At 40.4% G+C, this 71686-nt stretch overlaps 4 protein-coding genes across 10 annotated transcripts; 1 reads left to right on the top strand and 3 right to left on the bottom strand.

Moving 5' to 3' along the window:
- Nucleotides 1-21206: 21206 nt before the first annotated feature.
- LOC143858915 (ABC transporter G family member 22-like) lies at nt 21207-39008 on the top strand. 2 transcript variants are annotated; one of them, XM_077369609.1, is made up of 12 exons: nt 21220-21327; nt 21478-21522; nt 22781-23121; nt 25408-25478; nt 26636-26871; nt 27309-27464; nt 27823-28006; nt 33353-33661; nt 35407-35694; nt 36733-37017; nt 37130-37237; nt 38494-39008. In XM_077369609.1, the coding sequence occupies exons 2-12, from the start codon at nt 21515-21517 to the stop codon at nt 38707-38709; spliced, it is 2202 nt and encodes a 733-aa protein (XP_077225724.1). In that variant the 5' UTR covers nt 21220-21327; nt 21478-21514; the 3' UTR covers nt 38710-39008. The 2 variants fall into 2 exon arrangements, with proteins under 2 accessions (XP_077225725.1, XP_077225724.1); XM_077369610.1 differs by lacking the exon at nt 21478-21522 and having other exon boundaries at nt 21207-21327.
- LOC143858917 (prolycopene isomerase 1, chloroplastic-like) lies at nt 26589-45827 on the bottom strand. Of its 6 annotated transcripts, XR_013239083.1 has the most exons (6): nt 45473-45827; nt 45161-45309; nt 42228-42302; nt 41664-41816; nt 41476-41554; nt 26589-27476 (listed from the first exon to the last, which is right to left on the bottom strand). XR_013239083.1 is itself a non-coding variant. In XM_077369612.1 (5 exons), exons 2-5 carry the CDS (start codon nt 45164-45166, stop codon nt 41223-41225), a joined length of 294 nt encoding a protein of 97 aa, XP_077225727.1. In that variant the 5' UTR covers nt 45167-45309; nt 45473-45825; the 3' UTR covers nt 37652-41222. The 6 variants fall into 6 exon arrangements, 1 of the variants encoding a protein (XP_077225727.1); XM_077369612.1 differs by lacking the exons at nt 26589-27476; nt 42228-42302 and adding an exon at nt 37652-41278 and having other exon boundaries at nt 45473-45825; XR_013239087.1 differs by lacking the exons at nt 42228-42302; nt 45161-45309 and having other exon boundaries at nt 45473-45822.
- A 6182-nt stretch (nt 45828-52009) lies between these two features.
- Nucleotides 52010-52447, bottom strand: LOC143859418 (uncharacterized). Its single transcript, XM_077370131.1, has one exon. The coding sequence runs from the start codon at nt 52445-52447 to the stop codon at nt 52010-52012; it is 438 nt and encodes a 145-aa protein (XP_077226246.1).
- A 16248-nt stretch (nt 52448-68695) lies between these two features.
- On the bottom strand, nt 68696-69898 carry LOC143859419 (uncharacterized). Its single transcript, XM_077370132.1, has 3 exons — nt 69775-69898; nt 69250-69692; nt 68696-69160 (listed from the first exon to the last, which is right to left on the bottom strand). Exons 1-3 carry the CDS (start codon nt 69872-69874, stop codon nt 68696-68698), a joined length of 1008 nt encoding a protein of 335 aa, XP_077226247.1. The 5' UTR covers nt 69875-69898.
- Between the last annotated feature and the right edge of the window lie 1788 nt (nt 69899-71686).

The raw sequence follows: 71686 nt of genomic DNA on the forward strand, positions 1-71686 counted from the left end.
GGACAAATGTGATTTCATTGATCAGAATATGTGGGGCCTCGAGGGCCATTACAAAATTCATTTTAAAGAGGCTGCTAAGAGCTGTAGGGTCTCAAGGACCATTACAAAATGAGGTCAAAATAAACAAAAAAAAAATACTAAGCATCTGGAAGAGAGGTGATGTCAGCAGGAGCATCAGTAGGAGCATCTGGCTCCTCATCAGTAATCTTTGGCCTGGCAGGGAGAGTCATATTCTGCATCACTAAGTTTGGATTGCAGGCCTGGAGCTCCTGGAGGCAGTCGTAGTATCCAAGACTATAAGCCTCGCTCGACAGGCTGAAAAGTTCAGCCTCCTTCGCCTCTGTGGCCTCCTTCACTGCCGTCTCCTGCCTCTCTTTGGCTCTTCCTCTTTGGGCCTCCATGGCTTCGGCAGCCTTGACCAGTTTCTTCTTCTCTAAGGCCAGATCCTCCATCAACAACTTCTTCTCCTCCTGTACTCGCCCGATGCTCGTTTGAAGCTCCTGGACCTCAGTGGCCAACTTTCCGTTCACCTCTTCAGATGCGATGATGGCTTCGGAGAACTTCTTACTCTTCTCCTTGAGGTCATTGTAGTAGAGCAAGATCTGCAGAAAGAAACAGGCATCATTATGGTCAAAGGAAGAAATGGGCAGAAAGTTAGCAAACTGATCACCTCTTCCTTACCTGGTAAGCTGAGGATAACACAGCCTCCTCTCCTGTAGCTGGCGGCTCGTGAAGGACCTGTTGCTTGTCCTTCCGTAGCAGACACTTGCTCATGATCTCTGATGCTACTCGGCTCTCGCCTAGGGCAGTGTCATCCTTCAGAACGGCCCAATTGGGTCGAAAGACGTTCTCACTAAGCCCCGTAGGAGGACGAGCTCCAGAACCGGTTCCAGTAGAAGCACCACCGGACTTAGAAGAGCCACCGCCCTGGGCAAAGGAGCCTATTAGTTTCACCGTAGTCTTGGCCCTCTGAGATGGGGGTGGAGGAGTGCCCTGTGATGGGGCCGGACTCGCCAGTACAGCCACCTTTCTCTTCTGGCGCTCCTGTTGTGCCTGTGCAGCACCCTCCTGTGCCCGTGGCTGGGCTCCCTGTCTTATCTTTTCAACGGTCGATTGTTTCTTCATTTCTGCAAGACAAGCGAGCAGTCAGAAGCAAGCATATAAAAGTAAACATATTCTAAAGACAAGTCTAGCTACATACGTTCTGGAGTCGCGGCACTCACGCCCAGTCCAACTAGCACCTCCTCTCCTGAGAACTCTGCACAGCGGATAAGGCCTGATTGCTCAATCTCCTTCCGCATCAAGGCAAAAGTCTCTCTGTCCTCACTCTCAAGGAGCGGCTTTCGACTTAATTTGGAAGTGTCCGGAGTGTCCCACACTAGAGGGACAGGCCAGGGCTCACTGGCCTCCTTATCATCGACGTAGAAGAACCTATTCTTCCATGAATGTATTGACGAGGGGATGCCGGTAATGATTTTTAGTTCAGGGCGCTGGCTGATGTAGATCCAGCCCCCTTCCTTATGCCTCTTCAGATGTGCACAAGCAAGGAATAGCGACAAGCTCACGCTCCTCTCTAACCGGCCGTGGACGAGATACAAGAACCCAGTCAGTAGTCTCCATGAGTTCGGAGCTACTTGAGCTGGGGCCAGTCCGTAGTATCGAAGCACCGCTGTGAAGAATGGGTGCAAAGGAAATCGGAGTCCCGCCCTCATCGACTCCTCATAGATACAGAGATCTCGACTCTCGTTACAGGCTCTGTCTCCCTCTATAGCTGCCTTCAGTTCAAATCTTGGAGGCACACAGTACTTATCCCTAATGTCCCCTAACATGGACCTGGTGAGGTAGTTCTCCTCGACCAGAGCTCGCATGTTGTATTTTGGGTTGGCATCCATCCGCGCTCTAGCGACCACCTCCACCGCCCGGCCAGGAAGGAATGTTGTAGACGCCTCAGCAACGTCACTTTCAACACTCCCTTCTGCTCGGGGGAGGCTACCAGTGGGGAGTGGAGTAGCGTTCAAGTCTAAAAACACCTCGTCCCTTTCCCCTCCGTCGTCGCTATCTACAAGATCTATCCTAGCGGACGTCCTAGCCATTACAGGCTCCTGCGGCGGCCTACATTCTGAACTACTGCTAGTGGAGGACTCCGTACCGGACTCGGAACTCGAATTACTATCAGACATGCAGTAAAGAGAAGGGCTGAGAGGAATACCGGTGAGTGGAGCTCGTCAAGTCCTTGCGTAACTCCCACTGCGAACTGCGAACTGAGAACTGAGAAGTCGAAGCTCCCATTTATCAAGAAAAAAAAGAAGAGAAAAGATGAAAAGTAAAAAGTAAAAAAAAAATGAAAGGGGGTAAACCTCCTTTTATAGCTTTTCAGAGGCGGTGGGGCATTAAATGCGACGCACGCATCTCGAGGACACCCGAATGGCGCCACGTGTCCCATATTTATGACAGGCACATTCTCCCACTCGAAAATACGATCAAGCACGCACGTGTTCCTACGCGCATGAAAGTTCACATCTCCACTCTGCACTCCATGCTCCGCACTCCATGCTCCGTACTCCATGCTCCGCACTCCGTACTGGATCTTTAAAGCCGAACTGGATATAACGCGTTTCAACAAAACGACAAAAATCAGTCCGGTCCGAACCGGACTGGCCGCAAGACGACAAAAATCAGTCCGGCAAAAGCTGAACTGGATATAACGCGTTTCAACAAAACGACAAAAATCAGTCCGGTCCGAACCGGACTGGATCTCCGGACTCAACTTCCAGCCGGACTCCGGACTGGATCTTCGAACTCAACTTCCAGCTGGACTCCGGACTGGATCTCCGAACTCAACTTCCAGCCGGACTCCGGACCGGATCTCCGGACTCCGGACCGGATCTCCGAACTCAACTTCCAGCCGGACTCCGGACTGGATTTCTGAACTTAATTTTCTGACTCACTCCCAGACAATGCATACCCATTAAGAGAATCGATTGATCACACTTTCCCAAATCTCTCAATGACTTGGAAAACTGGGGGGCAATTGATGGGGTGTGAAAACACCAGCCTCTCACAGGCCGCCACCTGTCCCAGAGTAGGTGAGCTGCAGCCTCTCATAGGCCGCCACCTGTCCCAGAGTAGGTGAGCTGCAGCCTCTCACAGGCCGCCACCTGTCCCAGAGTAGGTGAGCTGCAGCCTCTCATAGGCCGCCACCTGTCCCAGAGTAGGTGAGCTGCAGCCTCTCACAGGCCGCCACCTGTCCCAGAGTAGGTGAGCTGCAGCCTCTCACAGGCCGCCACCTGTCTCAGAGTAGGTGAGCTGCAGCCTCTCACAGGCCGCCACCTGTCCTGGACACCTGTCCAGGACACCTCACCAGATTTTCCCTATAAATAGAGGATCAAAGCTCAGACCAATGGGTAATGCGAAAAATCCCTTCTCTCCCTAAAAACTCTTAGACATCTCCCCTTCACTCCTGCTCATACTGACTTGAGTGTCGAAGGGCCTGTCCGGAGTAAAACCCGGTCTGGTCTTCTGACCTCGCTTGCCTTGTGCAGGACTCAGCCCTCATAGCAGGACTCTTTCTCGACCACCTCACTCCTCGTTCACTCCGGTCCCTCAGGACTCAACTCCCCTAGTCATCCAGCTCAACTCTTACATCACTGCTGTACCTGTTACCGATTTTAGGTCTAACAGTGTGGCTAGAGATAACCCTATTACTGCCAAAAGTCATTACTTCCACGATGCTACCCTATGTATTAAAACTATATGAATTGAAAAATGATAGCTTGGTCCTTGTAAATATCATTAACGGTAAGAACAGAGTTCCATGACACCTTCATTATATTTGCATGACACTCATATTTGCAATGAAGGTAATCTTGTTGCAGACAGCTTGGTAAATTATGCTCGGGATACCAGCATAAATTCAGTCTTTTGGGATTAGGCCAGCTTACCAAAGGCTTCCAGATGAGCAGCTGGAAGCGACCAACTGTGTACTCCATGTATACGTAATAAATAGTGTTGTCTCTTTAATTTGGAGTAAATGAGTTTTTTTTGTTAGTCTTTCTTGTATTCTGATGGGTTAGAGGTAAGGTTTATGTCCTCCTCTTGTATCTTTTATTGTTATTAATAAAATTTAGGAAAAAATACACTTAGACCCCCTGTGGTTTCTGACACATTCAACTTAACCCCTAATGTTTAAAAAGTTACGAGTAGATCCCCTGTTGTTTCAATTTGTATAAGGTAGGCCCCCTCAGTTGCCGGTTCATCCACAGATTGATGGGTTAGGATGATCCGATGGAGCTGTTTTTTTGGGCGCACCCTATCTATGTCAGGGCCCATCAAATGAACGCTTTGGATCATCCAAACAATGTGGGCCCACTGTGTTTTTGGTAGTGTTTGGATTCAGGTATGGGCCTCCCATTGTACCCATACAAATCTCCTTTTTTGGTAACTCTCTCCTTCTCTCTTAATTGAATAGATCACATCTCCCTCCCACCAAATAAAATCTCATCTTAAGAAAAAAAACAATAGAAGTAGCTCTCTCTTGGGAGGAAGAAAGATTCAATTAAGAGAGAGAACTAAAGAAAATTGTCTTCACGTAAATGTTTGTGTGTGATAGAGTTACAAGAAAAAGAGATTTGTATGAGATATGGTGGGAGTGAGATGGATTCAATTGAGAGAGAGAGAGAGAGAGAGAGAGAGAGAGAATTGTATTTACATAAATGTTTGTGTATGATAGAGTTACCAAAAAGAGAGATTTGTAGATATTGTGGGAGTGAGATGGACTCAAATGAGAGAGAGAGAGAGAGAGAGAGAGAGAGAGAGAGAGAGATTTTAATTGATTAGTGCTATCTTTATTGATGGAGGGAAAGATTTTAGGGATTTGTCATTTACAACCCTAATATCTCTTGGAAAAAGGGTAGAGAAATAAATAAATAAAAGCAATCTAAGGCACAAGCCCATGCTATTGATAAGTATTTTCTTTTCCTGTGTGTGAGTGTGTGTGTGTGTGTGTGTGTGGGGGGGGGGAGGAGGAGTCTTGTAGATACGTTTTGGTTCAAGGGTTTTTAGTAGTTTTCCCAACTTAATTTCTATTCTCGATGAAAAACTGAAGATTAAGACTGGTGTGAAGAACTTATTAGTGATTTTCAGATCAAAGAAAGTTGGATTTTTTTCGGTAAACAAAAATAGTTTACTTCCACTTCCAAACCTCCACACATCGGAGGGTTCTTATCATCCTATGGAGAAATTTTTTGGGGCATGGCCTATCTACCTTTTTTTTTATTATTATGGGTAAGCTGGGGTTAGACTACTATTGGGCCCAATTTCTCAATATTTTAGATTGCCCAATAATGTTGGCCACACTAGTTTTTTTTTATTGCTATACATGTGTATCCACAAGTTCACCACATAAAATCCCCTATAACAGCGTATACGTTTTGTTGTTGCTACGTTGAGTTTTGAGATTGTTGACCATTTTAATAGTACATTCTGCTGACTCATCTACATGATATATGAGATCCACTTAGGTGATCTTAGGGTGCGATCATACTAGCGCAAATGCATGGATCTCATCAGGTCTCCAAAGTTAAGTGTGCTTGGGTGAGAGTAGTACTAGGATGTCCACAAAAAATTAGAACTCTGAAGGTTTGCTTTGGGAAGGTATTTTTATTGATAAAGAGAAATGTCTACTTCTATCGAAATGTCCTTAGGCATGTCATACATATATACTATAGAAATCACAATTGAAAAGAGTGGATAATTAGCTACATGGGTAGGAGTTGTAGCAATACTTTGGAGAAAAAATGGTATTTTTTAGGTCATTATAAAAGTTAATAGTCTACCAGCGCCGGCATTGATTTTTTTTTAAAATGGTATTTTTTAGGTCATTATAAAAGTTAATAAAATAAAAGTGTCAGTAATTAAATAGTCTAATAATTTGAATTAAAAATCTTTCATATCCACAAGTTGGGGAAAAAAATATATGGAGTCATGAGATAGTCAAAGTAAGAAATATACCCTCACATTTCTTACTCGACCCTCACTTTTCCTACTTGAACCGAGCTTTTTCCGACTCGTTCCGAACTGTTTTCGACACGACCCGAACTTTTCTTACTTGATCCAAACTTCTCCCGTCTCGACCCAAGCTTTTCATAGTCAACCCCAACTTTTCCTTCTTATTCATCTTCTTTCTTTTTTTTTCCATTTTTTCAGGCATCTTATATTTTTTCTAGCGTCAATTCTTCTTTTTCCCTTCCTTTTCTCCCTCTTATTTTTCATTTTTTTTGTGCCTTCCATTTTTAAACGTCGATTCTTCTTTTTCTTTCTTCTTCGTCCTCTTTTCCTTCCTCTTCCTCTTATTTTCCTTCTTCTTCCTCCTCTTCCCCTTCATCCTCTTCCGAGTCCGCAGTAGTCAAGATGAAAAGCAGAGAAAATTCGGCGAAGAGCCCATTTGGTCTTTTTCATTGTATCGCCAGATGAATGTGAAATCAAATAAAACGCTATCTACCTGTCATTTCAGACATATAACACAATTTCTTCACAAATTACCCATTTTAAATAAAAATTCTAATTCAAAAAACTTCTGATAAAAATTCCATTGCAACTGAGGTTCAATCAAAATACCACCTCTTGGGATTCTTGGGATGGGAAACAAATTCCTGCAATGTACCCCCTCTAATTCCTCCCTGGTGTCAATTCCACCCCTTGAGAGGTGCATGTTCTCTTTTGAGGTGAATTTTTTTATCGAGGGAAACATATTACGGCAATAACAATTACCCTTTTGAGGTGCATGTTCTCTCCTGCAAAAGTGATATGCGAAATAGCTTTTTCACTTCCTTGGTTTTGTCTTTTCATAATGGGCTATAATTTCCCACATATATCATGGCACAGTTTGTTTCTATTTCACATTTCCCTAATATGCTATTATGGCAATTACCATTCCAAAGAAAGTATCAACTTCAAACAGAAAAGTATGTTTCAATGTGGAGTCTCATTATTAAAAAAGGATGTGTAGGATATCATTTTCATATACATATAGGCTTATAGAAAATTGCCAGTACACATGATTAGTACTCAGTCCCTTTCATGGAATGCAAGCAGTACTCTATCAAATTATCTTTGGCTATTTTGCTGGTACAGCTTGACTGAGAAAGTGAAGGAACTGTCCTTAGCCAATCTTATCAGAAAAAAATGTGTATCTTCTTTTCAAATTCAACAACTGCGAAGGAATTGTCTTTGTTTATCTTGCTGGTACAGCTTTATTGGGCCTGAGAAGGAATTGGCTTTGGTTTTCTTGCTGGTACTGCCTTTTGGGAATGTGAAGGATTTGTCCTCGGTTTTCTTGCTGGCCATCTGTGGATTTTAGCACCCAAAAGTCCTAAAATTTTGGACAATTTGTGCTTTTGTGTGGCGAGGATTGGAGTTTAGTGCACTGTCAGTTGGTATTCCCTCCACCTTAGGGCATAGCAACTGACTCAATTGTCTTTATCTTTAGTCATGGCCTGATTTTTTGAAATTTCTACTTACAGTGTTTGGGTGTGGAGAGCATATTCGCATAAGAGTCTGTGGAGAAGGCGTTGTTTAATCTTGAGCACCGCTAGCAAAACGGGAATCCGATTCCCGTTTTGTGAAAAAAAAAAACAAAAAACAAAAAACAACGGCATAGACCATTTGAGCCACGACCGCTAAAAGGCAAATCAAGGGAGCTCAAGTAATAAATAAATCTTGAAAAGGGTCAATTCATCGGTCATATCAGTCTCGTTTTTATTTTCCACACGGGGTCCTGTTTTCAAAGTGTTAATTTTCCTTCAATCTTTTATACTTTAGCATGTTATATGCTGTATCGCTACCAAGGTTTAAAATTTCGGTTTCGGTATCAGTTTCGGCCCTGAAATTTCGACCGAAATCTGGTACAAGAATCGAAATTATTATTTTATTCAATACTAAATTTCGGTTAAATGTTAAATTAATTTAAAAAAAAAACAGATTTTATGGGTCAAATTTCGGAAAAACCGAAATTTCGACTGAAATTCCGAAATTTCTGCCGAAATAAATGACCATTTCGGTTTTTAGTGGTTTCGGTGTCAGTCACCACCGAAATCCAAAATTTCGGATTTCGGTTGAAATTTAAAACCATGATCGCTACAAATTTGGAGACAAGTATTCTGGTCCCATGCTACCCATGGGTGTAAAATTGTGGGGGCTTGGGTAGAGATGGTGGCCCCACCCATCATGGGAGCCCCACCCTATTCAGGGGTTTAGTGGGCCTGCGTCATCAAAACCTGAGGTGCAAAATGGTAGACTACCCCGTAAAAATGTGAGGTGTAAAACGGTGGCCCCATCCCAACAATAATTGGAGATGTAAAATTGTGGGGGCCATTAATCATGGGTTTGAGTGGAGTTGGTGGGACCCATCCTATCAAAACATTATGTAAAATGGTGGGCCCCAACCTGTGCATGGATTTGGGTGGAGATGTAGGCACCCTCATGAGTGTTAGAGTGTAAAATGGTGGGCCCCACCATATGAATGGTTTTGGGTAGAGATGGTGGGTCCGACCATGTCAAAATATGAGGCGTAAAACGGTCGGCGCCAATCCACCAGTGCAAAATGATAGGCCTGAGTTTATCAAAACATGTGTTGCAAAATGATGGGCCCGATCCATTCCATGCATGAGGAGTAAAAAACTCCACCACAAAAGGCTTTTATTAAAAATTTATATGGAATAACTTTTCCAATAAAAAATAGGGAAGTGATAAATCCGTCCCTTTTGATTACTTGGGACACACAGCAGTAGTGTATCAATGACTGCAGAGGGGTTGATTTGCTTCACGTCAGAAGGATTCAATGGGGGGGCTGATTGCCACGTACACTGGCCTGATTGTCCCAAGTAATCAGAAGGGGCGGATTTATCACTTAAAAAATATTAATTTCTTGCAAACAAAATGAATGACAACGGAAAGAAACATGGTTAGCATATATTGTAGATGGGTTCTAAACTTTTTCATCCTTCAAAGTTCAAAAGCTTTATCCATTCTCCAATGGGCTTTTCAAGCTAGGAGGGTTAGTAAGTAAAATGCTTTCTTTAACTAACTATCCAAGCTTTTGGTACATTCAAATCTCTTTCCCTCTCCAGAACTTGTTTTCTAGTGAAGAATCTTGTTTCTCAGTCACTTTTCTCTCCAGATTTTTTCTAAGCTCCTATCACATGACCCTTCAGCGTTTTAGTGCAATCAGCCAACTGCTGCCCCTACTTTTTCCAAACATGATCATGCAAAATCCCTTACTTTCGACTTTTCATTTTCAATCTCCTTTTTCAAAGAAAGAGACGTCACTTCTATGACTTTGTAAACCACTTTTCCATGCAACTCTATCTATCTATTTATAAGGACCGGCCAGTAAAAATGGATGAATAATTGGTGAAACAAGATAAATAATTTTTACATTTCTTCCCCTGGCCACCCAGTGAAGTGTAAAAACTAAAAAGAGTAGTCATGAAAACACTAGAGGTGGCTCAGGGAAGAAAACGGGACGAGTATATCACTTCCCAAAATAATTAGAAGCTCTTTTTACTCTGCAATGGGGTGGCTGGCTTGGGGAAGAAAATGGGGCGAATATATACTAGTCAGATTAAGGCTATTGATATTGGCATTGCTGTGTTTTGATAATTGCACTCACTTACCTTGTCTTTTATTGTTTAACCAGCTGTCAAAAGGTTATTACAATTCCCAAAAAACTCTCAAAAGCCAATTAAAAAAGAAAAGGCATGGTGAGTTAGTGCAGTTATCAAAACAGGGTAGTGCCAATATCAATAGCCAAGATTATAACTCTGGCAATTGGGCCTGACCCTGTAGCTCCATTGGTCGAGGGTTTGTATTTTAACCTTCAGATCATAGGATTCAATACGAGCTTTCCTTAAAAAAATTATTAAAAAAGACACTTTAAATTGACTCGAAAAATCAGAAGAGTGAAGTTGAGTTGTGACAAAAGTTGGGTCAATATCCAGAGGTCAATATAACCTTTTTGTCATTAAATAGAGCCGGAAACAACATGTGGCGCTAACCTAATTCATGCCAAAATTATATGTGCATTTATGACCAAACTTTTACCAGCTAAAAAATAGGTGTGTCAAAGGATCCACTTCGGACCGGAACCACCTATGTCTCAGTCACGATCCATTCAAATCCTTTGTCGGTCGGTCGGATCGGATTCATAGTGTTCTTCAGATCCTACTTCCCATGTCTCCGTCACGATCCATTTCAAATCGGTATGCCCATCAGAATGTCCTAATAGGTCCTACTTGTGCTGTACACAATTAAAATGAAGGGTGAGTTGGAGCGGTGATCACGCACCAAATTAGAGACTTGTAAGTCACGCAGCAGATTACAGACTTATAAGTCAATCGTTAGAGAAGGAAAAGAAGAGGCTGACTCAGACTTCGGACCGATGAATGACAATGTTCAAAATAGATATTGCTCGAAAAATAGATATGGCTTATTTTTAATAAAATACCCTCGAAATAATACTTAATGTTATATAAATTGAAGGTTATTTTCATAAAATAATATAATAATATCAGATTGAGGATTGTCCAATATTGGGTTTTTATTAGTTGTTTGGACCTGTTCAGTAACTTTTTCGGATCCTATGATCAGAATTTGAAATATGTCCTTGTATCCTAATAGTGTGTCTAGGTCCTGTCCATTTAACTTCGGATTCGGATGGTACATCAGACTGTCTGGATCCATTGACACCCTTATTAAAAAATAAAGCCATAGCTTAAAAATATGGGTTTTGCTAACGAGTGTACTAAGGGCACTCGTTAAGGTGCATTGGAAAAGACATTTTACACATGTTTTAATAAAGAAATCTCAAAACAAGTGTAAGAGTCTAAAAGCATGTGTAAAATGATTGTCAAAAATGCTTTTCAAATGCACCTTAATTAACCACTCGTTAGCAAAACCCTAAAAATATAAGGTATTTAATGGCTATAAAATTATAAGGTATTCAATAGAAGTAGACAAATTTAATGGTATACGAAATTTAATATTTAATAGTTAAAAGAAACTTCACATTTATAAGGTTATAAATATCGTCGGGCCCACCCAAGATTTCCCATTACACATAGCATAGATAATGTGTCACCTAATATTGTTGCATAAATATTTAATTACATTTGGGAATTTTTTTTTGTACATAATGGCAGACATTTTCCAAGGGACATGACTCCATTATCAGATTTCCTAGACATGTTCGGATAGAGTTATGGAAAATTTTGAAAAAATAAATTTTTTTTTCTATCGGAAATAAATTTGCAACACAAATATTTGAAAAAAAAAATCGGGAAATGTTTGGGTGTGGTTATAGAAAATATGTTTTTTTATTTATTGTGCAAATATCTATTTTAGGTATACTTATGTTTCTAAATTTGATTTAAAAAGAAAAAGAAAAAAAGAGAGAGTTACAATGATGGTTCGGTAAATTTGGGACAAAGGCTTAGTTGAGTTGAGTTGAGAATGATGATTCGGTAAATATGTTTTCTCGATTAGGATATGGGTTGAATTTTTGTTTTTAATTTCTCGCAAGGCTTACAAATAATATATGAAAAGTTGATTAATTATTAAACTTTGGGATTATCAAATTGTTTGGGATTTTCTAAAGTTTAAAGTGGGGGACGAAGCGAAATTTTCACAAGGATTTTTTAATTATATGGAGAATATTGAAACTATGATATAATTTATAGAGATAGCTAGTTGTTATAATTTCTTGGGAAATGATATCCCTCAGTCCCTCTCTTTTGATATTGAAACTCCAATTTGAAAAAATTTCATTTGATCAACTTTTCCCCAAAAAATTGGGAATAGCTCATAAAAAAAGTGTTTGAAAAAGAATGGAGTGTCATTATCAAAACAAGGGAGTAGCGATATAATATAACTTCCCTAACTACATGTTTTCCTTGTGAATTTTTTATTTACATAATTTAGAAGGAAATGATTTAGTTATGGCTTATTCAGAAGGATATCATTATAAATTGAAGGTCTATCTAGATAAAACTTGAGCTGCGCGGTTCAAGTTACTATTTTCATTTATAATCAAACCCCGGAAAACAGGAAATTCTAGAAAACTTTTTCTTTTCCAAACAATTCCTGCAATCCAAACAGGACCTAAGTGAACTGACACTTCATCCCCTCTTACAGCATTTGCATCCTTTTTTTCCCCACAATTTTGTCCCTATACTTGTGATTTTATTTTAGGAAAACTAATGACAAACAAAAGAAGGTGGAAATACAGTTTTTTCTTTTTTTTTTTTTTTTTTGAGAATTCAAACAAAGGAGAGAAATGCTGAAAAGGGGTGGAAATATCATTTCTCTTTTCTAAAGTATCAACACAATCGAAGAAGTTTTAAAATAAAGGAGTGCCGACATCAAAACAAGGGAGCCCGAAGATCATTTGGCTTTACTAGTTGGGATTTAAGGAAAGGGATGGAAATTTAAAAGTGAGATCGGCATGACTTTAAATAGTGCCAATTTTGGGTAAATATCATTTAATAGGTAAAATTCCTCCTCTCCCCCGCTAACGTTGTTCGTTAAGTTTTAAAGGCAAAGAAAAACGTTAAATGGGGTGAATTTATCCTCAAGCAGTGAACCATTCTCACAGAAACCGTTAAAGGGGGGGGGATATCATTTCCCTTTGTACTCTTATCTTCCCGACCCCAGAAAGGAAAGGAAAATCACTCACCTTTTTCTCGAGAAAGCACAAATAGCGGTGTTCTCTTCATTTCCCGGGAAACTAGAGATACTGATGTGGAAAACCAAAATATTACTTGGAAATTCTGCTTTCCTTTCCTTTCCCTCAACTATTTTCCCACCGATTTGATAAGAAAATGATTTTCTCACTGTCACGGGAAAATACGGGCTAACTTTTCCTTTCTTTTCCATTTAATCTGGGCAAGTGAACAGCGAGAAAACAGGTTTCCCGTGATAGTTTCTTTTCCTTTCTTTTCCATTTTGCCACGTCAGATTCCTTTCCTTTTTTTTCTTTTCTTGCAGCGAGAAAACAAGTGAACATAGCCAATTTCCTTTTTATGTTTTCCTAGGAAAAAAATAAAAAGAATGCTACTTTTACGCTCTTTAAAAAAGATGTTTATTGGGCCCTACTTTTATCTTCTTTAGGAGATTAATTCCACTCGATTAAAGGGAAATTATGGGCGTGTTCTTGAACTTTTCTCCCAAGCACTTTTGTGCCCTTTCCACTCCCGATAAGGCTCCATTTCTTTCGACGTAAAATATGTATTATGTTGTAAAATTGAACATAAAGTTGGGGAATGACCTTGTTTGCCACTAGCCTATTATGCCCATTTCTCTAAATCATCTATTAAATGCGGTTTAAAACTTGGATTTTTGGAAAGATGCTGGGTTGCTCCACACAATTCTATTCCACCCATTTTGCCCGTTTCAATGGAAAGAGAATAAGAAAAGTTGAAGAACGCGCCCTATATTTGCCCATATTTTTAAAAAAATAAAAAAATGGGGCCATATAATTGGATGATCCTAACCATTGATTTTGTTGGCCCTAACCTAAACATGCCATGCCTAGAAAATCATCACCATAGAATGTTCCATACCATAGTCAGCAAAACATGATACGACATAAAAAACATGATGGGAAATTCAGGTTTAAAATGCTATTGGTTTATTGGTTACAAAAAAACGTAGTAAAAAAATGGTCAAATAAACAAAAACACAAAAAAAAAAAAAATTGCGTTTAATATGTTAAAATTTTTGTTATTTACAAACTAGGAGGGTAAAATTGGAAAGTTGGTAAAAAAAAAAAACACATTTATTCGTTTAAAAAGAGTTTTAAATGTTTTCCTAAGAAAACAGAGTTTTTTAATTAAAAGTTTTAAACAAAGTATTAAATTGCGAACCTATAAAACACTTTTTTTTTTTTTAAATGCAATTTAAAACCAAGTTTATCCAACTCCTAGCCCTCCAAAATATTGATGGATGACACATTAAAGAAAACTCTTCAAATCAGAAGGTTAGGATCATCATATGGAAACGATTTTTTGGAGTGGAGCCTATTTAACTAAGGGCATGTTTACACCCATTTTGGGGTTTAATTAGTCATAAACGGCCAAACTATCAAGTGGAAGTCCATTTGGACCGAGACAATGAGCTATATGCGACGCTTGCATCTGATGGATGTGTGGAGCAACGTGCATATCCTGGAGCCTAGAAGGATGGACAGTTATTGAAGATTTTTCATCAGAACACATTTATCTCTAAAGTGCCAATCGGTCAGGTGGGGTCGACTTATCAAGGCACCATTTGATTGGACTGATTCAAGAATGTGGCACAACAGTTGTCCATCGTGGGAAGTTGGATGATAACCACTTGACAATGGGGGACATGAGAATAAGGGAACTCAGCATGGGCAATTACCAAAAAGTTCTCCAAGAGAACGTGGGGTAATGAGGAGCGGTTACCCGAATAAAGCTATATAAGGAGGCATCTGTCTCTAAGGAAGAGGTCCCAAAACCAAATGGAAACATGTTTAATACTTTATCTTTACTTTCTAGTACTTTTACTTTTTACTTTTCTGTAACTGTAGCTTTTATCCGGATTAAGGAAGCTATGAATTCATCTTCCCAGGTGAATCTTTCTCTTTAATTCAACTATCACTCGCACCGGCATTCCATCATGTTGTTTCTGTCATTTAGTTTTAGTAGGACGGTTTGTCAACCCTGGAAGGTGTTTGCTTTATGCACACATCGACCGGCCACGAGTCGCTATCGTTCTGCGCGTGTCAACATTCCTGCACTTAGTATCACGCCCGTACTAAAAAAAAGTCCTTTCCATCTGTTCAAGGGTAGAGAAGCCCAAGGAAGAAGTGTAGTTCTCCTCTTCTTGTCCATCGCCTGAAATCTAATCCCAGGAGAGAGAAACGTTTCGGTCATCAAACCTCTCGAATTGAGTTTCCGGTTTCTTGCCTTGAGAGAAGCTGTCTCGTACACACACATCATGTGCTCCACACTCCCACACTACCAACCGCACCGGAGCGCACTTTAGACCGAACAGGGCCTAATAAATGAATGGTTTGGATCATCAAACAATGTGGGACCCATATTTGAAAAAAAATACGTGCAAGTACTTGTGGACACTGTATAATATCTCACATAACGATCAAGAGGTTAGAAATCACTTTCATATGCCACGTCTGGAAAACGTAACAGGGATCGTCATGGTGAGCATTTCTTGCAACAGAATCGGCCGAGTCGAGTAAATCAATTCCACTGCGAGTCAGTCTTGAACTCAGCCGAGTCAGAGTTTATGACGATATCCTAGTCCAGACGATATCTTTAGTCACGACAAAAAAAAGTAAAATGAGAGAGAAGGGTTGTCGTACACGTGTCCAACAACAATGGCTGGATCATTCCTAACCAATCAATTTGGATAAACTTTAGTCAGGAAGAGAGACGTTCTATACCGTACACGTGTTAGGTATTGAGTATGGGCCCACTTAGATGAGACAACCTTTTGGACGGTGGTCTACTGAGTTCCGTCCTTGTCACGTGCTCTCTCTCTCTCTCTCTCTCTCTCTCTCTCTCTCTCTCTCTCTCTCTCTCTCTCTCTCTCTCTCTCCAAGTTGTTGTTCACTGAGTAATTACTAGATTAAAACCTAATTAAGAGGTGAAATTCATTTGCCTGTTTTCGACTTCCCCAAACTACCTCGTCTCTGATAATTTCATAGAAAAGAAAGGCTAGTGAAATTCGCACTACCATGTTTTGATAATTGCACTAACTCACTTGTCTTTTATCATTTAAACAGTTGTCAAAAGGAATTACTGTTCCCAAAAAGCTATTACAAGCTAATTAAATAGGAAAAGACAAGCAAAGTTTGTGCAATTATCAAAACATGGCAGTGGCAATTTTGTGAGGGCAGAAACACACTAGGCAATTTTGCAGAAAGCCATTTCTTGTCTCACTTTTGCAGGTGAGAACCAATGTGGTTGTTCTCTCCTGCAAACTCATATTGCCATTTTAATTTGCTCGTTAGCCGCAAATTAAAATCAGCTGATGAGAGCTTTTTTTTACAAGGGAGATGATATTTTCACCCCACTACAGTAGGCATGAGCCCCCCTTATAACGTGATTTGACGTGAACAGTGGGCAACTTAATGCTTTTTGATGTTAAATCACGTTAAAAGGGAAGCGCATGCGTATTGGGGGAATATCATCTCCCTTTTTAGAATTATAATAGTATTTGATAATATGTGCTAACTCACCTTGTCCTAATCTTACCCATATGTTATAATTCCCAAAAAGCTGTCAACTTTGACTGCTAGTTAAAGCATATATATGGGACAAGTTGATTTGGTACCTATTATCAAAACATGGTTGTGCCTATATATATATGAACGAACTAAGATCGAACCATATTAGTGAATCGAGTTCTATCCAAAAGTGTAAACTACTAAACACAGTATACTAACGAGTGGAAATGCCATACTCAATAGGTAAAACCAACGGTTAAAAAAACTCGAACTTTGAACTCAGCTACAGTAAAAAGGAGTGAGAACAATGAGTTTTCCATTCACTCAAAGCTAATAAAAGGATTTCAATATGAAAATGATATCGGTATCAAACGTATGACCCTGGCTGGACAAGAAAAGGATGTCACGTGTACCAAACAATTAGCTTTGTGTGGTGAGTTTTCTCTTTTAAGTTAAATCAATGCTAGTAATTGTCGTCCTTTCATGTTGTCATTGGCAATAATTGATTTACTTGTTTTCTTCCTCCTCTTGTTTTCTTCCTCCTCTTAAAATCACTTTGAACCACGAGATACTAATTGATTTACTTGTTTTCTTCCTCCTCTTAAAATCACTTCGAACCACTAGATACTAATTGATTTACTTGTTTTCTTCCTCCTCTTCAAATCACTTCGAACCACGAGATACTAATTGATTTACTTGTTTTCTTCCTCCTCTTCTCCCAGTATCACACTGGCTGCAACGTGGGAACCACGAGATACTGTATACCAGGGTAACCGAGGTTACCACACCCTGAAATCTGATACCATTTGTAGGGGAATTGAACCGGGTAGAACTCAACCCTAAAAGCTAGCCGCTAGGGAAGGGTTTCCATTCCCTTATAACACATCGTCATCCATTTCACTTATCCGATGTGGGACTATTAGTTTTTGTGTAGAAACCCGACAATTTGTAGGGTAAAACTCGAACTCGGACATGAACTCGGTTACGGAGGGGAGGCATTTCAAATCATATCAAGCATTTTAACCATTTTACTCGGATTTGTTCCCGAATAAGATATGTGGCCAGGTGTCTTTTGGAGGACCGAATGGAGACCTCTCAAAGGGCACCCACTCACACCGACGCCTTATCAGAATCCACCAAAAATGTCCTTTTGGACTTTTTAGTGATTACCAATTTTGTCCGATTACACCCACTAGCTTTTCATCTCAAATGACTGAAATAGCCTTCCCTTTTACAACATAATATTCCTAAACAATAAGAAAAGAACAAGAAGATAGAAAATTTAAATGACTGCAATTAAAGGAGTATAAAAAGAACTTATTTTTTTTATTTCATTCAATTAAAAATTTTCACTACTACGAGCTTTTCGACGAAATGGGGTTATCAAGTATCTAAAAGGGGGTTATCAACCCTCTAAATGGGGTTACCAAACTCTCAAAAGGGGGTTATCAACCCTCTTTAACAATTTTTCAAAAATGTGTCCCGCCCCCTGGCAATTCTCATATTTTGATGTCCCCCATTGGCAATTTTTCCATGTAATAATGAGAGACCGAATGGAAAAGTTTTCTTGGATTTTTTTTTTCAAAAATTAAGAAGGGATTCAACTAGGGTCGACTTTATAGAATTTTGTTTGAGCTTTTATCATAAAATCGGGTTGATTCCAACTCATTTTTCTAGCAAATACTCAACCTGAACCGACCTAAATTGCAACCGTACAATTTAGAGGGAGATAATATGATTATGGTTAATTTGTTAAATTTAGGATTTCACTAATCTCCGTTATTAACAATAACTAGTGCTTAAATAAGCACTTGAAGATAAACATGGGAGATAAAGATAAAAAGATCATCCTAATCTAAACCAACTTCCCTAATCCACCACATCCTAATCTAAACCAACACGCCTAATCTACCACCAAATGATAAACGACAAGATCTTATCATGATCCGATTGACAAATCTTAACACGCCCCTTCAAGCGTATATAGATTGAAAATCAATATACGTTTGCTAACAAAAAAAATTCCCAAATTGATTACAATATAATGTCTCCAACACACATAACAGCGTATTGCCAAATCTTACAGTGTAATGCACACCCGAGTTGATGATGAAGGTCTTGACTTATGCTTCTTGCCAAATGTACGCCAAAGCCGGTTGCCGAAAGGAAGCCACAATAGACTAGATGAGACTCAAAGCCTCCAAGAGCGAGTCTACGTAAAATGGGTCACTATGGACCAATGCCAAAATTGGCGAGAATGGGCCTCCATGTGAAGACAACTCTCTTAGGCACGAACTCCAAGGGTCTGAGGCATACACCTCAATGGACTGAAGAACCTCAATTGAATAGAGTAGCTCCTATTTCAGGCACGCACCCCAAGGGTATGAGGCATATACCTCAACGGACTGAAGCACCTCAACTGAAATAGTTTGGAGAAACGAAACTGAAGAAAAAATAGATAAGAGCGACAACAAGCGGCTTAGGGACAACGATTATTGGCAAACATCAAAGATCATACGAAACTCATTTTTTTAAAGGTGTATGGATCAAAAGAGGTGTGACATCAAAGTGAGAATATGCAATTTTCACTTCATATGAGAAAAGAAGCAAAAGAATTGAAGGGGTGCCTTTATCAACATGGGTATGCTCTTTTGGCCAACAATGAAAATGAGGAAAATGAGGCGTGACAAATCTAATCCTTCTTTAAGGATGTTGTTATCAACAGCTAGAGATTGAAAACATTTTCTCCAACAAAAAGTAGTCCATTGGAATGTGTCCGGTGAAAGAGAGGAAAGAACTGGTTATACGGCATTGGCATGGGCATGGGCATGGGCACTATAGAGAATAAAAGTGGCAGAAAGGGGTTGTCATTATCATGTTGAGAACAAAAGAACATGAAACGGGTTCCTTGAGTAAACTAGCAGGGTTCTATTATCCAACCATTTTACTTCTCATCTCATAGGTCTCATCGCCATTTGACAACCTACAGCCATACAATTTCTCCGAAGTGAGTAATAAATGAAAAAGATCTCCATACCCATACCATCTTCAGGAACATAAGAAAATTTCCAGTCCTCATTGCCGCCTTGAAGCATTGAGATGTGGCAGTTTCATGGGGTTGAAGCTAGATGAGAGGCAACAATAAGTGTCTGTGCTCCGGTGGTGTTTGGTGTTGTGACAACCATGGCCAGCAGCAAGGATTTCGTCCCGACTGCAAGAAACAACAGAGGCGTCATGTTTTTCTGGAAGCAAAGGTTTATTAAATGGAACAGGCCGGCGGACGACCGGCTAGATGGGCCGTCTGCTGGATAACCACTTTGCACGAGATGTGGTCAGGCCAGTGTATCTAGGTGCTTTGATACCATGTTAAATATCGGAGATTAGTGAAATCCTAAATTTAACAAATTTAGATGGATATCATCATAAATTGAAGGTCCCTCTAAATAAACATTTGAATGGGGTTTAAAAGATAGGAAATTCTAGTAATATTTTTCCTTTCCAAACTTTTCTAGAAAACTCCTTCAATCCAAAGTCCAAACAGGGCCTCAGAGTAAAAAACAATATTGGACCCCCATTGGTGGACATGATGGGACCCACTATGTTCGATTGGCCACCCATGCAATATATCTTCAAGGGTGAGATCGACGGTGTGCCCACCATTCTCACCAATCATGCAATACATTCTCTTGCTACATTGCCAAAAAAAAATACAGTTTCATATATAAAGCACTAACCAAGTTGAAATTTAGCCGCCGTGTGTGTGTGTGTGTGTGTGTGTGTGTTGGGGTTGGGGGCAGGGGGGTAATCTTCTGTAGTCCCTTCAATTTTATTTTATTTTTTTATTTTTTAAATGTTTTTTTCCATTTTAAAAATTAGAGGGGCTGATTTGTAATTTGAGCAGCAAGAGAAGTATGTTTTAGCAATAGTAGTCAGCACTTCATGATTCTCTATGATCAGAGATCTTATATGGTGGCCGACCTTGTGGATTTAAAGGTCGGAGAAAGAAAACCATCTCTCCCTTGATTTTTAATCTAAGAGAGAGCCTCTTCTTGACTTTTCCTTGGTTCAGAAATCAAGGTAGCAAGTTTTATCTCTATCCGACCTTTACATCAACACGGTCGGTCACCATATAATTTCTCCTATAATCATGCAATACGTGTTCTTATTACACTGCCAAAATTGGAAGAGAGGGGGGGACAACCTTTTGTAGTACTTTCAAATTTTTAGTTTTTTACTTTTTAAATGTTTTTTCCATTTTAAAATTAGAGGGGCTGATTTGTAATTTGAGCAGCAAGAAGAGAAGGATGTTTTAGTAATAGTAGTCAGCAGTTCATGATTCTCTATAATCATGCAATATTTCTTGTTACAATTCCAAAATAAAAAACCAACTTATAAGGGATTTGCTAGGCCTCACTAAAAGAAACTACATTTTTCCCGGCATTCAGGACCGCCGGCAAAACTAGATCTAAACGCCGGCTAACGATTTTCCAGCCTATTGCCCGCATTTATTACGTCGACGGCTAAACATGCGACAGGAAAACGGTGGGTAAAGTATGCTAGAAGAAGTCACATATTTTGTAGTGAGGGAATATCGTGGAAAGGCATTTTGCGGATGACTTTTGCATGAGAGCTGAGAACAGCCACCTCATATGAATTGAATGAATAAGACAAAATCTGTTGAAAAGTGAGCCTATCTGGCTATTCTCTCGTGCAAAAGTCAGTCGTGAAATGCCTTTCCCCCGAAATTCCCTTGCAAATCCCATTTTATAAAGCACTCCTTTTCAATTGTTTTTAATCTGTAAATGTTCTTTTGCACATTTCAGAAATTAGAGGGCTTTATTTGTAATTTAAGGAACAAGAAAAGGCTGTTTTAGTAATTGCACTCTGCACTGCTATTTCAAAAAAAAAAAAAAAAAGTAATTGCACTCTGCACCATAACACTATAAAACCTAAGCAATATGATAGCTTTTATGGCAACTGGTTTCCTCCAAAGTGAGAGAGAGAGAGAGAGAGAGAGAGAGAGAGAGAGACTCAATCTCCTCTCCACGAATACCAAAAAAAAGGTAATGAAGAATCAAATCCCTACTTATTTTTATAATATTTTCCAGTATTTTATTTCCTGATTTTATTGGATGTGGATGTCCTCAGTTTATCCTTAATTTGTTTTGTTTTCCAGACTGTTCTAATATGTTTGTTTCATTTATTTTATCAAGGAGGAAGAAAACCCAACACACAATAATTGGGTTCCATATGGATCTGTAAGTAGTCAAACAAATTTTTAAAAAATGTAGCAAAAAAACCTTAAAACTTGCAAATATTTCTAGTAGTTTTCTCTTTTTAGTGGCTCTATCCTTCCCTTTCTCTCAAAGCTTGTAAAATACATTTTGTTGGTGGAAAATACTGAAGCCATTTTGTTTTCCTACAATTTCTTTCATGGGTTACACACTAATTCATGTACTTTTCTTTCCTCTCTCTCTCTCTCTCTCTCTCTCTCTCTCTCTCTCTCTCTCTCTCTTTTGTTTTCCTACAATTTCCTTCATGGGTTACACACTAATTCTTGTACTTTTCTCTCCTCTCTCTCTCTCTCTCATGTATAAACTGTATTTAAATTCATAGACGTTATGCTTACAGGAAATAAAAAAGAAGTAGCTGAAAATCTCTTAAGCTGAAAATTTCTTTTATGATCATTTTTCTTTTCTTTTTTTTAATATAAGTTATGGGTGGAAGGCTACAAGTCATTTTTGTACTAAAAAATTCTTATAAAAAAATGCTATAATTTTCCTCTCTTTTTCTTGAAGAAAAAACCAAATTTCACCATTCAAAAGGTAAAAAGAAAAGCCAAATTTTATGAAAAAAGGTATTTTTTCTTTTCTTTTGTAGATATGTGTTTTATTATTTGGATATTACATATTATAGAAGGAGGAAAAGCAAAAGCACAAGTATTACATGGTTTTCTGTAAAATCACTTCAGCTTCAAATTTTCTTTCATGATCATTTTCTCCTTTTAATGGAAGTATCCTTGTACAATAATTAAGGAAACAAATGCTCATTTATCTGGGTTTCTATTTTAATTTATGGGTGGAGGGCCTCAAGTCATTTTCCACTTTTTTGTAATAAAATTTCTGCATTTTATAATTTTTTAATAAGGATGAAGAGAAGCCAAATTTGAAGAAAAGGGTGTTACTCATTTTTGTTCCATTTTTTTGGGAATAATAAATCGACTCCCCAAACTGATAAATCGACTCACCATGTGTCTTTCTCTCTCCTCTAGGTTAGAGAGAGATAGACACATGGGGAGTTGATTTATCCATTTGGGGAGTCGATTTATCACTGCCCTTTTTTTTTTGTAATATCTGTAATTTATTTATTTATTTAAATATTTGATAGGGATGAAGAAAAAGCCAAATTTGAAGAGAAGGGTGTTATTATTTGAATATTTACGTGTAAATGGATTATTTTTTTAATTATTTATCTAATTATTTTACCATTTAAAAAAAAAAATTATCATTGGTGAAGAGAAATGGAGACAACAACATCGGGAATAGCGAGAACGAAATCGGAACAGTTAGATATGGGGACAAGGAAATCGCCGAGCCGATCGCCAATGAGTGAAGCCGAAAAGGGTCTTTCAAGGAAGTCGAGCTTAGGGAAGCGCTTATCGGCTTCGCCCGGACAAAAGCAAATAAGAAAGTCTCGGAGCGCAACGTTGAAGATAGACTCGGAGCCGGGCACCGATGGATTGGCGGCTCTGAGCCGAGCCTCTAGCGCCAGCTTGGGTTTCTCATTCTCTTTCACAGGTTTCACCATGCCCCCAGAAGATATCGCCGATCTCCATGGATTCAGCGACGAGGAGAACGGTATATTTTGCATTTCTTTTTGTGGGGTGATATCCACACGACATTTTGATAATGACACCACTAACTTTCTTTTACACTTTTTTCTGCTTGCATCTTGAGTATTGGCCTTGAAAAGCTAATAAAAATTGAAACAAAATGAGTAGTGCCATTATCAAAGGGCAGTGATAAATCGACTCCCCATGTGTCTTTCTCTCTCCTCTGGGTTAGAGAGAGAAAGTGGAGAGAGAAAGACACATGGGAGTCGATTTAAGATATTAGGGAGTCGATTTATCAGTCCGCTTATCAAAATATGTTACTGTAGATATCAGTTCCCTTTCTTTATTATCTTTTTTTTTACCACGAGTAATGCTAAATTGAAGGGCAAATCACCCCCACTGTAGGATAATACACCCCCCTGTTAACGTGATTTGAGTCAAAAAGCGTTAAGTAATAGTGGGATGTATGATCCTACAGGGAGCTTAAAAATCATCTCCCCACTGAAAAATATAAAAGCAATGTAATAATTAATTTATGCAGCTGTTTTTGTATTATGGGATTTGCTAGGGACCATTGCAGAAGGCATTTTGCGGACCGGCTATTGCAAGAGAGCAGCCACATCAACCGGTCCAAGAAATGCCTTCTTCGATGACGGTCCCTAGCAAATCCCACATATTATTTCACTATGGTTTTCTGATTGTAAGGCATCTAATCTAATGGATACAAATAAAAAGTTTACATTTATAAGGTTTTAAATAACTTCTGGGCTTGTTCATGCCGTGTAGATATATATATATATATATATATATATATAGGGAGATGATATTTTCACTCCTCTGCAGTACGCATTCACCCCCTTATAAAGTGAACAGTAGGCAACTATAACGTTTTTTGACGTCAAATCATGTTAAAAGGGGGAATGCTTACTGCAGAGGGGTGAAAATATCATCTCCCAACATATATCTAGAGATTTTATATGCCGAACGAACGGACATGCTTGTATTCAGCGTACAACGAATGTACGACGGACCTTGATATTTTATCCATCAATAGCATCTTAAAAAAGAGGGCAAGCCGGCGCAGCAGTAAGGTTGCTCCATTGTGACCTAGTGGTCACGAGTTCGAGTCACGGAAACAGCTTCTCTACAAAGCATAGTAATGTTGTATACATCTAGCCCTCCCAAACCCGGCAATTGGGCCGCCCATTTTAGTAGGATCTTAAAAAGTGTGCTAATGTCGGATCCAATATCAAGGGCCGGATGATAAATACAAGCATGCCCACACTCATTCATCATATAATTTCTCCTACATCTATTTCTAGAGGAACATAAAACTGAAGATTGCAAAAATCCAGAAGCTAAGGCTTCCAATTAGATACACGTCTCTTAACTGCATTAATAACGGCATTGAAAGGTGCACAAATTAAAAGAGAGACACGCATGGTTAGGTGAGGTGGATCCAATGGAGCGCCTTTGCTTCTAGGCGAGGGCACTCTTGTTTAGCAATCCCTTTACGTAAGGGTGCCTTTGTAAAAACCCAAACGTAAGCTCATTTATAAATGTTGTTGGGTGACGTGAACGGTGGATCCAATGGGGCACTCTTGCTTCTGGGTTTTTGTAAGGGTACCCTTTAGTTTAGCATTATCCTATTTATATTTCTATATATCTTTTGCAAGGTGCTCAAGATGCTCCTCTCTCTTGAAAAAGATGGGCCGTGAAGTTATTTAAAACCTTATAAATGCAAAGTTTTCTTTAACTACCAAGCAAGGTTTAAAATTTCGGTTTCGGTACCGATTTCGGAACCTGAAATTTCAAAATTTCGGTTGAAATCTGGTACAAAACCCAAAACCAATATTAAATTTCGGTGAAATATTAAATTAATATTAAAAAAACAGATTTTTTGGGTCAAATTTCGGATTTCGGTCGAAATTTAAAACCATGCTACCAAGTACCTTATAAATATAAAATTCTTTATAGCTATTAAATACCTTATAGATGTAAATTTTTTTTGTCACTATTGAATACCTTACATTTTTAAGTAGTACCTCTATTTTTACCATATTAAAATAGGGATTTGCTAGGGACAATCCCAGAAAGGAATTTCGGAGCGGGCTGAATTAATAACACAAAATCTGCTGTAAAGTGAACCTATGTGGCTGCTCTCTCATGGAACAACCAGCCGAGAAATGCCATTCTGCGATGGTCCCTAGCAAATCCCATAGAAATATATTCAAATAAATTTTGCATGAATTGTTCATAAAAGAGCATATTATTTTCTTGAGAGATTTAATTACAAAACCTGCATCTGCAGTGGAGGACCTGGAAGCAAATACGCCTAAAAGGATTATAATTACGGAGCCCACACTACCAATTTATCTCAAGGTAATTGCCCTAATTTATTCTTTGATTTTTACATAATTTCGCTAATTTACGGCTTTTTTATTTTTCGTCTTCTCTATGTATACAGACGCTCTAATGCAGGCAATTGGATACCAATCTTAGGTTTTGCAAGAAGTCCATAAATAAATACTAGGCCAAAATTTTGTTCATGAAATTGCCCTTGATCAATTACAAAAGCCTGACCCTTCAGTGTAATGGGGGGGAAAATCAGCCTTAGTGGTCATTTGGATATAGGGAAAAATTCTTGAAGAAAATACTCCTAAGAAAAAATAATTCCCAAGTCTAGCTGGGGGTCCAATATTCATAGAACGTAGGGAAAAAATTAATTTTGGAAAAATTTTATGGAAAAAAAAAAAAAAAAAAAGCCTTGGGAGCCTTAGGATGTAAGGGGGAAATGATGGAAGAAACATTCCGTGGAAAAAGTAATTCTTGGGTCTTGCATGGGGAAATTTCCTAGATATTGTTTGGATTGAAAGAATTTTTCGGAAAAGTTTGGAATGGAAAAATATTTCACAAATTTCCTACTTTATTTACAGAACCAAAAAAAATTAACTTGAAACAACCCTAATCGATTTTTACTAGAGGGACCTTCAATTTATGAAGATAACCTTCTAAAATGACCAAAAGCATATCACTTCCCAATAAATCGTGGAAAGAAATAAATTTTCCAAGAAAAACTTTTCCATCGGAAATATTTTTCTTGCAACCAAATAGCCGTTGCCTCACCTTGGTGCACTTTCCACCGTGGGGAGGCAACTAAACAGAGCCCAAGAATTCAACCTCATAATGTTCACTCTATTCCCTGTTGGAAGGATAACCAGAGAGAGCTCCTGGCACTATTGTACAGGGTCACACAATAAGTTGGGCCATGCTTGGCAACTGTGATTCTTTTCTTTTTTTTTCCATGGAAGATTAGCTTACCAAGTGTTAGAGAATAGGGGGTAGGGAGAGTGGAGAGGAAGAGAATTGAGAGTGCAAGGGTGAGGAGAGGGCATGAAGTGGCTGAAAAATAAGGAAAACAAAAACTATTTTTTGAAGAGTTTTTGTTTTGCTTATTTTTCAGCCACTTTCACACCAAAAACTATTTTCTGAACAAGTAACTGAATGTATTTCTACTTTGCCTACTTTAAATTATGCAGTTTACAGAGGTGAAATACAAGGTGATTCTGAAAAGTGTAACAACAACTGTTGAGAAAGATATCTTACATGGGGTAACGGGCTCTGTCGATCCCGGAGAAGTTCTTGCATTGATGGGACCTTCGGGCAGCGGAAAAACCACCCTCCTCAATCTTCTTGGTGGAAGGTTAAACAGTCTCATGTGCAGTGGCGATATCAGTTACAACGATCAGTCGTATTCGAAATCTCTAAAATGCAGGTAAAAATTCCATGTCCAAACACTTACTGATAGAATAAGAATTCTGATAAGAGTATGAGTTTTGAGTACTCAGTCCAAACTCTGACTGAAGAATAAATAAACAAAGTACGGCTGAGTTTGCTAATTCAATGGTAGACTCGGTCGGGTCAACTCGTTTTGTCTGGAAGCAATGATCCTATATAAAATTGACCAGTGTTTTCAGTGACTCAGTGGAGTTGAACTCAGACATCAAAAGACTGATTTTGAATCCAATTCACAGTCAGCCTTGTGTTCTAATATTCTTGTGTGTAATGGGTTCCTAATTTCAACTGGACCTTGCAAGTTCATGGCCCAGTAATGTGAATATTAGATCCTACCATGACAACAGAACCTAATGTTGGAAAAACAGATTAGAAGAAAGAAGAGAACATAATAGATTCTTGTATGGATGTATGCAGGATAGGATTTGTGACTCAGGATGATGTGCTGTTTCAGCACCTCACTGTGAAAGAAACATTGACATATGCAGCCCTCCTCCGACTTCCAAGGACATTGACAAAACAGCAAAAGGAAGAAAGAGCAATGAATGTCATCTGTGAGCTTGGCCTTGAGAGGTACATGCCTTCCTGTTAAAATCATTGATACAATATGCAAGTAAGAATCATTAATAGACAGGGAGATAGAATTTCTCATATAAAATGAGATAATTTGTAGCTCACGGTAGGAAAAAGACTCAGAATATGTTAGGAAGTGGTGCATTAGATTCATTTTTGAAGCAGCAAGCCATTACATATGGCCTGACCAAAGAGAAGAAAGTATATCTTTTTCCCTCTTATACCTTAGAAAAAAAATGAAATGATCGCACCTTAGTGATGATACGGCTCTTATGCTGGGTTTCCTGTGTCAATGATTCAGATTTTCATTTTCTGATTTATTCTAGAATGATGATTGCTTGGAGATGTTGTTGTATAGGTGCCAAGATACTATGATCGGAGGATCTTTTGTACGAGGAGTTTCGGGAGGTGAAAGAAAAAGAGTGTGCATTGGCAATGAGATTATAATCAATCCTTCCCTGCTGTTCCTTGATGAGCCCACCTCTGGCTTGGATTCGACAACGGCCCTAAAGATAGTCCAGATGCTACATGATATAGCTGAGGTAAGCAACGTTTACAAACTGAGTACTTGAAACACTCAATTAGATAACTGACACAATGAAGAATAGGCTAAGTGGGTAATTGTTATCTGATACCCCAAAAGATGACCTTGAAAAATACTCAAAACATGAAAGAATCGGATTATATCATAGCTTTTAAGCTCACGAGTTAATGGGAAGTGAAATATTCGCCCCTTTTCTTCCCCAGAAGTGGTAGGAAGTAGAGCAGCAGCAACAAGAATAGATAAGCTATATTATAAGCCAAATAATCTCAAATCATGATTCCAAAGTGCGAAAGTAAAGGATCACTGCGACTATAATTATGATAGCTGCCTACAATCTCATGAAATAGTCTGTTTGAATACTTCCTCGAGAATAAAAATACACTGGGTCAAGAAATGGTTCAAAAGCAAGAGCTTAAAACTTTTAAACTTGTCTTGGCTGATAACGGTATGCGTATGTTATATCCAATAAATACACTATTCGTAAAAAAATATATACAGTATTACCTGATAACATATTTGTCTTAGGCGATGCTGTACAATATGTATAGGATTTTGAGGTGGTTGATGTGTATAATGTGTATTAGAACTCTGATACTGTAACCCATGAGATCTAAGAATGATTAAGAATTGCTTAGTCAAACCTTCATGCTATGACCTACAATGAAATTCAGCCACTGGATCTTCTGTCCACCAAGATAAGTAAATACAGTATCCAACCAGTACAGTAGCCACATAATACAGAGACTGCTACTTGCAGCGGAGAGAAATTATCACAATTCACAACAATTGTTTCAAAACTCGTGCTAGGAAAAGAAACTTGAGCACGATAAATCCGGGTTGACCCGAGAAATTCAACGATTTTTGCAGTTGGTTTTCTTGTTGAGTTGGGTAAGTCAAAGTAGTTTTTGATTGACTTTGGTAGGGTTGACACCGAGTCGACTTGGGCAAGTTGATATCTGACTCATAGTTTTAAAACAATGAAGACAGACTGCTATATGTACCATGGAATTTGAACAAGTGGTTGCATGTGAACTTGGTCAAGTAAACTCAGTCGGACTGGGCTCTGAGTCTTGGAACTGTTTGCAAAGTCTACTCTTAACTTTGCAAGCAAATGTGTTGAATTCAATGATGATCCATCAGAGTTGAGTTCGGAAATTGGAATCCAAATTTCTGAATCCACTTTGCCGGTGTTAGAAACTTGTACTCAGACAAGAAATTGGCCAAGTTAAAACCACGCCGACTCAGGTAAATCAATGTTTGACAGGGTAAGTTCTTCAATAACTTGGGCAAGTTACAGGAGCTTTTTATTGACTTCACAGGGCACACAGTCGATTCTGGCAAGCAGATGATTGATGCAGGGACTTTATAAACAATGGAATATATAATTTTCAAACTTTAGCTACCACAAATATTGTTTGTGATATCCAAAAGTTGTTTGTTGTAGAGAAATTATGCTTAAAGGGTGGAGGCTCTTAAGTTAACATGCAGTTTAAGGTGTTGAAGTTAAAGACAGAAGTGAAGGATCAATCAACATTCTTGTGTTATCCACAGCAAAGAAAGATGCTATCCTTGATGAGATTGAAAGACATGACAATGATGAAGACGGTTTAAGACTGAAAAATCAGGAAACAATGAAGGATGGCTCTAAAAAAGAAACACAAAGATGTCGTAATGTGGGAGGGAATAAGTTGGAGAACAAAGTGGAGGGTCCTTGGCTTAAAGGGAAAATGACTTAGAGATTGTAATTTATTTCTGAAATGACAGCTGACAGGCGGCTTATTTTTTTTAATTTACGTCAGAATTGCGACGTACGAAAAAAGACAAATACCGTTCAAGGAAGTTCCGTCTCTCTTCTTCTTCTTTGAACTTTTTTCTATTTTTCAACTCCAACACCATCGACGACCATCGCTGCAACTCGGAAGAGGAGGAAGAGGAAAAAGAAGAGGAGGTAGAAGAAAAAAAAGAAGAGGAATAGGAAGAAAAGAGGAAAGGAGGAGGAAGAAGGAAAAAGAAGAATCGACGTCGAAAAAAATAGAAGATGTCGGAAATTGAAAATAATTACGAAGAAGAAGAAGATGGAAAAAGAAGAATCAGCGCGGGAAAAAATGGAAGACACCGGAAAAAAATGAAAAAAAAAAGGAAAGGAAAGTTGGGGTTGACTAGGAAAAGTTGGTGAGATTTGGGGTCGACTCGGTGGGAATTTGGGGTCGACTCGGTGAACTATAAGGTCCACTCGGTAAAATATGGGGTCGGAAACTCGAAATGGGGAGATTTGAGGTTGACTCGGTGATATTTGGGGCCAACTCAGTAAGGTTTGGGGTCGACTTGGTTAAATGTGGTGTCCACACGGTCAAATCTGGGAATGTGAGGTTGTATCGCTTAAATGTGGGGTCGACTCGGTCAAATGTGGGAACCAAATATCACAAAGTTGACCTCAAATCTCACCGTTTTGACCCCAAATCTCATCATTTCGATCTCAAATCTCACCTAGTCAACCCCAAATGTTACCTCTTTGACCCCATGTCTCACCAACTTTTCCTAGTCAACCCCAACTTTTCCTTCTTCCTTTTTACACTCTTTCTAGCGTCTTCCATTTTTTTCGACGTCTTTTATTCTTTCTCCTTTTCCTTCTTTTTCATTTTTCTGGCATCTTCTATTTTTTTCGGCATCGATTCTTCTTTTTCCTACTTCCTCCTCTTTTCTTCCTCTTCATCTTCCTTTTCCTCTTTGTTCTTCATCTTCCTCTTCTTTTCTTCTTCTTCCTCTTCCGAGTTGCAGCGATGATCGTCAGTGGTGGTGGAGATGAAAAGACATAAAAAAAATTAAAGAAGAAGAAGAGAGACGGAACTGCCTTGAAGGGAATTTTTGTCTTTTTTTCTCGTACGGCGCAATTCTGACATGAGTTCAAAATAAGTCACCAGGCGGCTGTCATTTCAGGGAGACAGGAGCAAAGAATGTGTTTTTAAAATAAGCCGTCAGCCTTGGTAGTGGAGGGGGACGCCCTCAACATAATTAGATGGATGATTGGAAGTCACCCACACCCGTGGAGGTTTGCTCATTTGGTGGATCCATAGATCTGGATAGAGTCTTGCTCATAAAGAAAGAGTATGTGCGCTAGCGAGCTACGGCTTACACAGTTGATCAGATCATATGAGTGTTTGCCGCTTCTTATCTTCTTTTGCTCCTTAGTTCAGGGCTTCCGTCATCATTACGACCCCATGATTGAATGAATGGAGAAAATCTAGCATTCTGGAAGACAAACTATCTATCTTTCGAGTGTAGGATTAAGCTGACCAAGGCATCACTTTGAATCTGCCAACCTACTTTATGCCTCCTTATTCAAGCAAGTGGCATCGGAGATTCAACGAGGAGGTTCTTTGGAGATGAATTATCATTGGAAAGCTATGATACAGGGATATTGTTCTATTTGTATATGTATCTTGGTATCATAGCTGAGAAGTTTAGGATTGGGGTCAGATGATAGAGCATCCCTTAGAGGTGAGGACGTGGGACATGGAGGTCCATATGCTAAGTGAAATAGAGATTTTTTATTTTTTTTGAGTTTTAGATTTGAGGTTCCATTCCACATGTTTTTCCAAGTCTTTATACATTAGTCTATGAAAATTGTGTTCATAAAAGATTGTTTAGAGAGAATAGATGAGAGGGTAGTGTGGGAGTGGATATTAGAAAGGAACTTAAAGGATGCTAGAGAGTCTCTTAGAGTTACTTTCATTGTTAGAAAAGGTTTGAGCTTCCAATTCATTAGTGGTAGGATAATTTGGTCAAGGAACTCCAACGTCATTTTTTTTTGGATAACTCTTGTTTTCTCTTAGTGATAAGGTAAATCTTCATGGACTATTGCTCCATTTGTGGTATTATGAGGCATCGTGGAAAAAATAACATAAAAATAGAAGATTTTCAATATAAGTCTCATTCCATTGGGAAGATTATTAGATAAGTAAAAATCCTAGTTGTCACGTCCCGACCCTACTGTGTAAATATTGCATGGTTTTGGGTTTTCCCACCCTCCCCGGTTTTGTTTTCCAGCAGCACTAACCGTGCCTGACCCAACTCCGCGGGGCTTGCCCCTTGGAGATGCTGGAAATATGTCTACACAGGGAGAAGGAGAGTTCACATATACAACCCAGGAACTTTCTCTCCCTTTCTGATGTGGGATCTTACAATACACCCCCGTTAGGGCCCAGCGTCCTCGCTGACACACCATACTACGGGAGTTTACGGCTCTAATACCACTCTGTCACGCCCTGACTCCACTGTGTAAATATTGTCTCGGTTCTGGGTTTCCCACCCTCCCTAGTTTTTTTCCAACAGCACTAACTGTGCCCGACCCACTCCGCGGGGCCGCCCCTTGGGGATGCAGAAAACACGTCTACGAAAGGAGAAGAAGAGTTCACATATACAGCCCAAAAATTTTCTCTCCCTTTCCAATGTGGGATCTTACACTAGTCATTAATTAGGGTCTTCGAGAAAAGAGTTCCGGGTTTTTGGTTCAAGATCTTCACACGAATTCGGACAATCTCATTACAATCATCCTCCATAGGGAAAAAAATGTGGCAAATGGGTTCCAACTCTATAAATGATCAAATTTAGATGAAAGTTTTATAGAAATGTGCCTTCGAGTTTTAGGAATGACAAGGAGGGAGTCCGATGGATTTTTCCGATCCCAATGACGCATAGGGCTCCAAATGAGGCAGAAGATGGAGAACCTCACTGACCTATGTATCTTCCGTAGAAACTTAGGTGGTTGTTTAGAGTCGAAGGTGATTCGTCTAACATGATCCCTTGGGTCATAGTTCGGGTCCATGTGACTTGCCCATGTTGGTGGTGAGATTCATGATTCATGTCGTGATGTAAATAGGATTTCACTTTAAGTTGACACTTTCTACCCCTTCTGTAAGCCTTTTTTAATTTAATAAAGCTCTTGAATGTTGGCAAACAAATGTATTTGGGGGTTCAAATAAAGTTAAAAGAGACCTTCAAAGAGAAAAAAATGTTCATGGTTGTGAACTTGTGATGAAATTTTTTGAAGGAAATTTAAGTCGACAACTCACCTACTAAGAGGCTGCTTGTTACTTGTACAGTGATACAATGCTCAAGATAGGAATATAAAGTATAAAACTGTGAATCCATGTCAGTAAAAACACATTAAATTATGCAGGCAGTATAAAATAATAGATAAAAATAAGAAAAAAGATAAACGAAGATTTTGTACCAAGAAGCATGTTGATGTGTGACTTATACACATGTGAAAAGAGGAAATTTTTTTTTCTAAAATGTAGTGTCCTTTTTTTTCGGTTATAACAATGTTCTGGTTTTATGATAGGCTGGAAAAACAGTGGTAACTACGATTCATCAGCCATCTAGTAGACAATTCCACAAATTTGATAAGCTAATCCTTCTCGGTAAGGGGAGCTTGCTCTACTTTGGAAAGGCATCAGAAGTGATGGTCTATTTCTCATCAATCGGATGCTCTCCACTCATTGCCATGAACCCAGCAGAATTCCTGCTAGACCTTGCAAACGGAAACACAAATGATATCTCCACTCCGGCCGAATTGGAGGACAAAGTGCAGACGGAAAATACCGAAGCCGAAACTAGAAAAGGAAAAGCATCTCCGGCAGATGTGCACGAGGTAAGGTCTGTTGCTTTTTGAATTGTTAAAAAATGGAAATATTTCAAGAAAGAGAGTTTTTCCTTTGCTGTCAGAATTTTTGAGGTATGGCTACTGTGAAGTATTGCTAACTTTTTATGTCAGAAAAGATATTGCAAACTCTTTGCTTTGTAATATCAAACCAGCAATCAAATTTTCAAACATGTGGTAAAGTTTACTCACAAAAGCTTCATAATTCTCTGAACTGATTGAAACATAATAAATCCCTAAGAACATGGAAAAAGATAGGGAACCAATAAATTAGATTTTTCCATACCACCGATGTTCTGAGATGGAATCAGACTAGAGTACTGTATCTAATCAAATTGACTGTAGAAATCATAAGATTCTTAGAAAATATTAAAAAAATTACAAAAATAAAAAAAATAAAGAGAAATAAGATATGGCCAAATCAACCACAATCTAACATTTTACAGCAAATTTTAATCAACTTATAACATTCCATCACATTTCTATGTAGTAATGAACATTAAAGGTCCAAACCAATTGGATATTGGAAGGAATCACATAGTCTCAATTACTTATGTCTTCTCTGTACTAGATAAGATCATAAGACTAACCTCCAAACTATTGACAAATAAAATCCTGCAACATTCCATTCTTGTAATTAAATATGGCATTACTGTCCAATAGAATTCAAGTCCAAGGTTTCAGTTTCGGTTTCTGAGTGTAATTTTGTCGTTATGGAAATGGAAACATGTCAGTTTTGGATAGAAATTTTAGTGGAAATCTTGTAAAATTATGGAAAAATATGGAAACATATGCAAATGATGGATATTTAAGATGAAACTTCAGGAAGTACTGAATAAGCACAACTACTAAAAAACCATCACATAAGCAGAAAAACATGCATAATGGTTTAGCAACATCGAACACCTAGTGACATGCGGTGTCATGCATGTCTGATAATTCAGTACATACTATATTTCATATGTAATTCATATAAATATTTATACATAATATACAGCACATTCACTCCGTTTGATTCCTTCAGTCCTTCCGTTGATACTGTAAGAAAAATATGATGTAAATAGAAACATAGACAGCCGATACAAAACTAGAACACAGCTTTTACTGTCCGGAGGATAATCCTGCTTGTTGTCCATTGGGATCACAAATTCACAACTACCCCAGGAAAAAAACAGAAACAAGGGATGGGGGAAAAGTGTTCGTCGGTTTGTTTGTGAAAACCCAAACCCACAAGACACTATTATTTGCACAAAGGGAAAAACCCAAATCCCATAAAAGTGGGGGCGACTCATTTAAGTCACAAAAATGGAAAATGATATAATCACCCTTTTTCTTCCCCGGGCCAACCCCTTGTAGTGTAAAAGAGTAGTCATAAAGAGACTAGAGGGGGCTGGACCGGGAAAGAAAAGGGGGCGAATATATCACTTCCCCAGGAAAAAAAAACACTCAAGTGACTAAAGTGAGCAGGGAAAAAGGGAAAAATATAGGTGAGCCCATCACTTAACTAAAATAAAGAAAAAACTGTGGGCCCCATCCTAACACCTCTACTGGAAAAAAAATCCTAACACCTCTCTATTCTTCTACAAAGTTGAATTGTGAATCATTTTCTAAGAGAATCATATCAAATTGAAGGACCTTAACAACACTGCATACAACATTTAGAAAACTAAAGCTTTGCCAAGCTTTCATGTACCCTACTTGAACATTCTGATTGAAGTGCCTATCGTATGAAACAGTATCTCGTAGAAGCATACGAGACTCGAGTTGCGGACAGAGAGAAGAAAAAGCTACAAACCCCAATCCCAGTCAGTGAAGAGTTGAAGTCAAAGATGTCATCATCAAAGCGACAATGGGGAGCAAGTTGGTGGGAACAGTTTTCAATTATATTTTGGAGAGGGCTAAAAGAAAGAAGGCATGATTATCTCAGCTGGATGAGAATCACTCAAGTTCTTGCCACTGCATTTATCCTGGGTTTACTCTGGTGGCACTCTGATAGTACCACCTTCAAAGGAGTGCAGGATCAGGTATGATAACTAGCTTTATCTGAGTGATTATCAACTGCAATCAAATAGTTTAAGCTTGTGCAAATGTTACATTTGCAGCTCAGCACCATTTTCCAAACTTCATTATTACTTATGTAGCATAGCCACTTTAGGTTTTATTAGATCTGCATAAATGGAGATCAAAGCAGACTCTAATCTGGCAAAAGGACAAAGCTCACCAAAAAAAAAAAAATTAGAGTCCAGTGTATGCAAATGGGTGCTTGCATGAAAAATATGACTTTCAGTAAATGAGGGTGGAGACTTCATATCCAAATAATAATAGTAAAGTACGAAGATAAACAGATGTATTCAAAATTCTCTGAAATATGTCATTCATAAAAAATTAAAGAAAGGAATAAGAAAAGCAATAAGAAGATCAACCATCTGAAACTTCAGCTGAACAGATGGCGAAGGATTCATCTACAACCATCCAAACTAAATTAATCTTATGCTATGAAGTTGATAGTGAAGCTGTGAAACAACCAATTACTCCAAAAGCTTAAGCCTTTGGAGATGGCGTTATTTAATCATTTATGCTTTAACACTCCCCCTCACGTGTGTCCCCTCTTTTTAGGGTTGGCCTACATGTGGCACATGTGGCCCCTCTCTTTTGGGCTGGCCATTACATGTGGATTTTTAATATCAATGAGTTTTGACCCCAGGCCAATTGCTCTGATACCATGTGAAACAACTATTAATCCAAAAGCTTAAGCCTTTGGAGATGGCTCTAATTAATCATTTATGCTTTAACACTCCCCTCACGCGTGGCCCCTCTTTTTAGGGTTGGCCTACACATGGCAATGTGGCCCCTATCTTTTGGGTTGGCCATTACATGTGGGTTTTTAATATCAATAAGTTTTGAACCCGGGCCAATTGCTCCGATACCATGTGAAACAACCAATTACTCCAAAAGCTTAAGTCTTTGGAGATGTCGTTATTTAAACATTTATACTTTAATAGAAGCATTTTATTTCCATTTGATGTAAGAGTAGTTTCTGGTCTAACTGCCCCTTATTGCAGACTGGGCTGCTATTCTTCATTTCCGTTTTCTGGGGATTCTTTCCAGTTTTCACGGCAATTTTCACATTTCCTCAAGAAAGAGCAATGCTAAATAAGGAGCGAGCAGTGGACATGTACAAGCTAAGTGCATACTTTATGGCTAGGACTACAAGTGACCTACCGCTCGACCTCTTTCTACCCATAATATTTCTCCTCATTGTCTATTTCATGGCGGGCTTGAGACAGAGTGCAGAGCCTTTCTTCCTAACCATGTTGATTGTATTCCTCAGCATAGTTTCCGCACAGGTAACTCTCTGAAATATGGTTCACAATATTTATTTGAAAAACAAAAAGAACTATGGTGCATTTTAGCCATTTTTTTTAAGTTTTGAAAGCTAAACAAAGAGTAAACAATCAGGGACTTGGATTAGCAATTGGTGCTACTCTGACTGACATAAAGAAGGCAACAACGCTGGCATCTGTAACAGTCATGACCTTCATGTTGGCTGGTGGGTTCTTTGTCAAGGTATGCATGGAAGGAAGCTACACTTCATTTTCTTTTGAAATGGTTGAGATAGTCTTAATCAATTTGAAGGATATTCCTATATGTTGGAAAGACCTTGATTGTTTCATAGAACAACATATAAAGCCCAAAAAATTTTAGAAATGACCAAATATCTCATACAAAAGTGGATTGTTATTTGCCCAAATATGTAAAAACATCTGTAGAAACTAAGAACACAGGCAACGTAAACCACATAGAGCAATACAGATAAGGGTGTCAATTTTGGCTCGGGCTCGGAAGCTCACTCGAGCTCGGCTCGAATCCTTAACGAGCCGAACCGAGCCGGCTGGCCAGGCTCGTTAAGCATAACGAGCCGAGCCCGAGCTGGGACAAGCTCAGCTCGGCTCGGCTCGGCTCGTTAAGGCTCGTTAAGGATTTAATATATTTAAATATATATATATATACACTAAAAGGGTTGTCCTGGGAGTGAAAAGGGGAGGCAAAATATGTCACTTCTTTTTTGGAACCCCATTTGTTACTTCGACAGTTGGACCACCCCCCGTGGTGTAAAAAGAGTAGTCAAATTACACTAGATAGGGCTGTCCAGGGAAGATGAGGGGTGTGAATATATCATTGCCCTTAATATAACCCGAGCTCAGCAAGGCTCGCGAGCCTAGCCGAGCCGAGCCGATCTCTTGAGCTTTACGAGCCGGGCCGAGCTGGCTCGGCTCGTTTACACCCCTAAATACAGAGACTAACAACATTTGCCAGGAATTGAGGCTTTATACCACAACCTTGCCCGCCCACCCCAACCCCCCCACCCCGACACCCACACACAGACGACCGACACACCCACACACACACAGTTTTGATATTCGGCCCCCTCTATTTAAAACCCCTATCATTAGCTGCTGACAGCTTGTTGATAATTGTAATCGTTAATGAACTAAAGAGCGGCTTGGATATCAAAAAGAAGCTGTGAATATCAATTTCCTTTCCTAGTTATTCATAATTCTGAATTATATTCTGTGACAATCTATAATGTTGGTATTTCAGATGTTCTGAAAACCTTGACATTCTTGTGCCTTTGAAAGCTTACAAATCTTTTATATCCAGACATCTTGGCAAAAAAATACAAAAACATCAAATGCTTTCTCATTTATAGATTTTAAGCTTGTTGTCATTGTTCACAAGACCATAAATCACTTGACACTATCTTTCAGTACTGCCGCAAAAACTAGACACAACTAATAACACCATTTGCTGTAATGTTGCAGAAAGTCCCGGTGTTTATATCATGGATGCGCTATCTTTCTTTCAACTACCATACTTACAGGCTTCTTCTCAAGGTGCAGTATGACCATGGCCCTACCTTTATAAATGGCATTCCTATGGACAGTGGTGTGAAGAACGTAGGTGCCATGCTTGCCATGGCATTTGGTTACCGTCTCCTGGCATACATTTCCTTGCGGAGGATGAGGCTTCAATCCTGAGCTTAAACAAGCTTTGATTAAGCGGAAAAATTATTAACACCCACCTGAGCAAATATCTCCCCCATTTTCACTGCTCAAGAGCTGTCTTATTCCAACGTTCGCTTAAAGTTTCAGAGAAAGAAAGATGAAGAAATGAAATCTAATACAAATATTTCAGGTTTTCCAGTTCTAAAAGCCTGTAAATTCACCCCACTTAGCAGAATGTTTGAAAGAAGAGGTTTTCCGAGTTTGTAGATTTGTGTGAATGTAGAGAATCAATGAAGATAATTTAGATGGCTTTTCCACTTTGTCCACAGGCATCTAACAGTGTCAACCCAATGAAAATTGGACATGGATATTCCTTGGTAGTTCAACTTCTAAAGGTTTGTCCTTTGGAAGGATGATCTTTTCTTTTCTTGTTTTGGGATGAAGGCTCAGATTTGATCGGAGGAATAGGGTCCTATGATTGTATATCCCGTGTGCTTGAGAGACCTTGGTCTTTCGCGTATTGGGTAATCTTCTACCTTTCTTTTTCTTTTTGTACTGTAAGGCTAGGGGCAGCATATCATGGGGTTTTTGTGGATAGTGGTTGGGCTTTAGTCTTTGGTTTCCTTCTTTATGTAATGGGGTAGGATTACTGGTCCCCAGTCTCTGTAAATATGTTATTATGAATAGACATGTCAACTTTCAAAAAAAAAACTTCTAAACCATGAAAGTAAACATCTTTAAAACCCTCGTAAAATATATAAAAATATAGACAAAAGAAAACAATCAGGTCTTCTTTACTGTCAGGGGCAAGAAAAAGTGTCATATTTAAGGTAGAAATAAGCCCTTGTAGATTAGCAAGATTTTGAAGAAGAAAATTATTTTAAGTAGAAACTATGGCGAACTATGCCCTTCTTCTGCAATGAGGTTGATACCTATCAACACTGATTTGCTGAAATTCGTTCTTTGCCTCGTTACAATTTCACAACGCTGAAGAATAGCTTTCAACTTCAAAATCTTACCTACTTCAGCAGTGCTGGAAAATAAAGTGTCATCCATATACTGTAAATGAGAAAATTCCACCCCTGAGTGACTCAACATGAAGCCCTCAATGAGGCGGCAGTTCCTGCGCTTATCCAGTATCATGCTTAGAGAATCAGCTAAAATCGTAAAAAGGCATAGGATAAAGGATCACCCCGTCCAAGTCCGCAGGAGGATTTGAAAAGGCCTGGTGTAGAACTATTAACCAGAATTAAAAACAAAGCAAAAGAGAAACAGTTTTTAATCCAGGAGCATCATCTGTTTCCGAATTCCATTCAGCCCATTATGTAATTGAGGCAGGCCCAATTTACTCTGCCATACGCTTTTACCATATCATTCCTTTGATAGAACTCAGAACATAATATTCTACCATTTCGTTTGCAACCACCACATTGTCTGCAATCTGTCTAGCTTCGATAAAAGCATTTGGGTTGATGGACACAACTTTGCTCATAAACTTTTTCACACAATCGGCCAAGACTATAGCCAGATCCCTGTACACGTACCCATCTACCATTATTGGTCAAAAATCATACAACCTATCAGCCCCATCCTTCTTGGGAATGAGGGCGACGAAAGTGGCCCTCATACGTTTATCTAGCGCCAAATTGCTATGAAACTCCTTGAAGAAAGCCAATAAAAATCTTCTTTCAGATAATCCCAACACTCTTGGAAAAAAACAATGCAAAAACCATCTGGACCTGGAGCACGATCCCCTTTCAAGGAGAAGAGACCAGCCTTTATTTCTTCTCCAATGAAAGCTTCCTCCATCTTTGCACTATACCTTAAGTCAAGTTGATCAAACTCAATCCCTTCAGTCGTAAAGAACCATGATCCTTCAAAAGAATACAATGATATGTCGTATCTTACTATCTTACTATTATCAAGCATGTAGTATCTTACTACCTCCTTGATAATAGCATCCTTGCTATCGTATATGGACTTTTTGTCGATAAAAGAGTGAATTATTTTACCTCTTTTTTTTTAATGGTAAAAGATTTCATTCCAAGAAGAATCCCGAGAAGGTCTATACAAGGAATAAAGAGAAAAGCAAATGAAGAATACAGAATCGCTACATGGAACAGGAAAAGAACACAGTCAAGGGGGGAGGAAATCAAACAACTCCACCTCCGCCCTCGATACACCATCTCTGGCTAACCTATCAGCCACAACATAACCCATCGTAACATGTATCTCATCGAAGAATGAATCTCCAAGAAACTGGGTGAATTATGTTACCTCCTTTTCTGTTGCTAGCAATCCCATAAAAAATATGTGGTATTTCTATCACCTTCTTTAAGCCACCTGGATCTAGATCTTTGCTTCTGATAATATTGTGAAACAACCAGCTACTCCAATAGCTTAAGCTGTTGGAGATGGTGTTATTTAATCTTTTTATACTTTAACAAATATCTTCCGACAAAATCACTCTATTATAGCCTTCCATGCTTTCTCCCTTAGACTCTCATCTTCCTCCGATGTGGGGCTATTATTCTCCTCTTTTTCAATCACTTTTGCATTAACCCAACTACATACATACTACTAGGGAGATTGTGCTGGTTATCTGAAGTTGAGATACGAGTTCTCTCTTAATATCAAGCCTTGAAACATGGATTCCATAAGATTTTGAAATCACAAATTAAAACTGGTCTGTTCAAGGCCTTGAAATATGGATTCCATAAGATTTTGAAATCTAATAGTAATAGTAAGTCACACGGAGATCTTGAAATCAGATATTAAACTGGTCTGTCAAGGACTTACCAAAGGTATCCCATCTAGTGGCATTTGATATTATGGCTTTGGAGAAAAACTCCTTTCCATCAGAAAGCCCCACTCCCGCCTGCAAAAGTTAACAGTTATGGGATAGCACAGTCGATGTAACTCATCATGTAGCTTATAGGAACTTACGACAACAAAGTCAGCATTGTTTATGAAGATTGAACACTCACCGCTTTTCCGTGCTCAAGGATTATATTAGTCACATCTGCCTTGTAAAGTATTTTACTGCCCTTAGCAACGAGGCATTTTGCCAAAGTCTTTGCTATTCCACCCACACCACCAACCGGATAGTTGATACCTCCGAAGTGTCTGTCGCATAAAACCTGGAAATCATAAAATAACACAACTGTAAATATCAGAAAGCATGGAGCTATTGGAACAATCAACAGATATACCGTTAGGAAGAAGCTTACTATGGAAACACTACATAATACAGATACAATTAATGGATTAATTTCGTAACTTGATTTCAATGGAGCTAGCTGGTGCAAAGCTTAAGAAATAAATATTCTCCTGAGGAGAAGGGAAGATTTCAATATGAAGATAATATCTGCCTATAAAAATATTCACACCTCCGCATCTATGAAAGACTAACAATTTAGGATCTTGTATAACTTTCGAGCTGTTTCCCCTGCATTCTGTTATGGTCCTGAGTGCAACACCCCCCCCCCCCCCCCTACGTATGGGACTGGGTGGGACCCAGCCTGGTATGGGACAGGTTTAAAGGGCCTAACCTAACGTGTTCCATCAACTCTGGAGCTTTTGGCGTATTGGTAAAGTGCCTTACACATTCTGAGGCAAACAATATGCTGCAAGAGAAATCGTTACGATGAAAAATGAGTTCAGGAAATATATAACTCACATCCAATATGAAAAAAATAATTCTGCTTGGTATCCAAACATAAGATCGTGATTTTTAAGTCTTCAGTCTTAACGAAATATTACATATGTAAAATGCAAACAAATAAATCAAAATGTGATTACCAAGAGTCAAGCACTCCAAAGACTTCTTAAAAAACTGTCAAAAAGGTAAATTGGCTCCTCCAGTGATTTCAGTTCCAGCGAATTTAAGTCATTCAAGACCTAAACATGTATGAGCTTATGTTATTCACAGGGTTCCATAGTAAGTGTTAAAGCCCGTCAAATTTTCTGTTAATTATTAGCTACGACAGACCTTCCAACACTCAGCTGTAAAATTTGCGGATTCCTTCCTCTTCATGAGGGAATCTATCACTCAGTTCTGTGTTGAAACCACTATACACTCTGTGCACATGTATAGGGAGATCATTTGGGAGGTGGAAATGAACAGTTGTGATGAGCACATTTATGCGTGAATTATAGGTGGGAAAAACATGTATATTTTACGTTTAGAACGGTACAACTAAGGTATCTTCCTTGTTTTTGGTGTTTCAGGATTCTAATTGGAATTTTGAAGGAATTGAAACTAAAAGATGAAATATTGAAGAAAAATAACCAATTTCCAATGTTGGCCGAATTTAAAAAAGAGATCAAGAGGGCGGAAATTTTGACTACATATGATAATCCAGACCATTCGTTGGGCAACCCAACCGTTGGATTTGTTAACATATCCGGACAACTGGGGCCTAACTATGTGTGTTGCATCTGTTTGGAGTTGGAATTTTCGTCCAACAATGAATGGGTCCAACATGGTGAAGCAAGATGGAAAATCTCACAAATACAGTTGGTTGGCAAAATGAGACGTTTTTAGATTTCTCTTGGGGATTCTCATCAGCATCTATATCTCTCTCAATACCCAAACCAACCATCGAAGGCAAAAGCAAGGAAAATTCGGCCATTGCTAGGAGGGATTTTGAGCCTAAGTGTTTTTACTCTTTGTTCTTTATTTTTATTCCAATTCAATGTATTTTTGTTCAAATTTCAATTAAAGAAGTTATTATTGTTTCTTCTCCCTTCTCTCTCTTTCTCTCAATGGCTCTCTCTCTCTTTTTCTTTTTCTTTGTTTCTTTCCCCTTCTCCATGAGTAGTTAAACCCACTATACTTAGGGTTTAGATGAAGCCATGGGGAAGGAGAAAGAGAAGTAATTAAAACCAGTGGCTTATATAACAATTTATGTAAGGGTTTGTATTTGTTGGATCCCAATCACTTATGCCACTGGCTTTACCCTTTCGTATAAGTAATTGTCGATAAACAACTATAATTTCTTATATAATATACAAAATTGAGTAGTATATTTGATTAAACACTCATGGGCAATGACATCTATTGATCTTATTCCCCATTGACTGGATTTACCAAATACACTATCCAATGCAAAAATTGGTTTGATTAATAATCGAATCTAAAACCCATGATGGATTCTAACCCTAAGTACTCTTTTATATTGAATTAAGGTTTTTACACTATTCCAAATTACTCTTGCAATTTTTCAATTTTCTTAAGCCCTTAGAATTTAGTTTTCTAATTAGATTAGATAAGTAGTTAAAAGAGATCATTAGAACTTTGGTGCACTTTGCCTAAATTAAGATTTCCAAATCGCAATCTTATTTGTGTTCGATTCTTAGATTGTTTAGAATACAAACTTATAGATATTGTTGACTCCGAGGTACGTCCACGGAAATCCTGAGTAAATGCCAGGCAACATATATTATACTTTATATTCTAAATAATACAAGAATAGGATTCACAAACAAGATTTTTCTTCCCTGAGTTCGACCCGTGACTACACGCGATCCGTGCACTTACGGTTACTTTTAAATCCACAATCAAGTTGTCGGGTCGAGTATCACCCGCATCTCACACCCCAATGCTTGAGTAATTAAATTCGGGTTACCCTGTCCACCTCAGTACAGAAGAGGGATCGTTAGCAAACATTTGAAAGTGCACCTTCACAGAGAATAGCATTACTAGGGGGTCTCATATGTCTATTACTAGTGAGAGTTGTGAGCCTAAGTATGTCTGTTGGTGTAGAAACTGACATGAAAATTAAGTTCAATAATGCAAAGAAACAATGAAGATACTTGACTGAACATAGAATGAAGTTAAATACTAAAATCCCCAAAATGTGATTGTGAGCTCATTTATTACAAAACCAATCTAGTATTTCATTGTTCTTAGTATATTTTGACTATTTTATATAAGCAATGACAAGGTGACGACAGTAAACAAAAAGGAGAGAAATAATGCATCCCAAAAAAGTTGGCCCTCTTCATTTAGACAAACAGGATTTCTATCTACTGTGTTTAATCTTCAATATCAGTCTATTGTCAATTTATGTATTTCACCAAAATAATCCCATGCAAAACTGTCTGGATTTCACTGTGATTGGTGTTTTACAAAACCAATAGAACAGTCTAGTATACAACCAAATGAAAAGGCTGGAATGAGCATATATCCCTTGTATGAAACTGAAAAACATATAGATTTTCTGTTCCTTGTTTTTTAACTGGTGACCCAGATAACAACCCACTCAATAAAAACTCAAAAAGAGGAAAGGGGAAAAACTCATATGATATTATATAATTTTAAGGGAAAATTTCATTTACACCCTCTCTAGTTTCTGACAATTTCAACTCTTAATCCTGACTTTCAAAACGTGACAAGTACACCCCCTCCATTAATGGTGTGAGTTTAACCTCACATAAAGACTGAAACTAATCATGGTTAATATTTTGAGGACAGAAATACCCTCATTTGCAGAGGGATTAGGGTTACGCCATTTTCCACCGCCGTCGTCGCACCTCGAGCCGCAGTCGCCACGTTTGGCCATTGCCGCTGTCTCCATCTCCGGCCGCCGCCATCACCTCCACCACAGACAATGAAACCTCACCTCATGGCTACATCAAACCCGCATTTCAAGAAAAAAAACATTGATAAAACCAAAGAAAGAAAACCCTAAAATATTAGGGTTTATGTGCAAATCATGACAATGGTGTGAACGAAGACAAATAAAACTCCTGAATAGAGGGTTTATGTCGATAAATAACCTTTGATTCAAACCCTAATTTTAAGTTTTCAAGTCTAAAAATCCTAATTTTCAGTTGGGGAAGACGAGGGCATTCTAGTCATTTCCGTCTCGCCGTCTAATCCGTCGTGTTAAAAAAACTTGGGGATATTTCTTTTTCGAGGGGAAACGAAACCCTAATCTCCCATAAGCCTTGAAGGAGAAGAGAAATTAAAGGCCTTTTTTAAGTTCCTTTTTGGGCTATGATAAATTCGCATCCACTGTAGGATGATTCGCATCCCCTGTAGGATGAATGAACTTTAGCGCTTTTTAACGTTCGGGGGTGCCAATTATCCTCAGGGGGTGCGAATTTTATCACCTCCCTTCTTTTTTTGAAGACTTACAGATTGGTGGTGGTGTTGGACTAGGATGCGATCTTATTCTGCTATTAAGTTGAAGCGCGCCTTTTAGAAAACAGACAACGGTTCCTACTAACATGCGCCGTTAGTAGTCTTGCTGTTACAAAAAAGCAAGCTACATCGACATCTAGGGAAAAATACACTTAAGACCCCTACACTTAAAGACACCCTATGGTTTGGCTTCTGACACATTCAACTTAACCCCTAATGTTTAAAAAGTTACAAGTACCCTGTGGTTTCAATTTGTATAAGGTAGGGCCCCTCAGTTGACGGTTTGTCCACAGATTGAAGGGCTAGGATGATCCGATGGAGCTGATTTTTTAGGCATATCCTATCTATGTCAAGGCCCATCAAATGAACGCTTTGGATCATCCAAACAATGTGGTCCCATATTTGATCTAACAGCAGCCAACTTTTTAAGATGCTGCAGTTGAAGTACCACCTTCACGTGACTTGACGGTCGGGCATCATATAATTTCTCCCTAAATTGGCCTTTTTTCATGCTTTCCAGAGACTTTCATGCTCTCCTCACTCATACTTTCAAGTCTCTCCCACTCCGCCTATCTAGGGGTGGCAACGGTTCGGTTTAGGTTCGGTTTGACCCCCAAACCGAACCAAACCGAAATTTGAATCGGTATGGTTCCACTTAACCGAAACCGAACCGAAATTTGAATTTTCGGTTTGGTTTCGGTTCAATTCGGCCAATTTCGCCACCCCTTACTCATAATCATTGGAAATCGGGGGCAACGGTTCGGTTTTGGTTTGGTTTGAAATTTGAATCAGTTTGGTTCTACCAAACCGAAATCAAACGGAAAAAACCAAACCGAAACCGAAGTATCGGTTCGGTTTCGGTTCCATGGAATATTTTTCCACAGGTATCTGACATGCCCTAAAATAACTTCCTCTTTTTTTTTTTTTTTTTGGAGATCTTTGTCAACCGTCGGCTTATTATGAGATTTTTCGAGTTAAAAGAAAAAACATTTTTTCGTTTCCTCATATGACTTGATTTATGGCATGAGGTACTTGTCTTCAAACGGCAACGACTTTAAGACGCAAATCTTAAAAATGAGATCATTTATGCCAAAATAGCTCTGGATAATTCAATTTCTCTGAAGAATATTCTTTCAACTCAGAGTTCCAATCAACGTTGAGGGTCAGGGTAGACCATGTGAAACAACCAAATAAGCCAAAAGCTTAAGCTTGATATTATTTAATCATCTATACTTAGCACTCTCCTTCACATGTGACCCATTTCTAGTTGATTGTAATTAATCATTTATACTTAGCATGTGACCCCTTCTCACATGTGACCCCTTTATGTTAGGCTGGCTATACGAGTAGACCAATTACTCCATAAGCTTAAGTTGTTAGAGTTCATAATTCAGGTAAATTGCCTCTAGTCGAATGTCTCAAGGTGGATGATGGTAAGCATGGAAGAGCATGAATGGACTCAGAGCTCCATCTCCATCATAATTCTCCACAAGCTTAGGATGGAGTAATTTGTTGTCTCAAAATTCCCAAAGGTGCATAACTTTTTGACAATAAATCCCACTAATTCAAGAACTCGAAAGGCTAAAAATAAGAACGAAAAAAAAAAAAAAAAAAAAACTGGGGAAGATTTACCCTGCAGAGTGGGTTTGGGGATATTTTCAAGAGGATGGAAATTGGCGTCTTGTTGCCGGGTTTTTTTTTTTTTTCAACAAATAATGTAGGGGAGTGATAAATCGACTCCCCAAATTGATAAATCGACTCCCCATGTGTCTTTCTCTCGCCTCTTGGTTAGAGAGAGAAAGAGGAGAGAGATAGACACATGGGGAGTCGATTTATCAGTGCCCATAATGTAAGGTGCTTATTTTTTTATTTTGGGATTTGGAAAAGTGTGAAAGGACGGGAATCTTATGATATGTTGGGAATCTCTTATGAAAATCATACATGAGGGCCATGCCTGAAATGTATCTTGATGTGCTATGATTACCTAAAAAATGTTGATCTTACTATCATGTATACCTGAAAAATGTTGATCTTACTGACTTAGCACATGGTTGCCATGTTTGTCAACTGTGATATTTTTTTCCATGTCTGTCACTGTGGGGAAGGGAGGAAGAGGGAGCGTCTGGAGAAGGATTGAGTAAAGAGGGTACGAAAAGGCCGAAAATTAAGGGGAAAAACAAATTAAACTCCATTCAAAATACTTCACACCCTCTCCTCATTTGTCCTCAGAAACTCTCTCCTTCTCCCAATCTCCCTACGCCTCTCTCACCACTTGATAAACTAATATTACATGGAAAAAAAAATTCATGGCTGCTAAACATGGCCTTCGTTTTAATTTGTTCAGCTCTATTTGAACAATGACACTACTTGTTTTGAAGCAATGTTATGCAAATTGTTCAAATCCATACTCTTTTAGAGCACTTATGGGGTCCACGAGTGACGGTAAAGATCTATTTGGCAAAACCATAAGAGAGGATTGATCGACGCTTTATAAATCAAGGGCCTAGGATCGTCGTCCCAACAATGTGCTCTAGGATATCCAAAGCATGGCCTACCAAGTGGACGGTTCAGATTAATCAATGGTAAGACCCACTATGTCTCTCCTCCCTCCCCCCCCCCCCCCCCCCCCCCCCCCCCAACAAATAAAAAAAATTCTGATTGAGACCCCCCAAATTTTAATGACACTGGTTAAATCATTTTAGGAACAAGTAATCAAATGAAATGGAGAGAGTAGGTTTTTGATATCATCTTTAATTTCTTATAAAATATATTTTATTACAGATAAACTTTCTTTTTGCTTAGAAAACTATGTTGCATCAATAGTAAGCATCGAAATTCAACCCGGGTACGGAGTGTCGGATTCGAAAAGAAAGATTAGATTTGTTAAAATATTTAAATCAATTCTATAAACAAATAACCATTTAAGGGGCTGTTTGGATACATGGATTTTATAATACAAGATTGTAAAATGCTAGATTTTACAACCTAAAACCTGCATTTTATAATCTAAAACATGGATTTTACAATCCAGACAACTTTACAATCCAACTTTTAGCTTATAAAATCTAGGTTTAACTTGTAAAATCTGGATTATAAAAATCCTTGTATCCAAATGTCCCATGGTATGGTATGGGTAAGATTCAAAAAATGTGGTAATAGTAAAGTTGTAATAGTAGTACTCTGAGAGAGAGAGAGAGAGAGAGAGAGAGAGAGAGAGAGAGAGAGAGAGAGAGAGAGAGAGAGAGAGAGAGAGAGAGAGAGAGAACTTGAAGTACTGAAATCCGGCATATGTTTAACGAGATTTTATATGGTGTAAGGACTTACAACAATACAGTAGGGGTACCGCCCTTGATATTTGATCCAACAACAGCTCACTTTTTGAGCTTTTTGAGGAGCTGTTGTTGGATCAAATGTCAAGGGTGGTACTTCAACCGTACAAAAGCCTTATTGTTGTAGGCCCTTACACCGTATAATTTCTCGTGTTTAACATGGATGAGTAGCCTATTCAGAAGAATCCATGTAACATGACTTTAAACTAATCGCTTATCTAAATATAGGGTAAAAATCACCTAAAAATAATCTCCAAAAAGACAAGATTCAGTTGATTCCATAGAATCAATTGTAACCATCTGATTTCATTAATTCATGAGATGCATGGAATCAATCAAATTCATAAACTATGATTACAAAAACATAAATTTTTTATTAAGATTTCAAAGAAGAAAATATTGTTAGGCAAAAAGAGAATAGATCTCAACACCCACATACCTAAATTCAATTAATATCAAGTGACCATGAAGTCAACTAGGCCACAAAAGTATCCCACAATCCATATCTTTCAATGCTCCGGCAAGGATCTTATATTGTCAACCTTTAATGTAGGTTTATATTCTTCAATTGAAACCCTAAATTTATGTTAATTAATTGAAGAGGAAGTCTAAACTGAAGGGAGCCCTTGCAAAAAAGAGGTGAAAAGACTCCCCCATTGGCTGCACATCACTATCATGTTTGACTTTTCAGCTATTATTAATGCATGACGATGATGTGCAGCCAATTGGAGAGCCCTTTCACCTCTTTTTTGTAAGGGCTCCCTTCAGTCTAGAATTCCTCTTAATTGAAAACCCTAAACTGTAAATTCATGTCATCAACCTTTAATATAAGTTCATGTTCATCAATTGAAAGCTCTAAACCCTAAATTTATGTTCATCGATTGAAAACCCAAACCCATAAACTTATGTCATCAATCTTATAATCTAGGCTTATGTTAATCAATTAAAACCCATAAATCCTAAATTTGTGTTCATTAATTGAAAACCCTAAAAGTCTTATGGACGAGAAAAAGAAAGGTTTCTTTATTAGAGGTTTCTTTATTAGGTTACACGCACGAACAGATCCAGTGGAGATGGGATGAGACATGTAGCTCAGAGGATTAGAGCACGTGGCTATGAACAACGGTACCCGAGGCTCGAATTCATATAACAAAGATCATGATGGCAAGTATGAAAGCAAAATACCCAATTCATGTAATATCCATTTCTCATTTCTTCTGTTTGGTTACGTTTTTTTGAGTAAAATAGTAGGGAATGCAATTCTCCTAATTATCCGAGGGGTGTTTGGTAGGGATTTAGCATAAATTGGAATTTTGACCGCCGGTTATGTCGGGCGCTTGTCAGGTGACCTGGAACCCTCGAAATTCGCAGGACGAATTTCTCCGAAGGAAAAATGGGAGAATTTATCAGGGAAATTCTTTTTCACCGTAATTGTCATAACTTTCTACTTTTGCTTGTAGTTTTTTTCGTAATTGTCACATCTTATTACATTTTGTTGGTATTTTTTTCGTAATTTTCATTTAAAACTATATAGCTTTGCTATTTTACTTTTTTTTTTGTTGTAATGATTACTTTTTTTGCTTATTTTTGGTTTTGCTAGCAACCTTTGCCCATGTGCGCATCTTTGCACAAGGATGGCCACATACCTAGAAGTAGCATAGGAGAAGTTTGCTAGCAAATTCCTATTAAAAAAAAAAGAAAAAAAAAAGAAGGAAATGTTCAACACTACTGTTTTCTTATGAGGGCACTCTCACTTTATTAAAAGTACGGTATGGCCCACACCATAGGATGATCCAAACCGTCAATTAGATGGGCCATAGCCTAAATAGGTTATGCTCCAAAAATCATTTCCATAGAATGATCCTAACCCTCCAATCTGAATGTTAGAGGGTTGATCCTAACCCTCTATAGATCGAAGGGTTAGAATCAACCAATGGAAATAATTTTGGGGCATAACCTATTTAGGCTATGGCCCATCTAATGGACGGTTTTGGATAATCCTATTGTGCGGGCCATACCGTACTTTTTATAAAATGAGAAGTGCCCTCATCAAAAAACAGTAGTGCTGATAACATTCCCCAAAAAAATCTTAAAAAATACGGTAAAAAAACTCCTGCACATCTCCTAACCCCAACCAAACAACGTCCAATCTCCCCGTTGACTGATTTCCTTTTGATTTCCCTTTGACTTCTTCTTCTCTAAATCCCCCCAACATCTATCCAAACAGAGCAATTCAGATTTACATCAAAAGAAGGAGCATATGAGTTGAAGATTAAATAATGGACCCCTTAAATTGTTAACTACACCCAAAATTCATGTTCATCAATTCAAAGCTCTAAGTACATCAAAGCAAACAACTCAACTCATACATGTCTATATTTCCACGTAGATGAAGTACACCAAAGCACAGAAATGATGGGTTGTAGATTAGACAAGTGACCCCACCAAAAACCCTTCTAGAGAAGGAAGAGAGAGACTCCAATTCTCCTTTGCTATACTCTAAAGTCAAAGAAGCAACATCACATAATAAAAGGAGGAGAGAAAAATATACCCAAAGGAAGGCGTGTATATATCAATCAATGCAAGACGAATAACTGATTATTGACCGATTCTCCGTCTCTAGATAGACATATACTGATATGCATACAGTAACGACAACGAGAACAATAATACACTAAATAAAGGGTGATAATATTTTCACCCCCTACAGTACTTGCACACCCCCCTTACAACGTGATTTGACATAAAGTTGCCCACTTTTCAGGGGGGTGCACGCAATGAAGGGGGTGAAAATATCGTCTCCTTAAATAAACGAGTAAAAAAAACGTTTCTTTCTTTCTTTCTTTTTTCCTCTTTACTCTCTCTCAGATGGGTTTCTCCAAAACCCAGTACCATAAAGCTGGGCCCACATTTCCAATTCCATATCAGAAAGTACCGGAGACATACCGGGTAATAACATATCGGCCGATACAGTTTGTTGTATCTGAAGCTCAGAATCATCGGATCGTTTCGGCGTAAGTAGCGCGATCTTACTTTTCGACCGTTGATTTTTCCGGCTCTTTTTCTTAAGAGCTCTCCGGCAAAGTCCTGCCGGAAGTTTAACGACGGCGAGGACGAGTAGATTTAAGAGCCCACACGGGAAACAACAACATATGGCCGCGCACTCGGCCGCGGTTCCTCCGGCGACCTCGGCGAATCGAGGAGAATTTTTTGATAGAAGGGGTTGTCGGCGGGGAGGTAAATCCGGAGAATTTAATGACGCCGGGGAACGGAGAATGATTTGAAGTGTCATTTTCCGGCGTAGGGGGGTGGATGGAGGGAATTTGGAGGGTCAAAATTTTGGCATATGGTGTTTTTTGTGTGACACCATGGAGAGGGGGGAGGGGAGATATTTAGCTGTGAGATATGACGGATTCCGTTTGGGGAAGGTTTTTCATTTTGGTTTCCCGGTGGCCGAGGAGGATAACGGCCGTTGTAAGGGGGAACGGGGGATTTTGGTAGGTGTTTGGGGGTGTTATATGTTACCGTAACCGTTGGATTCGGCTATTTTTTTTCTCCGTTCTGATCGATTTTTTATTTGACTCTTTCTTTTCCTACCAATCGCACAAAACCCTAATAAAAGAAAAATCAAGAGTCAGAGAGAGAGAGAGAGAGAGAGAGAGGGAGGGGGGTGAGAGAGACTCGCTATTTAGAGAGAGAGCGAGGGAGAGAGGGAGGGATTTTCTGTCGACATAGAGTGCCACGTCGGTGGCTCGTGTGAAATAACATGGGTGCCTGATTAGCGTGAGATCCTGGCCGTCCGATCAACCATTTTAATTTCCTCATCGGACATGTGGCTTCTCGTTCATACATTTAAGTGTGGGGTCGGACAGCGCATTTGTCAATAGTGTCAATGGATCCGCCGATTCGGAGTGCTCTTCGATCCTACTTCCCTTGTCTTAGTCACGATCCATTTCAAATCGGACCGTCCATCTAAGCGTCCTAGACTCCTACTTGAGTTTGAAAATAGAAATCACTTAAAAAATAGACGTGGATTATTTTTACTAAAATACTCTTAAAATAATACTTAAGGCTCGTTTGGATACGCGGATTTTAGAATCCAGATTTTTAGTTTGAAAACAGTATAAAAGAGGGCTTTAGATCAAGCTGATGTATGCTGTCATGAGTCATGAAAGCGTTTTTTAGATTTTAACTGAAAAATTCAGGTTTTAAAAATCTCTCCCTCATCCTGAGATTTCTAAAACCTTGAAATATGGGAGGATTTGTTACTCTCTTGCTGATGGAAAGAAGGGCGAGAAGTAAAAAACGACGGCTTGGTCCACTTCTTCTCTTGTCTCTTAGCTACAATTTTGAACAAATCCCGGATTCTAAAATACGTGTATCCAAACGGCACCTTTAATATTATGAAAAAATGAAGGGTATTTTCAAAAATAATATATATAATAATATCATATTTCGGAAAGTCTCACAGGTTTTTATCAGTTGTCTTGATCCCATCGTTCATTTTTCGGATCCTATGATCTATAATTTTTCCGTGGGTAAATGTGTGAAATCAACACCGTTGATCTTGTAGCACTTCGACCCACCTACTTCAGGTCCCAACCCAAACGGAGATCGGATGCGTAAGATTAGCAGAATAAAATAAACGGTTCAGATTTCATTGCAAAACCCTAAATGATTGTACTCAACCATATTTGGCCGTTTACGTTCAGATCAACGGATAAAAGCGAGTAAGGGAGACAAAAGTGGAGCCCACCACGTGTACGGTGTAGATTAAGCCTGACATATCAGTTTTTTTTGGCTCGTCGGCAACTTAGCAGAAGAAACAAAAAAGAAATTACACGAAGACGGAAACTAAAAACCAAGACAGAAACACGTGTGTGAGAGAGAAAGAGAGAGAAAGTGGAAAAGCTGAGCTGGAGACAGGTACTGACGATATACATTGATACGCTACCTACTAGTATTACGACACGTGTGAGCTTTTTGAGAAAGAGGGAGGCACGTTTAAATTAGGGAAGTGATATATTCGCCCCCATTATCATCCCCTCTCTATATTTAGAGAATTAGAGGCAAGAAAAACATGTCAATGGATTCATTACCACCCTTTTAAACCTAAAATATTGCATTTAGTTTATTCAACAATGCAAATGGATGAAAACATACAAAATTTTCATTTTACGTTTACATTTGAAGAGAATTTATATGATGGGTGGCCGTGAAAACACGTGAAGTCTTCAAAAATCATTTCCATAGGATGATCTTAACCCTTCGATCTGAACTGATCTGAACATGGAGATTTCCAAAAATCATTTATGGAATCTTCTACAGATCGGAGGGTTAGGAGCATCCTATGGAAATGATTTTTTGGGCACAACCTATTTACGTTGTGCCCAAACAGATGAACGGTTTGGATCATTCAAAAAAGTGGGCCGTACCTACTTTTTTTTAGACTTCACGTGTTTTCACGGCCACCCATCATATAAATTCTCTACATTTGAATACCTTTGTGATTTTTGACATCTAACACCATTTCCTATTTTAATCAAGAGGGCTCCTAACAAAACAAAGATGCATTTTATTAAAAACTATCTTCTATCATGACACGTGCACTAGAAAATAAAGAAGAGAGGCCGAATCCCCCCGGCCAATGTAAAAAACAGTGTGGAAATTGCCAAATTGGTAGTCACTTCGGTATCTTCTTTATTTTCAGAATGGAATTACGTTCTGGAAGGGTTTTCCATTAATCAACTGCAACGGGAAAGATTAAAATAGTAAACCTGGGTTATAATAGTAATCATGTATTTGACCCAACAGCTGCACACTTTTTAAGAGGCTGATGTTTGATCAAATATCAAAGATGGTACTTCCATCGCACCACCTTCACTGGACTTGACGGTCGGCCACCATATAATTTCTCTTATTCTCAAAAGCAGGTGTCTTTTGCGTTCATGGGGACTTGAATCCTAGGCCTTTGGGTGTGTGCGGAGTGGGCTCTCAACTTCAATGCAAAACATTTAGTCCCATATCAGTTAGGTTGAGAGAAATTCTAATCTAGATAAAAAGTGGTGTTGGAGGAAAGGCTTAGCCTTTCAAGAGGCATTGGAATTTGTTGGGTGACTTGGTTTTGTATAAACACAAGTTAATGTAAACACCAACACAGACGCGCGCGGGCCGTGCCGTGGACTTTTTGGTGCAGAAACATTTGGGCTTTCTAATTAATTCTTAAACAGATTTTATTCTCCTTAAGAAATGGTGTGAACCGTTTCATATTTGTGACTGTTGGAAGAGAAATGATCTCTCTCAGTGGGCTTTTACTTCTCCTCCAAAAGCCATATTTCTCTCTATAAAAGAGAGAAAATACAGCATTGTTTAGATGGATTTTGGGCTGAGAAAAACACTCTATTTTGTTGCTGTTTTGCACAAGAAAAACACACAGGCTATTTTCACTCCCTGTATCCTCTCCATCCTCTTTCAAAGGTTCTTGGGTGAGAGATAAACATCCTCTTTCACAGGTTCTTGGGTCGGGCGCTTGCATCAAGTCTGTAGATTTTCAGATCATGTTCCAACAATGGTGAATCTTTAATCTTCCTCTGTAACCCACCAGAACCCGCATCTCTTCCAAAATCATAATCTTTTCCAGTATTCATTATTTCATTTTTGAGAGATGATTTTTGTTCCAAGTCGTCTCCCCTCTCCCCTCTAGGATTAGAGGAGATTTGGGTGTTCTACTCAGTTTGGTTGAAACTACTTGCCTTTTTTCGGGAGGAAGAGATTGTATTCTCTTTCATTATCCCCGCCCTAAAGAATAGGAAACAAGAGAACTGTCGGTAAAGCTTTTACCGGATAGTTGAACCACGGCGGTAAAGATTAGGTCTTTCGTGGCGGTCAATACCGTTGGTAGACACTTATTTGATTTTGGGTGATGATATTTTCACCCCCCGGCATTACGTGCACACCCCCTTATAATCTGATTTGACGTGAAAAGTTCTCCCCTGCAGTAATTGCACACACCCCTTATAAAGTGATTTTACATGAAGTTGCCCACTTTTCACGTCAAATCATATTATAAGTGGGTGTGCATGTAATGCAGGGGGGGTGAAAATATCATCTCCTTAAAAAATCAAGGGAAATGATATTTTCAACCAACTACCCCACCCACCCCACACACACACAATGATGGATGCCAACCAAGTAACGTATGTATCTCATAGATTTTTGGATAATCTTTTATGAAAGATTTTATATGGTGTGTGGGCCTAAAGCCGAGTATTTTTCAAAAAGTTTGGTGACGCCCACTTCTTAAGATGATCTAAACCGTTCATTTGTTAGGTCACGACAAAAGTAGGTTGTACCTCGAAAATCATTGCCTAATCTTCTGATCGGTAGAGGGACTACACACTATTGCAATTACTGATACTTCATGCTTAGTCATCATCATTCCAAGTAATCTTCAATTTCGTTCTTAATAAACTTTTGGAACCCTCACCATCTCTTTTTTGGATGATGTAAATATTAAGACGCCTTTGTTCTTCGGCATTTGCATTTGAAAATGACAAATTATATTTTAAATAATATTGAGCGCACACAAGAGAGAGAGAGAGAGAGAGAGAGAGAGAGAGAGAGAGAGAGAGAGAGAGAGAAGAACTATGGATTATATTCCCCTTTTGTAATCTTCCCCTTGAATAGAATCTCCCTTGATTGTATGTCCCTTTTGTACCTTTCCGATTCATATCATTGTAATTTCAAGGGAGTGTGTTCCCTTTCATCCGGCTGTTCATGTTATGTAGCCCTCTCTTTGTAATCCTTTTGTTTTTTTATTATATCTGGTCGGGGTCTTGCCTAACCCCAATTACCTACCAAAAAAAAAAAAAAACTATGGAAGCATTGGAACTAACATAAATGTAGGAGGCTATCGTTGGATTAGATAGGATTATCAAATTGTGATAGTTAATATAGATTGTTTTGACTAGACTATTGTTTTTCATCACACACTCTTTCTCTCTCTCTCTCTCCATTGGGTAAGCTAATATTCAACGGAAAAAAAAAACTATCCATGATCGCCAAACATGGCCTAAAAGTCTAAAATAGTTCCTTAGTAAATATTGTTCATAAGGACAATGTGACTTCCATAGTACTATATAATAAATTGAGATATTTGGCAACTCCCAATCATTTAGTAAAGTGCACTACAAGACACATATTTCCATGTGTTCTTATTACAAGTCTGCAGGTCTATATAGTGATGGAGACTCGTTTACATATTCAACATTTCTTTAACTTACATGGGTCTTAGGGATATTTGGATGCGTGTACAGCTTATGTGGATAAAACAGATTTCCAAAAATTCCATTTTAGGCTATTTGGATGGGTTAATTTTTGTGGAAACATATGTCAAACAACAAGAGAATCAACAGAATCACTTAAATCCAGGGTGTGTTCAACCTTGTCAGTCTCTTTTTCTAAGAGAATCGCTTGGAGTGACTTCAACAATTCATAACAGTTCAGCACCAATTGCTCTTCTCTCATGCAAAAGTGATCCATGAAATGGGTGTTGTTTCTGCAGAATTGCCTAGCAAATATATAGGCAACTGAGACCTGCACTACTAGATTTTGATAATGGACACTTCATATTCTGATTGTTAAATAGGGGACATGTTCTCATTTTTTGGGTCTCCTCTAAATAAAGGTTGCTCCTCTAGCCCTTTCTTACTACCTCCCCGTCCTCCTTTTCTTCTTCTTTCCTTTTCTTGTTTTTCTCTGCATTTCTTCATCATAGTTGGGGTTGGGTATATTAATTGAGGAAAATGATTGTGAGCTTGAAGCTCATATAGCTTATATGAGCTTGAGGGCCCAAACACATGTAGGCCCACATTGTTAGGATGATCCAAAGCATTCATTTGAAAAGCCCTTACATAGATAGGGTGTGCACAAAAAATCAGCTCCATAGGATCATCCTAATCCATTCAAAAGTGGAGGGCAAAATGGACAGACACCGTTTGCCACAAATCGGCCCATTTTTGCCTTCCGTTTTTGGAGGGGTTAGTATGATCCAATGGAGCTGATTTCTGGTACGCACCCTATCTAAGACGGGGCCTTGCAAATGAATGGTTTGGATCACCATAAAAAATGTGGGACTCATGTGTTTGGGCCGTCAACCTCATATAAGCTATATGAGCTTCAAGCTCACAATCATTTTCCTCTTATTAATTTTTAGTTTTTTATCTTTTGATAAAAAAAAGTAAAAATTAATCTGAATTACCGGCGGTCATGACCACCACTAAAGGCTGAATTATCCGCCGGGTAATCTTGGGATTTACCTGTGGGGATTTACACACCGGTTTGTTTCTTCTTAACTCTTAAGAGTTGTGGAACCAAAGCCCTGAGATGCATCTCCTTCATATTTCATAAAGAGAGTTGAAATATCTACCACAGAAATGATGGTAAGCATCAAAATATTGCATCTGATAAACACCACAAGTTCATTTACAGCATTGAGACCTTTAACAAGCTGGAGATTCTTCTTGTTCCACTATCGTTTGGAAGTTGAAACCTTTGGATAAGTCAGTCTAAGATCACACATGGGTTTATGTTCATGTTTGGATTGTAAGAAAAAACATTTCTGATGGAAAATATTTTCTTGGAAAAATTATTTCTTCCCCACAATTTAGTGGCAAATGATATTATTATAATTGATTTTAAGGGAAGTTAGTAAAAATTGAATGGGGTTGGTTCATGAAATTTTTCCTTCTATGTTTAAAGGGGGAGGTGGGATTCATAGAAATACTTTTTCTTTCTAAACTTTTCCATAAAGTTCTTGCAATCCAAACAAGGCTCAAGTGTTTTGCCCCTTTCGGTCAATCTGGTAATGACAATTTCAAAGTTAATACCTAAAGGGGAAAAGACATGATTCCATTGATAGTTCTATAAACAAATGAAAATGTGATTTTAGTGTTGTTATTGAAACCGGGTAGTGCTCATATCAATATCCTCTCTTTAAATGTGCAGGTAAAATAGAGATTTTACTATTCGTATTGGATTTTAAGAATTGATTTTGTGTCCATAACTAATTATTGGACTCAAAATTTAGTTTTGGACTCAATCAATTCTCAAAATTTTGAGTCTAATAATCAGTTTTGGATCTAAAATGGACCTGTCTTATATATTTAAGTTGCTATGTCAATGCTTGCCCTTCTCTAGTGAAATTTCTTCTTGTAGTCCATGCATCTTATCTTTTCAAATGTAAACCGGCCTAAATCAAAGGAGATGGATATCATGATGAAAAATAAACACAAAAAACTAATGAAAATCAAATACTGAGATGAGCAAGAAAATGTTAGTGATTTTGGATTTTTAAAATCATGTGTTTTGCATGTTTTAGTGTTTTGGAAAATGTTTTATCAAAAACGTTTGGGAAAAAGAAAATATTTTCTTGGAAAGATTTGCTTTTACAAAAGGATGTAGAAGTGTAGTTGAAAATATAGTCCCGTACCGGATGAGAGAAAAGAAAGAGAAGGGCTTATAAAGCACTACACTTTTCTATTACTTGTTTGATTGCACATTGGGTTGAACCCATGGTTGGACCCGTGGGACGGTGCAACGCACCGTTCGCACACGCACGCTCACGGCGTGGGCAATGGGCTATAGGGCGCATAGTGGCGCTTAATTAGGCGCACGTACGCAACGTCGCGAGGAGCGATTGGAGCCTTTAATTTTTCCAGATTTGATCTGCACCGTTGGATCAAGATGAAGGTGGACCGGTCGGATGGATGGGTCAAATGGTTCGTAGGCCTATCAAGTCGAATGGGTTGGGCTTCGGTTCGGGCCTAATGGTCGGCCCAACAGGCCCATAACTCCAACGGTCAAAGAGTGATCAAATGGGTTGTGTCCCTTCTCCCAACGGTCATGTGCCAAGGGGGTGCGATCCACACCATAGATAGTTGATCTAACGATGACTGGGTTGGAAAGAAGTTTTACTCAAACCAACAGTCACATCTAGGATCGATCAGGACCGTTCAATATCAATAGGTGCGATCTAACGGTCAGATTTCAAACATTCTGGAAATGTGCCCTGTAGAGGTGTTTTTCACACTGAAAAGACACCAGGTGGTCTACAAAATGTGCAGAATTCAGTCATTTCAAGATAGAAAACGAATTAACAATTCTGACAGACTTTACACTCTCTTCTACACTCCTACAAAAATCCCTAAGTATTTCTACATACTGTTTTTCTTTTATTTACTGTTCTAGATACTGTTTTTCTGCAGAAACAGAATCTAGAGATTTCTCTAAGGCTTGAAATTTCGGAAGGGCATTTCGGGTTTGATTCCGCTAGTGCTACGCGTCATCAAACATTAGTAGGGCTTCCCTACAAGGCTTCATTGTATCTTGGAGGCAATTCGCGGATCCCCTTTGCACACTACTAGTGGGGGCGAACCTTGTCTTAAGGAAAGTGATATCACGCCTTGAAGCAACAAGTTTCGGTTTTCTATCATCAATAGTACCCTCAACATATTTTCCAACAATATCCATAAACAAGAGAAGAAAAACCATAAAAGCAAAAAACAAAAAAACTGAAAACCCATCAACTGCAGACTGCAAAGTGCAAACTAATTATAAAAGGGAAATGATATCCCCCCCTTTAACGGTTTATGTGAGAATGGTTCTATCCCGCTACATTGTTTCCCACAGGAGCTTGCTGACAAAATTTCTGAGGACTTCTCGGGAAAAATCTACATTAGACAATGATGTATTTAGTTTTCATTGTACTGTGGATTATCTGTCCTTGTGTTCCCCCCATGGATTTTACTTTCTTCCCATTTGGGCCTCCTCGATCAATGGAATCTCAGGCACAGTCTTTCCTCTCAGATTAGGGACCTGCTCTTTAGAATGGAGCTTTAGCTATAACGTATGAGTGTTGTTCCCATCAAACGCAACCCATATCTATAGATTTTGGCATAAATGAATTTGTGTCTTTCGACACTTCAAACACCTTAGTTTTTTAGAGATTCAAAACACATGGAATTTATCCTTAAGACTCCCTCTATGAATAGAACACTACGTGGAATATGAAACCAATGTTTTTCACTTAAAATGGGACCACCTCATGTACCTCTCAACATGTTTTGAAGAATAGAGGAAGTCACAAGAACCAAATCAAGTTGAAGAAGTTTACTCACAAGTCGAGGATGTCCAAGAAAGTGCGGAGGAGCCAAACAATCCAAGAAGACTCAAGGTTTTATCATTTTAGATTGTATTTGGAGTCTTCTTGATTTATATGTATTTGCACTTTCAAAGGTTTTCAAAATGGTTTTCATAAACAATTTTGATATCTTTAGAAACCATCCACTCCCCAAAAGGTCCCATGGCTGATGGGAGCAGTTTTGTATACTCTAGGGAGTCTGTTCCCTTTGGCTTGGCTTTTAAGCCCCCTTTAATGTTTTCCTTTGCCTTTATAACTTAACGAATAATGATGGGGTGTGAAAACACCAGCCTCTCACAGGCTGCCATCTGTCCCAGAGTAGGTGAGACTCAGCCTCTCACAGGCTGCCACCTGTCCAGAGTTGGTGAGATCCAGCCTCTCACAGGCTGCCACCTGTCCCAAAGTAGGTGAGATCCAGCCTCTCACAGGCTGCCACCTGTCCCGGAGTAGGTGAGACTCAGCCTCTCACAGGCTGCCACCTGTTCAGAGTAGGTGAGATCCAGCCTCTCACAGGCCGCCACCTGTCCTGGACACCTGTCCAGGACACCTCAACAGATTTTCCCTATAAATAGGGGACTAAAGCTCAGACTAATGGGTAATGCGAAAATCCCTTCTCTCCCTAAACTCTTAAGATATCTCCCCTTCACTCCTGCTCATACTGACTTGAGTGTCGAAGGGCCTGTCCGGAGTAAAACCCGGTCTGGTCTTCTGACCTCGCTTGCCTTGTGCAGGACTAAACACTCACCGCAGGATTCATACTCAACCTCCCTTGTCGCTCGCTCTCAGCTCTTACGCCACTGCTGTACCTGTTATCGATTTTTGGTCTAACAGATTGGCGCCATCCGTGGGACCTAGAACTAAAAGCTGTTCTTACATCTCACTTACAAAATGGCAGGGCGCAAGAGTGCGCGGTTAGCTTCTGCGCAGAACGACCAATCCGCGCTACCTCGCAGGACCCGGAGCGGTCGAATCGCCTCGATGGTAGTGGCAGCTTCTGCCGACCAAAGCCTTTCTCGCTCGGAGCACCACAATCCCGTGCCCACCTCGGAGCAAGTCCAAGCCCTCTTCCAGCAGATGACGGCCCTCGTTGGTCAGTACCAACAACTACTTCAAGCACCCCCTCCACCTCCTCCAGAGGCCCCGCGATCTGCCCAAGGAGTCCACAGGGGAGAGTCATCACGTCATGGGGAGGGCAGAACTCATCACTCCGCTAGACAAGTTTATCGCCCCATAGTGAGGCACGCCCAGACAGAACCTCATCACCGCGAAAGATCGCGGTCTCGCTCCACGCAGAGGCACCGGCCTCACGAAGATCGTTTGCCACCGGCAAAATCTCGGCCTCGTCGTAGGAGTCCGGAAAGTCAGTCCGGTTCTGCGGCAAGCCCATTTGCGGGAAGAATCAGGTCCCCAGACCGCAGAACGGATCCGCTGCTACAGAGAATGGAGGAGATGAACCACCGGATAGAGGAATTGGCGAAGGATCAGAGCCGGCCCGCCTCTAGAGCGTTCTCAAGCAGAACGCCCTTCACTAAGGATGTCCTGAGTGCTCCAGCACCCAGAGGATTTAAGATGCCTGCCGTCCCTCAGTACGACGGCACTACCGATCCCGTGGATCATCTGGAGACATTTAGAACAATGATGCTCCTCCACGGCGCCTCCGACGGCTTCATCTGCAGAGCCTTCCCAACGACGCTCACTGGCGCGGCAAGAGACTGGTACTCCAGGATCAAACCAAACTCCATCAACAATTTCGACGATTTTGGAGAGGACCTCGTCCGCCACTTCATGAGCAGCCGCAGGCCAAAGAAAACAACAGCTTCCCTGATGGCCTTGCGACAGGAAGACAATGAGCCCCTGAAGGTGTTCGTCCGCCGCTTCAACAGGGAGGCACTACAGGTGCCCAATTTAGATCCCTCAGCGACTATGAACGCACTCCTCACCGGTGCAAGATCTGATGATTTCCGTCGAGCGGTGGCTCGGCAAAATCCGCGCTCACTGGCGGATCTCATGGCCGGGGCAGAAGAGTACATAACAGTGGAAGAAACACTGGCAGCTCTTAATTCAAACCGGAGGATAACCTCTGAAGAGAAGAATCTGCCTAAACAGCGTAGGGAGGATAAACCTCCCAGGAAAGAGAAGTCTCCACCCCCTCAGAGAAGAGAAGAGAACTTCACACCTCTCAATACATCTAGAAAGCACATACTGGCGGCGATCAGTGAGGAGGAGTTTGTGAAGTGGCCGCCTAGAATGATCTCCAAAGGAAACAGAAGAGATCCTTCAAAGTACTGTCGGTTCCACAAGGACCACGGCCATGACACAGAGGATTGCTGGCAGCTCAAGGGAGAAATTGAGCAGCTGATCAGCCGGGGTTATTTGAAAAAATACATCCAGAATGACGGCCGCACCCAAGGGCGCAAAGGAAAGAGTCCCCAGGGCCGTAGCCCTCGAAGATCACCGCAGCCCCCTCCTCAGGATAAGACTTCTCAGGTCACCGACGCGCAGCCTGAGGCACCCCGATCTCAACCAAGGGGGGTTATCAATACAATCATGGGCGGATCAGCCGCCGGGGGCACCTCCTCTGCTGCTCGAAAAGCATATGCACGGCAAGTTAACGCCGTTCACACAACCAGCAAAAAGTCAAGAACGGAGAATGAGATCTCCTTCTCAGACGCAGATCTGGACAGCCTTATTTTGCCCCACGACGATGCATTGGTGTTAACCATGCTCGTTGCCAACTGGGAGGTAAAGAAAATTCTTGTGGACAATGGGAGCTCAGCGGATATTCTATACTACCATGCCTTCGAGAAAATGATGATAGGCGACGACCGTCTAAGGCCGGCGAACTCAGATTTGTTCGGCTTCTCCGGAGAGGTCGTAAAAGTGGTAGGACAGATCGAGCTCCCTGTTCTTGTCGGAGATTCACCATGTCAAGCGTTCGCCATGGTTAACTTCCTGGTAGTGAAGGCCACCTCGGTCTATAATGCTATCTTGGGACGGCCTGGCCAGAATCTGATCCGAGCAGTCGCCTCAGCCTACCACCAAAAAATGAAATTCATAACCCCTAATGGTGTGGGGGAAGTTCGCGGAGATCAGCCTCAATCAAGGGAGTGCTATGCAATGGCACTGAAAGGAAAAAACGCAGTAGAATCACTGCCAATCGAACTGCTTGATGTAAGGGACGAACTCAGGGGTACTCAACCCGCTGAGGACCTACTCTCCATCCCACTGTGCCCGGAGGACGGTGAGAAAGTCGCTCTGATCAGTTCCTCCCTTAGTAGTAGCATTCAACATCAACTCACCGAGTTTCTCCAGGGCAATGCAGATGTCTTTGCATGGGTTCCTGCCGATATGCCCGGCATCGATCCAGAGATCAGCACTCATAGGCTTGGTGTCGATTCAACCTGCAGACCGGTGAAACAGAAAAGGAGACACTTTGCTTTTGAAAGGCGACAGGCAATAAAAGAAGAAGTGGAGAAGCTTCTGAAGGCTGACTTCATTCGTGAGATTCGATATCCGGACTGACTAGCAAATGTAGTCCTAGTCAAGAAGACTAATGGAAAGTGGAGAACCTGCGTCGATTTTACTGATCTGAATAAGGCTTGTCCCAAGGATAGTTATCCGCTCCCGAAGATTGATCAGCTCATCGACGCCACAGCGGGTCATGAACTGTTGAGCTTCATGGACGCCTTCTCCGGATATAACCAGATCAGGATGTACGAATCGGATATACCAAAGACCTCATTCGTCACAGATCAAGGGACTTATTGCTACCGAGTCATGCCCTTCGGCCTCAAAAACGCCGGAGCTACTTACCAAAGGCTGGTGAACAGACTTTTTCAGAACCAGATCGGCCGAAATATGGAAGTGTATGTGGATGATATGCTGGTCAAAAGTCGAAGCGCACAGGACCACGTGTCTGATCTCAGAGAAACATTTCAGATCCTCAAGAAGCACAACATGAAACTCAACCCCACCAAGTGCACCTTTGGTGTCAGTTCGGGGAAGTTCTTGGGATTCATGGTGAGTCAGCGAGGGATAGAAGCAAATCCCGAGAAGATCAGAGCTGTGATAGAGCTTACCGCCCCAAGAACCATCAGAGAAGTTCAGCGGCTCACGGGAATGATAGCGGCGCTGGGTCGCTTCATCTCCAAATCGGCGGAGAGATGCCTGCCTTTTTTCAGTGCGGTTAAGGGCCTCAAAACTGCGCCCTGGACGGAAGAATGCCAGATTGCCTTCGACGAGCTGAAAAGGTATCTGTCCTCCCCGCCATTATTAACAAAGCCGGAGCCAGGTGAGGAGTTATTTCTATATCTCTCCGTTAGCTCCACGGCACTGGCAGCTGTCCTCGTCCGCGAGGAGCACCGCCAGCAAAAACCAATCTATTATGTCAGCAAGGTTCTTCACGACGCAGAAACAAGGTACCAGCGGGTCGAGAAATTGGCTTACGCGCTGGTAATGGCTGCAAGAAAATTAAGACCGTACTTTCAAGCTCATACTGTAAAGGTCTTGACTGACCAGCCGCTCCGGCAAGTACTCCATCGACCAGATATCTCCGGACGACTTGTGAAATGGGCCGTAGAGCTGAGCGAGTTCGACATCCAGTACGCTCCAAGGCCAGCCATCAAGGCCCAAGTACTGACAGATTTCGTAGCAGAGTGCACCATCCCCCAGCAAGTCGCCGACCCTGAAACGGTACAACTCCCAGTTGCAGAGAAAGCGGTTCCTGACGAATGCATAGCAGAAACTCAGACAGAAATCTTGCAACCCCTGGCAGAGCAGGACTCCATGACCAGCACACCAACTTGGGAAGTATATGTCGATGGTTCTTCAAATAAAAACGGCTGTGGAGCAGGCCTCATCCTCACTGGGCCTGAGGAGTTCACTGCGGATTATGCTCTGAGATTCGGATTCCGTGCGTCCAACAATGAGGCAGAATATGAAGCCCTCCTTGCCGGAATGAACCTAGCAATTCATACCGGCGCCCGGAAATTAAAAGCATACTGCGACTCACAGCTGGTAGCAAATCAGATCCAAGGGGTCTACGAAGCCCGAGATGAGCGTATGGTTAAGTATCTTGCTAAGGTTCATCAACTCTCCAGCCGGTTTGCCAGTTTCGAGGTCATCAGAATACCACGGACAGAAAATGCCAAAGCAGATGTACTGTCGAAGCTGGCTGCTTCTGGATACACCACTCTTGGAAGCATACGTATGGAATTTCTACAAAGATCTAGCATCGAAAGAGAAGCCGCAGATATAATGCAGGTGGAGAACGAGCCGTGCTGGATGGATGAGATCATTCATTACTTACGGGACGCGAAACTTCCCGAAGATAAGAAGGAAGCCCGTAAGGTGATACAGAGAGCCGCCCGATTCTCCCTCAGCGGTGACATTTTGTATAAAAGGTCCTACACTCTCCCGTACCTGAAGTGTCTGGGACCAAGTAACGCCGCGTACGCATTGCAAGAGACTCATGAAGGAATCTGTGGAGAACATCTGGGGGGCAAAGCCCTGGCGATCAAGGTACTCCTCAGAGGATTGTATTGGCCCACCATACGACAAGACGCGCTGAATCTGGTTAAAAAGTGCGAGAGGTGCCAGAAATTCTCCCCCACCATCCACCAGCCTGCTGTGGCGATGGCCCCAATTATCAGTCCACTCCCTTTTGCAGTATGGGGGATGGACATTCTGGGTCCTTTTCCACCGGCTTCCGGAAAGCGCATATTCGTAGTGGTGGCAATCGACTACTTCACCAAGTGGGTGGAGGCAGAACCTCTAGCCCAGATCACTGAGCAGAATATACAGAATTTCTTCTGGAAAGCAGTGGTCTGCAGATTTGGGATTCCCCGTGCCTTAATCACAGATAACGGCAAACAGTTCGACTGCCGGAACTTTCGGAAGTTCTGCTCTGACCTAAAGATTGAACAGAGATTCACTTCGGTAGCTCACCCCCAGACCAATGGGCAAACGGAAGTAACCAATAGGATCTTGCTTCAAGGGATAAAGAAAAGGCTGGATGAAAAGGCTGGCCGATGGGCAGATGAGCTCTACCATGTTCTGTGGGCTTACCGCACCACTCCTCGCACGACGACTGGTGAATCACCATTCAACCTCTTTTTTGGAACTGAAGCCGTGATACCTGTTGATATAGGCACCCCATCTCCCAGAGTCATCAGTTTCCATGAGCAACTGAACAGCGACGGACTCCGCGCCAACCTCGACTTACTAGAAGAAATCCGGGAGGAATCTCGAATCCGGGTCGCCGCTTATAAGCAGAAGGTGTCGAATTATCACGACTCCAAAATCCGCCCCAGAGAATTCAGGACAGGGGATCTGGTCCTAAGAAAGGCGGCCGTCTCCCAGCCGACGAAAGTAGGGAAACTTTCCCCAACTTGGGAGGGACCCTATCGAGTGAAGGAAGTTATCCGGCCAGGAAGCTACAGGCTAGAGACACTGGAGGAGCACCTATTACCTCATGCATGGAACTCCAAAAACCTCAGGAAATATTATCAGTAGTCGAATTATCCGGCGTGAAAAGGTGATCTTGTAAAGTTGTATATTTGTATATTTGTTGTTATGAATAAATAATCTTCTTGCAAATTCAGTGTCATTTCTATATCTGGAAACCCAGTTCACAAAACTTGGGTACTCATTGGAAACCCAGTTCTTAAACTTGGGTACGCACTGGAAACCCAGTTCACAAAACTTGGGTACTCACTGGAAACCCAGTTCTTAAACTTGGGTACGCACTGGAAACCCAGTTCTTAAACTTGGGCACGCACTGGAAACCCAGTTCACAAAACTTGGGTACTCATTGGAAACCCAGTTCTTAAACTTGGGTACGCACTGGAAACCCAGTTCTTAAACTTGGGTACGCACTGGAAACCCAGTTCTTAAACTTGGGTACGCACTGGAAACCCAGTTCACAAAACTTGGGTACGCACTGGAAACCCAGTTCTTAAACTTGGGTACGCACTGGAAACCCAGTTCTTAAACTTGGGTACGCACTGGAAACCCAGTTCTTAAACTTGGGTACGCATTGGAAACCCAGTTCACAAAACTTGGGTACTCAATGGAAACTCAGTTCACAAAACTTGGGTACTTGTTAAAAGACCAGTTCGTCGCAATTCGACCATCAACGGCCTCACTCACAGGTTATCAAAATAAAAAGACAAAGTCAAGCAAATCACTCAGCTGAGAAGTATCAGAGACAGACAAATTTCATTGATCAGAATATGTGGGGCCTCGAGGGCCATTACAAAATTCACTTTAAACATGCTGGTAAAAGCTGTAGGGTCTCAAGGACCATTACAAAAAGAGGTCAAAACAAAACAAAAAAAAAATCTAAGCATCTGGAAGAGAGGTGATGTCAGCAGGAGTATCAGCAGGAGTATCTGGCTCCTCATCAGTGATCTTCGGCCTGGCAGGGAGAGTCATGTTCTGCATCAACAGATTTGGATTGCAGGCCTGGAGCTCCTGGAGGCAGTCGTAGTATCCAAGACTGTAAGCCTCGCTCGACAGGCTGAAAAGTTCAGCCTCCTTTGCCTCTGTGGCCTCTTTTACTGCCTTCTCCTGTCTGTCAGTGGCCCTTCCTCTTTGAGCCTCCATGGCTTCAGCAGCCTTGGCCAGTTTCCTCTTCTCTGCGGCCAGATCTTCTTTTAACAACTTCCTCTCCTCCTCTATTCGCCCGATGCTCGTTTGAAGCTCCTGCACCTCAGCGGCCAACTTTCCATTCACCTCTTCAGATGAAGTAATGGCTTGGGAGAAGCTCTTACTCTTCTCCTTGAGGTCATTATAGTATAGCAAGATCTGAAGAAAGAACAGAAAGAAACAGGCATCAGTATGGTGAAAGGAAGAAATGGGCAGAAAGTTAGCAAATCGAAGCACTACTTCCTTACCTGGTAAGCGGAGGACAACACAGCCTCCTCTCCTGTAGCTGGCGGCTCGTAAAGGACCTGTTGCTTGTCCTTCTGCAGCAAACACTTGCTCATAAGCTCTGCTGCTACCCGGCTCTCGCCTAAGGCAGTGTCATCCTTCAGAACGGCCCAATTGGGTCGAAAGACTTGCTCACTAATCCCCGCAGGAGGGCGAGCCCCAGAACCGGCTCCGGTAGAAGCACCACCGGACTTAGAAGAGCCACCGCCCTGAGCAAAGGGGCCTATTAGCTTCACCTTAGTCTTGGGCTTCTGGGATGGGGGAGGAATGCCCTGTGACGGGGCCGGACTCCCCAGCACAGTCGCTTTTCTCTTCTGGCGCTCCTGCTGCGCCTGTTGAGCACCTTCTTGTGCCCGCGGCTGAGCTCCCTGCCTGATTTTCTCGACGGTTGATTGTTTCTTCATCTCTGCATGACAAATGAGCAGCCAACGGTCAGAAGCAAGTATATAAAAAATAAACAGATTGCATAGACAAGTCTAGCTACATACGTCCTGGAGTCGCGGCACTCACGCCCAGCCCGACCAGAATCGCCTCTTCAGAAAACTCCTTACAACGGATGAGGCCCGATTGCTCGATCTCCTTCCGCATCAAGGCGAATGTTATCCTGTCCTCACCTTCAAGGAGCGGCTTTCGACTCAGTTTTGAGGTATCTGGAGTGTCCCACACTAGAGGGACGGACCAGGGCTCACTGGCCTCCTGATCCACAACATAGAAGAATCTATTCTTCCACGAGTGAATCGACGAAGGAATGCCAGTGATTATCTTCCGTTCAGGGCGCTGGCTAATGTAGATCCAGCCCCCTTCTTTATGCTTCTTCAGGTGTGCACAAGCACGGAACAGTGACAAAGTCACACTCCTCTCTAACCGACCGTGGACGAGGTATAAAAACCCAACTAATAATCTCCATGAGTTCGGAGCTACCTGGGCCGGGGCTAGTCCGTAGTAACGTAGCACCGCTGAGAAAAAGGGGTGCAACGGAAATCGGAGTCCTGCCCTCAGTGACTCCTCATAAATACAGAGATCCTGGCTCTCGTTGCAGGCTCTGTCTCCCTCTATAGCTGCCCTCAGTTCAAATCTCGGGGGCACGCAGTATTTATCCCTGATATCTCCCAGCATAGACCTGGTGAGGTAGTTCTCCTCGACTAGAGCTCGCAAGTTGTATTTTGGATCGGCATCCATCCGCGCTCTAGCGATCACCTCCACCGCCCGGCCAGGACGGAATGTTGTGGACGCTTCATTAACGTCGCTCTCAACACTCCCTCCTGCTTGCGGGAGACTGCCAGTCAAGGGAGGAGTGGCATTCAGATCTAAGATCACTTCATCCCTATCCCCTCCATCGTCACTATCTACAAGGTCTATCCTATCAGACGGACTAGCCAAAAAAGGCTCCTGAGGCATCCTAAACTCCGAAATACTGCTAGTGGAGGACCCCGTACCGGACTCGGAATTGGAAGTACTACCAGACATAGTAAAAGGAAGGGCTGAGAGGAATACCGGTGAGTGGAGCCCTTAACAGATCTTGGAACGCGACTGCGAGCTACGAACTGCGACTACGAACTGCGAACTGCGATCTGCAATCTGTGGACTGCGAACTGCGAACTGAGAAGTGGAAACTCCCAGAGCAAGAAGAGGAAAAAGATGAAAGGTAAAAAGTAAAAAGTGAAGGGGGGTAAACCTCCTTATATAGTTTTTCAGAGGCGGTGGGGTAATAAATGCGATGCACGCATCTCGAGGCCACCCGGATTGCGCCACGTGTCCCCTATTTATGACGGACACATTCTCCCACCATCAATACGATCAAGCACGCGCGTAAACATTCACGTCCCAAAGATGGATCTCCGCACTCCGCACTCCGCACTCCGCACTCCGCACTCCGCACTCCGCACTCCGCATTCAGTCCGGAAAAAACCGTACTGGATATAACGCGTTCTCACAAGACGACAAAAATCAGTCCGGTCCGCACCGAACTGGCCGCTAGAAGACAAAATTCAGTCCGGAAAAAACCGTACTGGATATAACGCGTTCTCACAAGACGACAAAAATCAGTCCGGTCCGCACCGAACTGGCCGCTAGAAGACAAAATTCAGTCCGGAAAAAACCGTACTGGATATAACGCGTTCTCACAAGACGACAAAAATCAGTCCGGTCCGCACCGAACTGGCCGCTAGAAGACAAAATTCAGTCCGGAAAAAACCGTACTGGATATAACGCGTTCTCACAAGACGACAAAAATCAGTCCGGTCCGCACCGAACTGGCTGCTAGAAGACAAAATTCAGTCCGGAAAAAACCGTACTGGATATAACGCGTTCTCACAAGACGACAAAAATCAGTCCGGTCCGCACCGAACTGGCTGCTAGAAGACAAAATTCAGTCCGGAAAAAACCGTACTGGATATAACG

The sequence above is a fragment of the Tasmannia lanceolata genome, unplaced genomic scaffold (genome assembly GCF_043159265.1).
Source record: "Tasmannia lanceolata isolate RefF3 unplaced genomic scaffold, GAP_Taslan_0.1 ptg000029l, whole genome shotgun sequence".
Taxonomy (NCBI): Eukaryota; Viridiplantae; Streptophyta; class Magnoliopsida; order Canellales; family Winteraceae; genus Tasmannia; species Tasmannia lanceolata.

Bases quoted from the DNA above. Each gene is read 5' to 3' on its own strand.
- LOC143859418 (XM_077370131.1), bottom strand. From the start codon at position 52,447: ATGACACTTCAAATCATTCTCCGTTCCCCGGCGTCATTAAATTCTCCG.
- LOC143859419 (XM_077370132.1), bottom strand. From the start codon at position 69,874: ATGCGGAAGGAGATCGAGCAATCGGGCCTCATCCGTTGTAAGGAGTTT. The intron at 69,693-69,774 runs GTATGTAGCTAG...TTTGTCATGCAG, and splicing joins GAGTGCCGCGACTCCAGGAC to AGATGAAGAAACAATCAACC. The intron at 69,161-69,249 runs GTAAGGAAGTAG...TTCTTTCTTCAG, and splicing joins TGTTGTCCTCCGCTTACCAG to ATCTTGCTATACTATAATGA.
- LOC143858917 (XM_077369612.1), bottom strand. The intron at 41,555-41,663 runs GTGAGTGTTCAA...TAACTTTTGCAG, and splicing joins TCCTTGAGCACGGAAAAGCG to GCGGGAGTGGGGCTTTCTGA. The intron at 41,279-41,475 runs GTAAGTCCTTGA...TCTCAACTTCAG, and splicing joins CACTAGATGGGATACCTTTG to ATAACCAGCACAATCTCCCT.
- LOC143858915 (XM_077369609.1), top strand. The intron at 25,479-26,635 runs GTAATTGCCCTA...TAAATTATGCAG, and splicing joins CACTACCAATTTATCTCAAG to TTTACAGAGGTGAAATACAA. The intron at 33,662-35,406 runs GTAAGGTCTGTT...CGTATGAAACAG, and splicing joins CTCCGGCAGATGTGCACGAG to TATCTCGTAGAAGCATACGA.